This window comes from Gossypium raimondii, chromosome 5, assembly GCF_025698545.1.
Source record: "Gossypium raimondii isolate GPD5lz chromosome 5, ASM2569854v1, whole genome shotgun sequence".
NCBI lineage: Eukaryota > Viridiplantae > Streptophyta > Magnoliopsida > Malvales > Malvaceae > Gossypium > Gossypium raimondii.
Window position 1 is genome coordinate 10,302,930 of NC_068569.1, and position 69,643 is coordinate 10,372,572.

At 32.8% G+C, this 69,643-nt stretch overlaps 9 protein-coding genes across 11 annotated transcripts in view; 4 read left to right on the forward strand and 5 right to left on the reverse strand.

Moving 5' to 3' along the window:
- Positions 1–4,126: 4,126 nt before the first annotated feature.
- LOC105770446 (transcription factor bHLH68) lies at positions 4,127–7,589 on the reverse strand. Its single transcript, XM_012591651.2, has 7 exons — positions 6,992–7,589; positions 6,266–6,596; positions 6,036–6,116; positions 5,771–5,836; positions 5,363–5,428; positions 5,095–5,151; positions 4,127–4,476 (listed from the first exon to the last, which is right to left on the reverse strand). The coding sequence occupies exons 1-7, from the start codon at positions 7,252–7,254 to the stop codon at positions 4,348–4,350; spliced, it is 993 nt and encodes a 330-aa protein (XP_012447105.1). The 5' UTR covers positions 7,255–7,589; the 3' UTR covers positions 4,127–4,347.
- Positions 7,590–22,204: 14,615 nt separating this feature from the next.
- Positions 22,205–24,695, forward strand: LOC105770017 (auxin-responsive protein IAA27). The gene is made up of 5 exons (XM_012591048.2): positions 22,205–22,905; positions 23,260–23,474; positions 23,906–24,035; positions 24,243–24,304; positions 24,434–24,695. Exons 1-5 carry the CDS (start codon positions 22,352–22,354, stop codon positions 24,469–24,471), a joined length of 999 nt encoding a protein of 332 aa, XP_012446502.1. The 5' UTR covers positions 22,205–22,351; the 3' UTR covers positions 24,472–24,695.
- Positions 24,696–25,867: 1,172 nt separating this feature from the next.
- On the reverse strand, positions 25,868–29,389 carry LOC105770202 (uncharacterized). The gene is made up of 4 exons (XM_012591293.2): positions 28,971–29,389; positions 27,668–28,112; positions 27,393–27,508; positions 25,868–26,481 (listed from the first exon to the last, which is right to left on the reverse strand). Exons 1-4 carry the CDS (start codon positions 29,335–29,337, stop codon positions 26,060–26,062), a joined length of 1,350 nt encoding a protein of 449 aa, XP_012446747.1. The 5' UTR covers positions 29,338–29,389; the 3' UTR covers positions 25,868–26,059.
- Positions 29,390–34,373: 4,984 nt separating this feature from the next.
- LOC105770089 (putative methylesterase 14, chloroplastic) lies at positions 34,374–37,446 on the forward strand. The gene is made up of 5 exons (XM_012591140.2): positions 34,374–34,992; positions 35,651–35,890; positions 35,969–36,112; positions 36,427–36,561; positions 36,901–37,446. Exons 1-5 carry the CDS (start codon positions 34,753–34,755, stop codon positions 37,171–37,173), a joined length of 1,032 nt encoding a protein of 343 aa, XP_012446594.1. The 5' UTR covers positions 34,374–34,752; the 3' UTR covers positions 37,174–37,446.
- An 830-nt stretch (positions 37,447–38,276) lies between these two features.
- Positions 38,277–43,394, forward strand: LOC105769238 (protein MODIFIED TRANSPORT TO THE VACUOLE 1). Its single transcript, XM_012589728.2, has 6 exons — positions 38,277–38,823; positions 39,237–39,983; positions 40,223–40,378; positions 41,058–42,014; positions 42,884–42,926; positions 43,165–43,394. The coding sequence occupies exons 1-5, from the start codon at positions 38,617–38,619 to the stop codon at positions 42,923–42,925; spliced, it is 2,109 nt and encodes a 702-aa protein (XP_012445182.1). The 5' UTR covers positions 38,277–38,616; the 3' UTR covers position 42,926; positions 43,165–43,394.
- Positions 43,395–43,947: 553 nt separating this feature from the next.
- On the reverse strand, positions 43,948–50,042 carry LOC105769566 (uncharacterized). Of its 2 annotated transcripts, none has more exons than XM_012590277.2 (14): positions 49,807–50,042; positions 48,954–49,374; positions 48,569–48,660; positions 48,143–48,301; positions 47,591–47,927; positions 47,371–47,489; positions 47,220–47,292; positions 46,789–47,012; positions 46,642–46,698; positions 46,381–46,540; positions 45,294–45,422; positions 45,030–45,200; positions 44,371–44,430; positions 43,948–44,288 (listed from the first exon to the last, which is right to left on the reverse strand). In XM_012590277.2, exons 1-14 carry the CDS (start codon positions 49,851–49,853, stop codon positions 44,172–44,174), a joined length of 2,166 nt encoding a protein of 721 aa, XP_012445731.1. In that variant the 5' UTR covers positions 49,854–50,042; the 3' UTR covers positions 43,948–44,171. The 2 variants fall into 2 exon arrangements, with proteins under 2 accessions (XP_012445731.1, XP_012445732.1); XM_012590278.2 differs by having other exon boundaries at positions 46,381–46,537; positions 49,807–50,034.
- A 514-nt stretch (positions 50,043–50,556) lies between these two features.
- Positions 50,557–52,102, reverse strand: LOC105769568 (uncharacterized). The gene is made up of 4 exons (XM_012590281.2): positions 51,940–52,102; positions 51,477–51,565; positions 51,242–51,339; positions 50,557–50,760 (listed from the first exon to the last, which is right to left on the reverse strand). Exons 1-4 carry the CDS (start codon positions 51,947–51,949, stop codon positions 50,667–50,669), a joined length of 291 nt encoding a protein of 96 aa, XP_012445735.1. The 5' UTR covers positions 51,950–52,102; the 3' UTR covers positions 50,557–50,666.
- Positions 52,103–54,434: 2,332 nt separating this feature from the next.
- Positions 54,435–55,490, forward strand: LOC105769567 (ethylene-responsive transcription factor TINY). Its single transcript, XM_012590280.2, has one exon. The coding sequence runs from the start codon at positions 54,522–54,524 to the stop codon at positions 55,236–55,238; it is 717 nt and encodes a 238-aa protein (XP_012445734.1). The 5' UTR covers positions 54,435–54,521; the 3' UTR covers positions 55,239–55,490.
- Positions 55,491–69,427: 13,937 nt separating this feature from the next.
- Positions 69,428–69,643, reverse strand: part of LOC105769476 (ruBisCO large subunit-binding protein subunit beta, chloroplastic) — a 4,465-nt gene continuing 4,249 nt past the window's right edge. For both annotated transcript variants that reach the window (XM_012590135.2, XM_052631286.1), the window contains exon 15: positions 69,428–69,643. This exon is cut by the window's right edge and continues 165 nt beyond it. The gene's annotated coding sequence lies outside the window, so the exon portion shown is untranslated.

The following is a 69,643-nucleotide window of genomic DNA, read 5'->3' on the forward strand; positions in this document are numbered from 1 at the left end:
AATTATTCAAAAAGTCATAATTTTAAAAATATATATCCGTATATAGTGGACTATCACAGTCACAGATACTGCCATGCCCCGTTAAAAATTTAAGAGTTGAGTAAGCTTTTTCAAATTAGAAAAAAAAAAAAAACCTAGAAAATGGATGATCAAAGTATCCCTGGGGGAAAAAATTACAACTAAAATAACAAAAGAAAAAAAAAAGGTTAAAGCTAAAATAAACAACTGATCCAAGAATGTTGCGGTAAAGGCTTAAACATTTGATTAACCTCAAGTTCTACCCATTTTTAAATAAATTGCTTTTGAAGATTCAATGCTCAAAGTTTCCATGAAAAAGAGAAAGAAAAGCGAGGGGCCGTGTTTCATTGTTGAGCTAGGCTGCTAACCGGTGAAGTCATTTTCTTTATTATATTATAGCCGATAAATCCATTCATGAAGCTTCTTCTTTGGTTGTCATTCAATCACTACAATTTCATCCATCACCCAGGTTGCTTTCCAGTACATTCAGACACAATCTTGTATGTGATTGTTACTTCTCATCCCCACAATCTTTCAACACTTTGGGCGTTATTATCTCTCTTTCATGACAGCTCAACTACTTCCATTTTTTTATCTCGGTCTTTTTTGGGTTAAAATGGATGGGATTTTCAAAGCGGAATTGGGTCATGAACATCCAAGCTAATGAACATGAGCATCGGCATTTGCTTAATTATTAAGATCAATCACAAGCTCAATTAATTGACTGTCTTTTAAGCAAACTTTGAACTCAAAATGTAAAGCCAAAAGAAAGGATAAGACCCAACTAGACAACTTTATTATTTTTCATCTGTATGATAGCTTGAGATTTGATACCCAATTATATCATATGAAATAAAATAAAAGAAGCTTTAATTGGCCTAGGAACCCACATATTTCTCATCGTATAATTGACCCTTGGTGCCAATCAATTTTTGGGTGAAGGTAGGACCCTTGATTTTTGTTGGGTTTTAGCTAAGGTTTTCCATTAGTCAAAGCAAAATTGGAAACAAACGATAAACCATGCCTCCATTTGCCAGATTTCAAAGCAGGGAATGGACAAAATATCGAGCTGTTAAGGGTATGTTTGCGTCTGCCCAGCTGCTGTAAGAAGGATAATCATTCCAGGACCATTTCTGTTTATGACAAGTTGAGGTTTTGGGCATCCAGTTTCAACGTTACGAATCTATAATCTATCCTTAAAAGTACAATTCAACCTACTATTGAAATATCAAATGAATTTGACAATGCAATAATTATATGTACCCATCCAAGCCAAGTATAACTTTTATGAAAATTAGATGAAATATAAGTGTATCTTATTAGTATAAGCTATAAATAATTCTAGACGAGAGAGTTATGTGATTTAATTTTTGGGTTCGTTTCAAATATATTTAATTTTAGTATATTAATTTTTTTTATTCTATTAAACTGAACATTTATTTAATAGAAGGTAAAAGATGAGAGCTGTCCATAAATTAGATTTTATTTTCAACGAAAAAAGATAGTACGAAATAGTGACACTGCATCATTCATATTAATTTTCAATAATTTAATATCACATCAACATTTTCATCTCAATTTCAGCCTTGTGTTTGGGATTGATTACAATTGGGATGTTCTTCCCCATTTGGTCATGGTTGTAGCAATTTCAAAACAAGGCCTACCACTACTTATATTTTACTATGATCCAAGTTTATGATTATTGTATATTAGGGCTTCTGCTACTGGTCATTGGATCATCCTTATGTTTGACTATGATTTTTAAACACATTGGGCCAAAACATCTACTTGTTTCCAACCTTTTTTTTCTTTAAAGAAAAAAGGTCATACATATGGAAAAAGAATGATAAATATAAAGGGGGTTTTCTTAAGGCCTACAAGCAGTAGTTAAAAATTATTTTAGGAATGCATTTTGCATTTAATATTTTATTTTATTGAATACGAAGGTAAATATAATTTATTAATTGCAATTTTGCCTTTAATATTCATAATAAATATTTCTCAGTATAAAGATTTTTATTTCAAACTTGTTAAACATGATGGCCAAAAGAAATTGTTAAACATAATTCTTGAGGATGAAAGCTGACTCTCTTTGGATTTAAATTTAGAGAGCTTAAAATTAGCCCAAATCCATTTATTCAGGAAAAGAAAATATATAGTGGAACAAAATCTAAATTGAATCCAACTTTCTTAGAATTTACAAAGTAAATTGAGAAAATTTCATACAGTTGAGTGAACTAAGTCTAACAGGGGCTTGGAGATAGCTGGGACAATAACTGAGTACTCTATTATTACTATAACATGGAATTAAGGACTTTAATATGATAATCAATTACCCAAAATGAAAAAAATACATGGAGAAAGATAAAACTGTCTTATACCATAGTTTTAATTTTCTAACTAATCCAAAGAAAACTAAAATTACTATTAAAAAAAAAAAAACACTTGGAGATAGCTAGTGGTGATGCAAGAAATAACGTCAGGATGAGGAGGGCAGTGGAGGAGAAAAGGGGAGTGGGTGGGCGTGGGCGTGGGCCCATCTTCAGCACTTGATTGAGTTTTATGAGTGTAAATTAAACAAAAAAAGTGGTGTAGAAATGAAGACCCCGAAGGAGGAAGCCATGGGGGTGATGGGGTCCATTTTGGCGATTAGGGTCAGCTTCGCCACATGAGTGGTCTGCCACTACAATCAACTCCATGCCATGCCAAACCTGCAATATTGGCTAACATACAAATATGCAACAATATTGCTTTACTGAATTGAGTACTCAAAGGAAATTCCCTTCTCAAACCCATCTTTCTTCCCAGACCATCATTCACAACACCATGTTACTTATGGGAATATTTCAAACTACATTTTATTGCTTTCTTCTAAAACGTTTTCAGGATAATACATATTCACTGTAGTCGGTGCAAGAAATGTTACTTACAATTATAACTATACCACATAGGGATGAATCTAGAATTATATGAAGAGAGCTGAGATAAAAATAAAAAGATTTAGGGGCGAAGTCAAATATTTTGTGTTGAAAATTGTAAAAAGAGAGAGTTAAAATTAGTATATTGGACTATCCATATTAGAGAGGCATTAAAACTACAATTATACCATTTAATAAGGGGGTCAGAGTCCAAGACTCCCACCCGCCCTTGATACCGTGACTCCATTATGATTCAAGTATTTTAGAAGAATATATATATATATACTGTTAGCATCTGATCATAATGAGGTTAGAACTTAGAAGATATATCAAATTATTATTTGATTGAGAAAGGAAGGGATACATCATACATGCAAGAAGTTTGATTGTGTGCATATGTAAAGAATCAAATGGAGTTTTAGTTAAATAATATTTGATAGCAAGTGTATTATATTGTAGGTATGAGAACTTGAGTATGAGTTCAAGAAATTTCATTTCTCTCCCAATTATAAAAAAATGTTGAAGTTGAAGGTTTAAACATTATGGTGTCAAATCCAAATCTCATTATGTATGAGTTTTATTTAAAATATCTAAAAAATATTCTCATAATTATATAATTTACTTTGTAAAAGCATGATTTATTAATTCGATTGTTGAGTGACCCCAATACAATTAAACTAAATAACGGTATAGTATGCCCAGTTTTCATTTTTGTTTTCTTCCTTGGATACTAGAAATTATACTATAAAATTAAATTTGGTGTAAAGTTTTTTTGGGAGATTATGTTTTATCAAAAGAATTTAATAATATTTGGTACACTATCAGTGGAGTTTTAAACTCTACAAATAGAGTCAAGAGGTTGACAAGTGTCCTATAAGATATAATAAAATATTATCAAAATAAATATTAAAAAAAAAGATACAAAACTAATTTTTAAGCTTGTTTATGGAATAAAAAAAGAATACATTGCAGTGTACTTAATACTAACTTTTTTTTTTCTTGATTTCGGATTATGAAAATTAGGAATTTTTAATACACTTCCATGCATGCGCAAAATATGTGTACGCTTCTAGGATGATTAGTTCAATTGCTTTTTTTCCCTTCTCAAGGTAGTTTAAACACCCTTTTTAACTTTGCAAATGAATACGACGGAACAGGAGAGAAGCAATATGTGGTAGCTCAAAGGAAAATTAATTAAAATACAAGGTATCTTAAATTATTAATAGAAAAAATAGGGTCGAAAATCAGTTAAATAAGCCACATTCAGCAGGTGGCGTTAGAAACGAATGCAATAGCATAGCATGAAGAGCAATCAGCCTTTTTAAGATTTTCAGCAGATTGACTGCTCATCATGTTATATCATTCCATTCCATTCACATCTAATAGAGCTTCAATGATTATCGCCAGCTCCTTAAAAGCTGCCGGCGCCTGCGAATGCCGGTGCCCAGTAATCAGCACCATTACAATCACTTTCAACTGGATGAGTGAAAGATACTGGAACCAAGCACAGCCCTCTACTCCTCAAGTTCTTTGGTTTTTCCTGTTATATAAATATAATTATCAAAACCAAAAGAAAAACACACACACACAGTATGATGGCGGCAATGATGATGTTAGTGATGATAAATACTTTTAAAAAACAATATAGAAATGGGAATGAAAAAGGGAAAGGGAAAGGAGGAAAAAGCATTAATTAGAACTACTATATATCTTCAACTCCTTTTCTATATACTAGTTTAATGCACTTCCAAATCATGCTTATGAATAACTTTTATTCACTTAAAAAAGTGTTTTAAAGATGATATCCGGAACCTTGTTCTTTCAATGCTTTCCTTTTATGAATAAAATAGTAAACACATGTACAAACCCACCTATCCCCCTACTTTGCTTTTGCTAGGTGTTTGATCCAATAAAAGCATACCTTTCCTTTCACCTCAGGAAAATCTAATTTACCCACCAATTTATTATTTACTTGTTAGATTTGTTAATTGTTATAGGCAAATATGTTAAAGATTTATTTGTTTATCATCTTTGAAATTCTTTTACTAATGTATCTAGTTAATTTATCTCTAACTACTTATATAAGTATTTACTATCACTTGCCATAGTTGCATTGACATTGGGAAAGGAATACATGGATAGGTATGGGTACACTTACAGATTGTTGGTTTGTCACGCCTGGAGATGCAGTACCCAAGTAAGGGGAGCTAAGAGCCTGCGTTTAAAGTGGGGGGAAAAAAGGAATTAATGTTTTTTTTTTTTTTATGACTTCCACGACTAAAGAATAAAGATGAGGTTTTTAAGAGAAAAAGCATGAATTATCGAAACTTGAAAAACTACATGCTTTAACCCCTCACTTATTTCTGAGCAGCTTGGGAGTAGGGCAGAAAGTGTTAAAAAAGAAAAGAGTGTGGAAGAAACATCACCTCAATTTGATCCTGAAGGAATCTGATATACCCAATAACTTCTAACAACACAGAAGCAGTGTCAGTCTGCAAAAAGAGCACACAATCCCCCCCCCCCCATATCATCTTTCAAACCCTTCTTTAATGTTAAAAGAGAATAAAGCCACTACATACAAAATAATAATAATAATAATAAAGAAAGGAGTTGAAGGGGAAAGTCCATTCAACTTTGATGATCAATGCAGTACCGCAAAATTCATATTTTAAATAGATAATGGAATCAAAGCAATTCCTTTATGGGTTTTATTATAAATTAATAGGTACTGTTTTTTGTGTAATATTCTGTACCAGCTTGTTCCTCGTTTGTTCAGTTTCTGTGGTTATATTGAAGAAGAAGGTTTAAGGGAATTTTTCGTTTTTAGTTCTTACCTTTCCAAATGGGGAAACTAACTGGTGAAGTGCTGTTATTCTATCTCCTAGCTTCTCTTTTCTCACCTGGAAAAGATAGATTTAGCAGAAACATACAGGGAAAAAAAAATTCAGCAAATACTCAATAATGTTAATTGTTTATGTTGCTGTTTTTGACCTTTTAATAATGTGGTAGCAAGTAATAGCTGAAAAAGAAATACGACATGCTTGAAATTAGACAATAAAGAGAAAGTGAGATAGCAAACAAAGAAAGATTCTGTGTTACCTTTAGAGGTGGTTGGCTTGAAGTTGAAGATGGCTGAACCCTAGCCTTCTTGAACCGCCCACCTGCGACTATGCTGTTACACTTTTGCCAAAGGACAAAAAAAGAAGAAAAAGAAGAAATGAGAAAACCCAGAGAATAAACGAAGGCAATTTTGTCTGCCAAATAAATGCAAGGCAGCAACGGCAGCAAAACAGAAGGGTTGTTTAGTTTTTTGTTTTTCTCTTTCTTACCTTAGAAGAATGATCTAAACCAGGTTGATTAACAGTTGTTTCATGATCTGCCGCTTTGTAGGAAGACAAATCTATCATGTTACTACTTAAGCTAGTAATACAAGATCTAGGAGGGGAAACTGGCATGATTTGGGACCAAGCAGCTGCTGATGCTTGAAATTCATCATTGCCATGACCAAATATGTTGCTATTTTGAGTACCCTCTTGCTTTACGTCAACAACCGAAGGAACCCTTGGCGATGGGTTTAGGATTTGGCTTTCCCAAATTTCCAACTTTTTAGGCTGATAATGACTTGGTCCAAACCTTTCTTCTTCACCAGATAATCCTCCCCTACCCAACCACAATCATTACTTTATCAATTGCATTAGATTATATATGTGCTACACAAAGCTATCTTATTACCTAAGGTAACCAAACACAAGCAAAATAAAGAAAAATATTCGCGGATATATCAGAGAATTGCAAGAGGGAGAGATTCAATTTGTAAACAGCATTAATAAGGTAAAAAGGAATAACTGTCGTGAAAACCAGAAGTTGATATAGTTTGAGAAAGCTTTTTTTTTTTTAAAGGTAAAGGCAAAAGATAACTGTAAACTAAGAGACCAAAGAAGTACGATTATGGATCAAGAAGCCCATGAAATTAGATTAAAGAGAGAGCAAAGCTGTAGCAGTAAGAGTAACATGAAAAAAAAAAAAAAAGTAGAGACGAAGTGGAGAGAGCTCACAGGAGTAGTTGGCTCCATGACTGTAGTGGTGGAAGCTCTTGATAATGATGATCAGGCAAAGAAGTAGGAAGAAGAGAAGTAGAAGTTCCAAGAACATACTGAGGGGGAAAGAGAGATGGGGTTATTGGAGTTAACAGATTAGAAGAATGCTGTTGCGAAGGTGGAACCATGCTAGGGTTTCCAGCTGCCATCATTTGTTTGCTTAATCGCACTGTTGTTGTTGTTGTTGATGATGATGATGAGCTGGCTACTCCAATTTTCATATGCCTCTTTGATCCTTCAAATTAAAAAGAAGCTCACCCCCACAACCAACAATACTTTTTTTCTCTTTTTACTTTCTCTATGATCACTTTCCAAAGTTTCCTTTTGTTGATGCACTCAAACCAAACAGGCCACTTGCTTTGCTAAACTCATTTATATAAAGAACCATCTTCCTTCCCTGTTTGGCTTCTCAGAAAAAAAGGTGAGTCTATGGCATTGAAAGAAATTTTGATATCAAGGATGGGGTTTCTGTGATTTCCATTTGTTTCCTCCCTTCCCTTTCCCTTTCTTCTTTTATATTCTTTGGCTTTGCTAAGCTTTTTGCTTTATTATAGAGTGGGGCAGAAAAGCTGGTGGCCAGTATTTTCAGTCCTCAAAGCCTTAAACTATTTCCCACTACCACTTTTTTTTTTTATTTGGAGTGTTACCTGGGGAATTTTGTTTTTGTGGGGGGTCTTTGTAGGTTAAGGTGTATATATGATGCTTTTCTTAATGTCATCCAGTAATAAGTATTACTTAAAATTTATTTAATTAAATTTTGTATTTAATACATCAGTTTATTGAATTTTAGATAGTAATGCATTACTTATATATTTGTTTATTATTTGAATGACAATTAATCGATGTTTAGTGATTGTATCATACTTTTTTCTATTATTGTGTAATCATTCCACTCACAAAAGCAAAACTAATACTTAGTCAGTAGTATCAACCCTAAACCCATAAATTCTAATAATTGATCTACTATTGGTATCAAAATGCCTTTCTCTTATTTTATTGTTTGGGATTTTTTTATCAGGGGCTGCTTGCTTCCTCTTTCGTATGCACATGGATATACATATATAAATTTTTATAGAGAGAGAGATACTTATTCTGTATCAATTTCATCAACAAATTTTCAGCCTAACGGATGATTACCATAAATTTCTAGGAGCTATATGGAATATGGACAAGTGTCCACTATATAAGATATATTTAAAAAAAAAAAACTCGGAATGCTTTTTCTACAATATTAAGGTAGGGAATGGAGGTAAAGTTTAAATTGTGCCAAATGAGTGTCGATAAGAATTTTAACTATTGTTCCATTTAAATCAAGACAAAAGGACTTGAATGTTAACGTATAATATTTGAAGTAATATCTAAAATTTGGATCAATAAAATAACCGACAAATTTTAGAAACTTTTAGGAAAATCAGAATTGAATTATAAGCTCTTGATAAATCAAAATATAATTTATAATTTCTTATTTTTAAGGGATTAAATAATTTTTTATGGTGTGAATATATTAATTTATAATTCAAATTGAATTACATTTTATTTAAAGAGGTCAAAACGCCCTTAAATTGTATCTTTGAATAGAATGTTTTGTGATGAAATAATGAACATAGACGAAAATAAGTTTACCATGAATACGTATATACAGATAGGCGCACTTGGGGTAAACTCGTTTTTTATTATAATCAATATAGACAAGAAGGTCAATTCCTATCTATGGTATGGTGAAAGAATGTGTGTAATAAGTAATGTATAGGAAATTGAGAATCTTTTATTTTTTTTAATAAAGACAACACATGCAATGCTTTAAACTGTACAATACATAGGTTTTAGGACTGATCCAACATCCATGAAGCCTACCATTTGAAAACCAAATTATTCTAAAAAAATACGCTTCTTAAACCTAATTTACTTGCTCTATTTTTAGCATATCGAATTTTGAACAACACTAACCTCAAATGTCCTCTGTGAAATATTGCTATATATACATATATTGAGACAGTTGGGGGGCTCCCAGTTTTCACTTTTCAGTCATGTAAGCTTGCTATCAACGAAATCAACCAGTGGTTGACCATAATTAACCACTGCTGTTTTTTAACCCCCAGTGTTTCACTTTCCAATGTTGTTCCTAATTTTAGTGCCGTACAATCACTTACCAATTCTTTAATGCTAGATTCTCAATTTCACTCGTAAAATAAGATTACAAACTACTTTATGGAATGGGAACGTGGGCTTAAAATAACAATATCAATGTCTTCTTCAACTTTTATACTGGAAATAATAAAGGGGATTGGTGGGTTTCTATTAAAACTATGGACCGTGTTGCTTTAGCTGTTAGAGATATTTTTAATGAAATGATGGAATTGTCATTTTCAGAACTATGCTGGGTTTGAATTGTGACTTAAAGAGTCTAAACTCTAAACTTTGTTGAATAAAGACAGGCAAAATTATAGCTGTTCGTTACTGAATCAGACATACAGGTTCTGATTTAGACGATAGATTTGATCTTAGGGGTTTGAAATTTTTATTTTGAATTCTGCTTTATTAAATAAAGTGAAGTGAAATTTTAAAATGTCAGATTAAAAGTCCAATTCAAGTAAAGTTAGATTTCAGGGACCGGAACTCAAGCATCCGATCGTGTGTGGCGTGGATACCTACCCCTTTATTGCCCAAATAGGTTGGTCCAATTGGTAATTTGCGAAAGTAGCGTTTTGTTCAATTATCAATTAGGCTTATTTATAAAAAAACCATTTTAAGAGTAAAAATGTAGAATTCAGCAACAAAAACTTTTTGTTCTTTATAATGGAACTTACGGAAAAAAGATGTAAAAGTTTAAACCAACAAAAAGAAAATGCGAAACACATTGATGGCCGCAAGGGTTGGGTTGACCCCACAGCTTTGCCAATCAAATCAGGGCCCTATTAAGCTTGTGAGCCTCACTCTTTTGTTCCATGCCCATGCCTTTTACCAGGTGACTCGCTAGGACAGCTACAAGGGCCCCGCCTACTCAGTTCACACATATTTTGAATGTTAAAACTTAAAATCCTTCATATATATATAAATTTATATCCATTTTAGGGTACCACTCCACCATATATGTCGTGTTTTTTTTTAATTTAAAAATCAATATTGTAAGAACATAATGAGCGTTTTATACTGTATTTGTTTTATTGAAAATATTTTTTTTTTAATTTGGAAAAAATTGTCAAACAAAAAAATTATTTTGCACAAAATTATCCAAACACTTTTTAAAAACTATTTTCAATAAATGAAAATATTGTAATGAAGAAGAACTGGTTAAAGGGCTGGTTTTTAAATAATTGGCAGAAAATGTGAGCCTAAACGGGCCTCGTTAAATCCTGAAACAAAATGGGCCTCTTAGCCTTCCGAATAGCTACAACATTTCAATTAGGTTGAGTTTTAATTTTGAGTGTATTTTTCAACATTACAATAATCTATATATAATTATATATATACTATAGATAGATTTTAAAATAAAAAATAAAATTTTACTTATGTGTCATAATTCACTGCTTGCCACATGCACATATCTCTATAAATTACCATAATTTTATAGTTTGAAGTTGAAAGCCATAGTTATATAAAAATTTACTGAAATTCAATTTAATGGAATAATATCATATTTGGTACTTGAATTTTATCAAATCTTCTAATGTAGTACATCTATTTTGATAGTTGTACTTTTATATTGTTTATCTATGTAATACTGTTAATTTTGACATACTAAAACATGTGGCCGTATTGTAAGATGTCACGTGTCATTTTTATTTCAAATAATATAGTGGATCATAAATTAAATATTCAGGAGCTTATATGGATGGATAAATTGAATATTGTGCCTAATGAAGTTAAAACATTGCATTTTACAAATTGTAAAACATTTAATTGTTTCAGTAAATGTTATATTTTTATAGTTTATTTATAAGTTCAAATTTTGTTATTTTTTATTTATGTAATCATATATAATGACCTAACATATTGTATTTATAAAAAAACATATTAAACTACAAAACTATAAAAATAGAAAATAATTGAAAATGATAAAGTTTCTACACAATTATAAAATGATTTTAGTTGTAGAATTAAACAAGTTAAAAGATCCTTAAATTTTTATTGAACGTTAAAAAAGAAGAAGGTTGACACTATTAAACTTTCAATAATTAAAAAAACAACTAATTAGGGTGTTTTATTAATAAAATTATTATTGGTAGAAACCGACATATGACATATTGATCTGGTAAAATGTTCAAATAATATGAGTTTTGTATTATTTATAGTAGGTTTTAGAAATTCTATAAGAAGAAGAAATAAGACTTACAATCTAGATGACATTTATAAATTTGTATGGTTTTATGATTTTTAATAATTATTTATATTTTGTAATATTTTTATAATATTTTGAATCATGTCTAAAATAAATTTGGATAAATAATTGTTTAAATTTATTTGAATTCGAATGTGTATCTGATGTGATTTTTTTATAATTTTTATATTTGTTGACATTTATGATTCCATATAAGTTTTTTAAGAGCTTAATTTAACTTTTTATCAACTTACCTAAAGGTTTTTTGGGGGCTGATTAAATAAATTTTAACACAAAAGGATAAGAAGTGAATATAAAGATACATATAATTTTATTTTGAAGATAAAAGATTTATTTAATATGAATTATTAAGAAATTAAAATTTATATACGAGGTATACCGACGTAAATATAATAATGATACATGGAATAAGATGACCCAAAACACAAATGAAGATTACAAATTATTGGTTTCTCTACACCAAAGATTGAGGGTTATATTTGGCTACAGGCCATTCCCCATTTATACCCAAACATGATTGTGGTGCAAGAAGACAAAATCAGCAGCTCATTAATTTTTACTCCTCACCAAACATAACAAGTTTCTCTGAGAGCACCTCATTCCTTGTTTGTAGTGAAAGAAAAACTGGCCGGCCCCCCAGCACCTTATCATTATATGTTTTTACTCTTTCCCGCACTTACTTGCTAGCATTTCAGTCTATTTCAGGGATGGGGTTTAGGTCTAATAAGAACCATAAACTGATTAGTCCAGACCTTGTAGGCCTGTCTGTTCTGCAACTATGAAATTCTAGGCTCTTTTTCTTGTAACAGTCAACTTGTCCTGCTACTCCCCCAACACCCCAAACATTAACATTGTATTCGTGCATTTGTGTTTTGTTTTGTATAAATTTTCAGTAAGTTGAATAATTGCTGGTGTTGTGTTTTATATTTTCAATTCCAAGATTATCAATTCTACCATATTGACGAGTAATCGATATGTGATGGAAAATTCCGTCCATGAAAGATCATTTTGAGTTATCGCATTCCACCATTTGTTGATGAGGTCGGTAGCAGAAGAGACAAAGAAAAACAGCCAAAGCCATGTCATATTGGGGAAAATGAATTGGTGGGATTTGGGTATTCCATATCTAACCCAATTTTAAGGTTAGATTCTCTCATAAAAGATTTATTCAATACCCAAATAATGTAGAGGTAGGTGCTTTTGTCACTATTCTCTTCCAACTTTATCCCACACGCTACTTACTCACCACAAACATGTTACAGCAAAGAGAAACAGGGATGGAATAGGAGCAGAGAAGAAGAAATATCAGCCATATTTTGGTTTTGTTTTTCCATACCCAATTTGCCGGTTATTACATTCTGCGGATGTTAGATTTACATGGGGTTCTCATGCTATAATTATTACACACCTAAAAACTAATTTATTTGGAAGTTGACACTATCCGATAATGCAATCCGTATATGTGGTTTATTTTGGCTGTAGTACATATATGTGTGCATGTATAAAATGTAGATTCCAGAGCTTCCATTTTCAGTGTGCAACTGAGATTAGGTTTCCATCGTTATCATAGTTTTAAGAACCCAAAGGGAATAAACACAATATCTCATTTAAAACTTTTAACCACTTTCCTCAATATTCCTTGCATGGGTTTCGTTGTTTGGTTTTTGTCATATAATATTTGATTGATTTTGCCATATCAAATGGTCAAAGTGTTATCAACATGGGTTAAGCAGAATATGTTGATGATCAATTCCCAAACCCTTTCTGTTACATTTTCATACGATTGGTCCAATCCATCTGCAAAAAATATTCCCAGATTTTAATGCATGACAGATCCATGTTTTTAATTTCCTATAATAATTCCTGATAGCTACCCCTCACCGGTGCCGTTTTAATATGAAACTTAAGACATTGCAAATCCTTTTCCCTTCTTTTTCCATTTAATTGGCTGCTTGTGTAGCAGATATTAGTCAAAAATCTAAAATTTTGAAACCTTTTCTCTTATGAAAAATTCCATGTATATTTGTTTCTGTCATGCAGTGTAATTAGGTTCACATCATTATCTTTGAAAATTAATGAGTAAACATGTTAGATCCAAACTGTCACTTATGTTTTATGAAATGCCATTTTGCTTAGCTTTCATTTAACAGCAATTTAATTACGTTTTTTTTTTCCTCTTCATGAAAGTTCCCTTCTCTTAATCTAGTTAGTGTTGCTTCATAAACACCCCCCCCCCCAAAAAAAAAAGAAAGAAAGAAAGAAAAATTCATGGTCCAGGACAGGGTCATGAATATAGAGCTTTTGTCCCTCCCTGTTGATTTATTTTTGTTGAATTATGGTAGAAATACTTAAACATCTTACATTTCCTGCTAGTCACTTCCTAGGACCCTACCCTTATATCGTTATCGATGAGGTGTTTGCTACTGAGTTAAGACACTTGCACCCTTAATTGAATGGTTTATATATATGTGTATAAACAGCTAGGTCCTCACCAATAATTCAGTTCTATCCATAGCTGCAGTGATTATGGAAAATGAAGAGCACATGTAATATAATCAATCTTGTAGGCTCAACGAAGGAAATGCACGTCTGTTTGAAAAACCAAAATTTTTTCCTGTTTCTTGTTTGGTAAAGATGTGGCCCTTTGTGTTTTCATCCACTTTTCTTTTCCAACATGATAACCAATCGTAAATGTCTTGTTATCATGGATGATTGTATGAACCAACTCTCCCGGGTTTATTTACAATGCTTAGAGCTGCACTTGGTCTCTAATTCATACTGTTTAATTATAGCGCGTTAGTTTGGGTTGATTTTGACTCGGTCGTCGTCCACATTACTGTTTTAATTGACAAAAAATTTTGACCAGTCATTTTAGAACCACCACCATATTCATGGGCTGCAATCAGTAAAAGGAAATTCCAGAATATAAATTTTTTTTTTCTTCTAATGGAGTTACTGTTTGTTGTTTTAAAGTGAAACTTGAGTGATGAATGTGTAAGCAAACATTTAGCTTTTTTTTAGGGTGAGAAAGCATTTTTGAAGAAAAAACAAGATAATAGAGGTACTTAAAATGAATTCCATATGCTTGGAAAAACAAACTGAATTTTCTCTGTTCATTGAAAGAAACAATTCGGTAAAAGAAACTAAAGAACACTATGGGGCAACCTACTTTTTTCAATTTACATTCATAAAAAGAATGCCGCAATTATTTTTTGATCCCTGGAAATTAAAAGTTGAGCATCCATGGATTAAGACCAGCAACTGGTTAATTTTGATAATAAGGACAATCTCCAAAATTTCTTCATCATATCTCCAACCAACAATGGTGAGGCCTCAAGAGTATATATTCTTTTGTTTTCAGATTTATCACTTTAAACCCACTAAATTCATTAAAGTTGCCATTCTTTTTATTTAAAATAGCTTCCGGAAAATGATCGAAAAATAGATTGAATTTTTCAAAATTTTGATTTCTTTTTTTGGTGTTTTTAATGATTTTGTGTATTTTCTTTCTTCACTAAATTTCCTTGAAATCATTTTCTACAATCGAAATTTATTTTATAAAAGATAATATCATATGGAAACTTAATAATAAATCATTTCTTATTAAAACTTAATTTGAATTAAATATATTACATACATGAGAGTGGATGTTGACATATTAGAGTTGAAGGGATAAATAAAGCTAAGCATGATGATATGTTATACTATAAAATATTTATTATTAGTAATATGTATTTTATTAAAATATTAATATAAATATTTTTCAACATTATTTTAAAAATATTTTTAAAATATAAAATTATTGTTTTAAAATTTATTATTAAAACGAAAGTTATAATATTAAATAATTTATTAAGATAATAAAACATATTAATAATTTGTTATATTATTAAAATAAACATTAAATATGTATATTTTATAATATTGAAAATTGTAATATTTAATATTATATTTTAACATATTAAAAATAAAAAGATATTATTAATATAATAATATTAGGTTTGATTCAAGTTAATTTTTTTAAATGAGCTCTTTTCCAAAAAAAAAAATAACTTGCATTCTATAAAAGGGTAAATTAATTTATAGAAAAATGACTTATTTTCAGTTGACCAATTAATCATTTTTCGTTGATCATGCTGTTTTTATGAAATATACACAAGAAAATGTAGAATAAATGCAACATGATACATTCATATATGATTGATAAAACATATTTTAATAAATGTATTATATATATATATATATATATTTGTTTCCCAATATAACTACTAGAACGAGTCCAGTGATTAAATCTCCACGTTCTATAGGCTCATTAAGAAGTAGATGTTAGTCACAAGTTTTAAAACTGCTACTTATCAAAGATGAGTTAAAAAGAATATTTAATTTATGTTAAGGATGATTGAAAACTCGTAAAAACTGAGGTTTAATAACTTATTAATGATGTGGTTTTTAGTAGGATGTACATGCAGTCCGTTTGTTATTGTATGCCTCATCCCTTGAGAGGTACTATTATCAGGTCTTCGTAAGTGGAATAACTAGTTTGAGCTTCATGCATATTCTTTTGAGTTTTAATTTATTTGGTCATGATAATATTTAGGGTATTTAATCCATAAACATAAACAAATACAGAAGGCAAGATTATATGATGAGCTCTAATTATATCACCTATCAAGGTATGTAAGCAAAAGAAGAAAAATGCATGAACCAAAAGGGGTAAAATGTTGCTGTTGCCATCATTCCTGCCACTGTTTATGCTATGATCAATTGACAAGAAGATTTTTTTCTTTTTGTGAAATTTTAAAATATTCCTGCAATTAAATTTCCACTACTATCCCCTTTTCTGTATATTCTTTTTTTAATATTTATGCATGATGATCTGGTTTTTTTAGCAAACAGACGGAAGAGCATGTGCCTCTACCGAGTTTAATTATTCAAAAATATATTTAATATTTATACTTCATTTTTGGACAGCATTTAATTCACTCCAATATATTTTTGCCTCTTTTTTTTATCATTCCATGAGCCATTCAGAGTTAATCTGAGATTGCATTAAATTAAGAAGATCGGTCAATCCCAGAGTTTGCCTGCTACCTCAGCTTTTATGTCTTTTTGACCAACTTAAGACTACTCCGACATAAATAGAGAAACACCGTCGAGTGATATTAATTTTTTATTCAAAAATAAAAACTTCTTTTTTCTTTTTTATAATTGGACTGTGATTTTTGGAGATCGAATTTTATTTTTTATGCTTGCAAATATAATATTGTTGCTAATTTTTTTATTTTAAATTAATAATTAAATAACCTTTATGTTAGATATTTTAAGATGTTTAATACGATACTTAAATTTCGTTATTATTTTTGTATTACAAGTAAATTGTTGATTTTTTTTTATTTTGATTTCATTAAATTTAGTTTTTGTATTTTTAAATTAATTATTGTTAATATTGGATATCAACAAAGTATGAATGAGGATGTGATAGTGCTAATGGAAACCGGTTCACTAAGGTTGGCAGAGAGCCGAAGGAGGTAAGTGAGCAAAGAGCTAAAGTTGTTATGCTGAAAGCAATAAGGAGGCTTGAGGATGGATCCCTTCTTCCTCGTGTCTAAAGGTATTTATAAGAGAGGTTTCGTGTCTGTTGGCATGGTGAATCTATTGTCAGGTTATCATTGCAGGACACACAAAGAAGATGTCTATTATGAGATGTATTTTGTCATTTATTCTGAACCATAGTATAGAGTGGTTAAGCCTACATCAGCCTCCTTACACATGCATGGTAAATTTTAAAAATTATGAGTAAATTGATATAATATGTAAAATTTAAGAACTAAATTTAATATTATACTAATTTTTAATTATCACGTCATTCTGTTGTAACACGAGCCCATAATTAAATCAAGTGTGATGTAATTTACCCATAATTTAAAAGAGTAATAACATAATTTCACAATAAATAAATCATTGCGAGCGTCAATCCAAGCAATCCCATCTCTTTCCATTTGTAAGATGATGGATTAATGTAACGCCCCTAACCCGAATCTGTCGCCGAAACAGGGTTACGGAGCATTACCGAAGTTTACAAATTAATTATCAGGCATTTCATTTCATCTAGCATTCATATTTGAAACTAATCAAAATCATACATATTGTCCCTTAAACGAGCCCTCGAGGCTCAAATTTACACATTAGAAACATATAGGGACTAAGTCGAAAACTTAGAAAATTTTTGAAAATATTTAAAGTTTCCAACACTGCAGGGGTCACACGACCGTGTTTCAACCCGTGTGAGTATACTGACTTGGGTCACACACAGCCAAGTCACACGCCCGTGTGCTAGGCTATGTAAGCATTCTATTATGTGCAAATTTAAGATACAAGGGACACACGACCGTGTCACCTTGCCATGTGTCACACACGGTTGAGACGCATGCCCGTGTCTCTGCCCATGTGGATAAAATGTTTTCTAGCATTATATTGTGGGATAAGATACCATTTGAAAAAATGGAGCTAGACACGAGCACTAGAGACGACTTGTAAACTCTTGAAACGTAGTTGAGACTTGAGAGAATTTTTGTTGTTTTAAAGAAATATTTCCAATATTAACAATATCACTTTAGCATAACGTAAAAAAAGATAAAGTTGGATTATACGAGCATGTTGCATACTTTATAGCTTCATTCATAGGTGGGTTTGGGATGATCTATACTTCAAAGAGTACATGGAAAAGAAAATCTTGATAATCTTAATGGTACAGATTCACGTGACGATGAACTTAATTAAGGATCAACATTTGATGAAACGGATCTTATGTTAAATATTAAGGGGAATAACTCAACAAATATAGGACACTAGAGCAATTAGATTAAATTACATATGATGTTTATTTTATTAACAATTGTGTTATCAACTACTTTTTGAACTAAAATAATACATATCATGATTTGATTTTAATTTATTACTTGTTTAGAATTTTTTATTGTGCTAATAATTTTTTATAATAATAAATACTTTTGAAAATATAAATCATGTAATTGTATAATTACAATTTGTGTAATTACTACCTAATAATTAAACTTTCATTCAATTACTCTGTCTGTCCAAACATCTATTTTAGCTAGATTATCGACTTCTTTATTAAAATATTTGAAAATATTAATTCTTCTAACCACTCTATTACAACTTTGGTCCAATCTATTACAACTCCATCAATGTCAACCGCTTTATGATATTTTAAATAATACAGGGACCATGTTTCTTAATTGTAGATGAGTATATAATCGTATTCCGTCATGAATATAGATATTTATATGCTGGATCACATAAACAATACATGAATAATTAGTATGCTATAAATAACATTTGATTATTATATATATAGTATTAGTAGAACATACCATTATATGGTGCTCTGAAGGATAACACTTACTATGGTGGTTACAATTTCTGTATTTTTACACTTACATACTTAGGATTAAAAATAAATTAATTAAGAATTTGAAAACGTTAAATCTCACTCATGTCGATGATGGCCAAGTCTTCTAAAGGATAGCACTCGTGTTGGAAAAGGATCGCTTAATAAAATCTGAAAATTCAACTAATCTAATCAAACAAAAATAAGAATAATATAATTTATTTAAAATTTGATTTGTTAAGCTAAATTTTATTAATAGCTATCAAATCATTAAAATAAATTTATTTACTCTTAGGAAGATCTAAATTTAAAATTTAGAGAAAATTTTATTGAGAGGAGCAATCAAAGATCTCGAACATAAATTATAAAACGATATAAAAATATAATAATAAAAACGGTTAAATTCTTAGTTTTAACCTACAACTGTTGGTTTGACTTTGATTGATAGGAAAAATAGTTTTTTCTTAATTTTATTATTGAAAATCTTGAAAGATTTTTTTCGAATGCATTAGACAGGATCTCGTACGTGGAGATTATGAAATCTTTGCAGATTATAGTATTCAAATCGACAGAGAATTATAGTATTGAGGAAGCATGCCATCTTTACAACTAAATAAGAAAGATAAAATAAAACATTGCCGATTGGACCTACTTACCAAATGGCAGCTCTTAGTGGGCGGCTTTCTTTTTCACAGTGATGCAACGCACTCAGCCTCCCCTTCAAAACACAACCAATTATTACATTTTGTGTGGGGGCTTAAGAAGTTGAAATTAAATAGGTGGCATATCCTAATTTTACAAAAATTTGTTACCTTTAAAATTTTATGTTTAAATTTGATTCATTTTTGTAGACAAGAAGAATAAAAAATGCGAAAAAATTTGTGGGAGGAGGACTTCTTTTTAATGTGTTAAAAATATAATTTATTTTAATTAACTCTTAATAAGGTTGGAATTCAATCCATGACATAAGCTTTAAAGTTGAATAGAATATAATGAAAAATATAATATTGTCTTATTAAAAATATTGACTAGAAAATGTTTTTAGACACGTTTTAATAAAAATTTAAATAAGGATTATAGATAGTAGTTATTTTTATTTTTATTTTGCAAGACCTACATTATTTTTTGAAAGATTAATTTTTGTAATTGAGATGGACAGAATAAAAGAAGGTATTTATTGGTAATTATCATATAAAAGTGAAGGAATGTTTGGGCAAATAAATAAATAAATAAAAGTGAAGGAAAATGTTTGCACTTTTTGTTGTAAAACTCGTAGGAATTTTCCTCATCAAGTAGTCCCATAAATACAATTGTATGGTCCTCACCCTACATAGTGATTAAACTTTTTTCCTAAATAGATATATGAATAAAAACATAATGTTAATAACAGAACAATTAATGATTAGGAATTTGTATGTCAAAAAAAGAGATTATCACATCACCAGTGAAGTTTAAAAATTGAATCAGTATATTATCACACATATGTTCTTATAAGATGATAATAAAATATTTTAATTTAATTTGGAGATGGTGGGGGTAAAAAGATGGATTAGGACGGCGGTCAAGGAGTCAATGACTCAATCATTACAGTTTACCCCCGTCAACCCCAACAACTAAGCGCCATTATGTTTGGACAACTATACCATACGGTGACGTGGAAATATCTCTTGCGTTCATATGTTTCAGCCGTTATAGAGCGCCGGATCATGGTGCACGCGTGGTAATGACTGTTTCTTAGGGATTTACACAATTATTATCAGCAGATACGGGCGTGGTAAGAAAAAGATTCACCCCGACACTTTGACTGCAGTAATCAGTAATTAAACCAAGGGTTTCCAGCAAAAGACAACTGTTCTTTTCCTTCTTTTTTTAGATATTTACCTTTTTCATATCTCCATACTTTTGTGTTTGGGCATTTTTTTTATATATATATATTTCATGTCTACTTTATAATATATATTCGGATTTTGTAATTATTTCTTTCTAATAATGTTAGTTATTTAGGTTAAAAAAAAACCCATATCGGAAGGTTTTGTTTGTTTTCTTTTCCCCACACATTGATATCACTAATAAATCCACATATTTGGCAAATGGTCCTTCTTAAGATCTCGAATTGCCTAAAACTATTGCATGTTGATTGTTACGTGACAACTTTCCAACAAAATATGTCTCAAATTTCAAGACTTTATTTTTGTTCGTTTGCATCGACTTTATATAGTCTTCGTAAAGACAGAAAAATGCAGAGAACAAAATCCAGTAAAAGAAAAGATGTAAGCTCCATTATATAAAAGAAGAGTTTTGGTTTTTGGTTGATGGCACGATGATGTAGAGTGGTGCATGCAATGCTCTGCAAAATAAAATAAAATGAATATTATTTTGTGAGGGCTTAAGCCTTAAAACGACGCTCACTTCTTATGACATTTCTCGTGCCATCCCTTTCGCCTTCATTCACTTTTGCTTTTACTGTATATAAATTATTTTGTTTCAACTTTCATCTTTTTCAGACATTTCCAAATAAGACCATGTCTTAGGTCAATAATACAGAGATTAGTTTGTTGAATGCAAGCTATAAGTATTTTTGTTTTTCATGTGATTTTTTTAAGGGATAATGATTTATTTGATCTTTTAATTTTTTTAAAAAAGGTTATTTAATCATTTATTTAATTTTTCGCTATATATTCTTTTTTTGTCAAATCACCTAAATTGACGTGACATACACGCGGATTGTCACTTGGATGACACATCAACATTTAATTAAAATTTAAAAATTTTAAATTTATCTTTAAAAATTAATAATCATTAAAATTATTAAAAATATATAAAATGTATTTTTAAATTTAATTAAATGTAGGCGTGTCATTCACGTAGTTAGCAAATGTTAATTTTTCATTTATTTTGAGGTGATCTGATAAAAATATAAATTTAGGTTCACAATATGTAAAACTTGTAAGGTATTTTAGAGGTAAAAGGCTAAGCTTTACATTGTTTTTTTCCTTCATGTAAACGTTTATATTTGGAAGGTGTCTTTTATCTTTATCCATGTAATATTACCGATACATAAATGATTGTATAAGATAGGATATTATTATTTTCTAATAATTTAATGTTTTATCAAGTAGTTTTATTTTGAATTTTAAAATTTTCATTTAAATTTCATATTTTTAAAAAATAAAATATCGATTTAATATTAAATTATTAAAGAAATTATAGATAATGTGACGTGACTGTATCTTATGTATTTCATGCGTTATTTTCCCTTATGCACGTTACTCAACTGATATGAACAAAATACAGTAAAATATAAAGTAATCTAAATAACTAAATTTAGACTAAAATACACGAAAATAAAGTAAATATTCACAAATTGCCGGGTAATCCTGAGGCTAACTAAGCAGGTATAGAAAGGCCAAAGAAAAGAAGCTTCTTTTTTATGTTTCATCAAAAACCAGCTCTCCCTCCCCCATTGCCACTGCTTCTCTCTCTTCTCACATTAGCTATTGTGTTCTTCATTTTGCTTCTTGTAACTATTTAAAGATAAGGAGTAAGTTCTTAAGTGTTTCATACTTTGATGTCTACACCTTTGGAACATGATTACATAGGTTTAGCAGAGACTTCTTCAATGGAAAGAAGCTCTGAGAAGATATCTTCTTCTTCTTCCTCTTCAATTCCCTCCAATATTGAAGACAAAACCACCAACAATCCTTCCCTGAATCTCAAAGAAACTGAGCTGAGGCTTGGCTTACCAGGTTCTGAGTCACCTGAGAGAAAGCTGTCTCTTTTTGGCAAAGATTTGGAGACTAATGATAAAAGCAACGGTTTTGTTGGTAGCCCTTTGAAGAACTTGGTGTCTGGAGCTAAAAGGGGTTTCTCAGATGCCATTGATGGGTCTAATGGGAAATGGGTTTTCGCTATAAATGGTAAATCTGATGTAGAGTTGGGTAAAGGTGCTGTCTTGGCCTCTCCTAGAGGTGGTTTGGATAGTAAAACCAATCCCCAACAGGTAAGGACGTCTGTGCCTGTCATGAAAGAGGTTGTTGGTGTTCCCCAGTCTCCAAAACCGGTTCAAGATAAGAAGAATCTTGTTCCTCCTGTAAATGAACATGCTAGTGCCCCAGCTGCAAAGTACGTTTTATTTTCAAACCTGTTTACTTTTCTTTTCTTTTTTTAAATCTTTTGGTTTCTTCTTCTGAATCGTTGAAGGAGAAGAAACTTGTTGGCCATGGAGATATCAGTTATACAACTCATTCTACTGTGATTAAGTTTTGTTTGCTTCAAAACATTCTTGCAAAATGGAAATTTAGTTAGGCTTTTCCTTTTCCAGTTCTTAGTGTGCTGTTCACCACAGTCTCTCTCTTTGTTTATTTGTGAATTGTTGGGAATTTCGATCTCTTTGGTCTTTTTTTCTTTTAAATAACAGCTAGTTAGTATATAATTTTACATCAATTATTGAGAAGTTCTTTTTTATTTCTGTAACAGGGCACAGGTGGTAGGATGGCCACCAATCAGATCATTCAGGAAGAACAGCATGGCCTCTAATTTGGCAAAGAACAGTGATGAAGCTGCTGGTTGTCTGTATGTAAAGGTGAGCATGGATGGAGCACCATACTTGAGGAAGGTTGACCTCAAGACCTACAATAACTATAGGGAATTCTCATCAGCTTTGGAGAAGATGTTCAGCTGCTTTACTATCGGTATAACAATCCCTCACACATACATACTTCTACTTTAGTAAGGGAAAAAATAATTTACTAATAATCATAAATACCATACAAAATTGCAACTTTATTGTGATAAATGTGTTGAGATTACTTTTTTGAAAAAAAAAAATGGGGTAAGTTTTGTCCTTTTCTTAATTTCCAAAGAGCTGGATTTTCTTGCTCTTTTAAAGAGATGATTTTATCTTATTATCTGATATCTGTTGTATGCATACAATGGAACTTTCATGATACAAATACTAATTTGGACATATATATAACAAGATTCACGTGCAAAATAGGCATGGATTAAGAACACTCTTTAGCAGAGGATGAACTGATTTTGTTTTCAGAACGCTTAGCATCCTATGATTTTTAGGTGAAGTGTATGTTGATTTAATGTGTGTGAATGGATGACTGTGATTCAGGGCAGTGCGGTTCCAACGGTGATGGTCTCAGTGAGAGTCGTTTGATGGATCTTCTCCACGGATCTGAGTATGTGCTGACATATGAAGACAAGGATGGTGATTGGATGCTTGTTGGTGATGTTCCATGGGAGTAAGTCCTTCTCCGCCTAGATAAGCGCTTTCGAGTCTTTTCATAATCTTGAATAATTCTTGCTGGGATGTGGTTTTTATGCTAACATGTTGCATTATAATGTGACTTGGCATTGCAATGTATCAGATCACTTAAAATACAGCCATATTGGCCTACGTTTATTCTTTATGTGATGGATTCCCTGACCTTATCATCTTTGTTACTCAGGATGTTCACCGATTCGTGTAGGAGGCTACGGATAATGAAAGGTTCAGAGGCAATCGGACTAGGTATTCCGTACTGATTAAAACAAAATATACCACAGTTTAGCCTTCTTTTCCTTAATCATGGATTAGAATTAGATTTTGTTTGCATTTATGGTTTACAATATTGAGGGAGTCCATTTTGATTGCTTACAGCTCCAAGAGCCATGGAGAAATGCAAGAACCAGAACTAATGCAAAAGACCTGGAAAAAACACAGGAAACTTTACTCAACAACTTTATATACATATGTGTGTGCTTTCAGATATTACAGTTTGATGTATTTAGTTGAAGTAAGAGAAAAAAGAGATTGTATTAGGCAAATTATGGCATTGAAGACATATCCAATTATTTAAGGTTGTCTGGTTTACCTTTCTTTTGTTTTAATCAAATTGTGTACTTTTGGGGTGCTGTGTAAATGGATTGATTGTCAATTTGCCAATCTGTTTCTCCTTTTATTTGAAAAAGAAGAGCACGCCTGCCTCGATTCCTACAGTCCTACATTCTAATCACTCAGACAAAGGAATAGAAAAGGCAAAGCAAAAGGCATCCATTAGTTGCGTTGAATCTAAAGCTTGGGTCACCAAACGTAAGTGAGGAGTGCTTTCTGTGAGAGAAAAAGTTAATAATAATAAAAGCCCCACTTTAACTTAATCGTTAATCCCATCAATTCAATCTTTTGCATTGTGATTACAACAAATAAACCAGTGTCTGTCATCATTTTTCTTTTATGGATTAGCCAGCCATTGGTTTCATTCTACTTTACCACATCAATGAATTATGTCTATTGGACGGATTTCCGCAAAAATGTTCAGTTCGAAGCATGGGTGTTCTATTTTATTCTTTTCATTTTTCAGTTTTAAGATTGGGCATAATGATTTTTTTGGCCCTCAACTTTAAAAAAGAAAGTTATTTTAGCCCTTTATTTAATTTTTTCTCTTTTAGCTCTTAAATTTACATTTTGTCAAATCATGGAGGGAAAAATCGACGTTTGTTAATTTTACTAACGTGGCATACATGTGGATTGCCACGTAAGTATATAAGAAATTTTTAATTTTTAATAATTAAAATTTAAAAATTATTTTATATGCTTTTAGATAATTTTAATTTTTAAAAATAGTTTTATAATTTTATAAAATTTAAAATTTAATTAAATGCTGATGTGTCATACATGTCATCAACATTTCCATTCATTTTGGGATGATTCGATTAAAATGTAAATTTAAAAACCTAAAAGAGGTGAAAAAGTAAATAGACTTTTTTATAAAGTTGGAAGATCAAACAAGTCATTATGCCTTGAGATTATAATATTAGAAAATAAATCAAGTTTAAATTAATATTAGGTTCGGGTTTTGCTGCCTAATCAGATTGTGTCAAATTGTTCAAATTCTAAGTTAATTTTGATTATTCTTTTAGATTTAAGTTTGGATTTTTAAAATTCAAGATAATTCATGTTAGGGGTTAATGGGAAAGGCATAACCTAATTTGTGACCAATAAGATTTACAGTCTGATTTTACCACATAAAAATAAATTGTGAAATGAAGTTATTCAACCAAACACACTCGCTCATATTAAAAAAAAAATAGTGGATGGTGAACTAGATTGATTATCACATAAATAAAATTACACTAGAAAAACATCATAGAGTATGATCCTAAGAATCGGACATCACGTTTCGTTTAAGTTAACAAGAAAAATACTCTCAGCTTGCTACAGGGAAATGAAATATATTGACACAAGTTTCATCTACTGAAGTTGAAACATACCCCATCCTGGATAGTTTCAAGTTTCTGGTTTGGAAATTTGCAGATACACCATCTGCGTATATCCATTAAATACAGATCTCTCAAGCCTGTCTAAACCGAGCCGCTTAAACATTCGATACCGGCCATCTTCAACAATAGGTGTAGGTGCACGAGCAGGATCGTAGCGAGTTTGGTGGGTGAGGGAAGGACCAGCTGCTGGTGGTAGCTCCCAGTAGACGTCAAGAATCGACTCAACAAACCTGCTATTCTGAAAATGTTCGCCATAAGAGATCGGGGTGTTATTGTGGTTAAAGTTATCCCGCATCTCTCCTCTAACACCCCACCATGCTTCATGTGGCCCGCATAGTTCATCTATATCCACAGCCTTCTCCCAGAATTTCTTTCTTTTCGATCTAATCCTAGCTTCATCACTGTCCTTGAAGCAGCTATGACCACCTCCTGAATGAACAATGCTCACAATTACGTAAGAAAAGAAAACAAACTCACAACCGAAGATTCAAGCATACCATATATATGATTTATGCATAAACTATCATTGCAGTTGGAGAGTTACAGAATGAACTCAAAATAGAGTTCTAAAGAGAGGCCAGACGAGAAATGCCAAGCCTCATAAATGAAAGAATTCCTCAAGACAACCAGAAATCCTTTCTTTGTGCCAGCAGCAGATCATATTCATAAATATCTCAAGCTATTAATATGAATAAAGCCATACGAGAAGTACCAAAAGATTAGATCTAGTTACTCTTAAAAGTATAATCATAGCATTTTAAGACCCCAGTCTCTTTTACTCTTGAACTGATATAGGGCAACTTCATTAAAGTTCAACTAATTTCGGTTCTGTTTATATATGTTTTACTGGTATGTACTCAATGGTTATAAATTTCCAGGAAAAGCAAATAAAAGAATCAATCAAGATATAATGTCCTTGTAACAGCATTGAAGCCAACGTAATTGCTTAAGCAGCGGTTAAACAAGTAGAACATGAACCAAAAGGCATGCAATTAGAAAGATAAATTATATAATAATAGAATGCAAAATATGGGAAAGCCATTCAATTATTTAGTCATGTGACTGAAAATGAGGACACATTTTAAAGCATAACATGATTTATAGAGAAAACAGATATCCCAGGTTCCCAACTTACCCTAAACGATGAATATACCTACTTATGATCATACTGAAGGTATGGCACAATAAGGCAGTACAAGAATGGTAGTCAAGGATATAACTTCAGGCAAAATGACAGAAGATAAAAGTGGATGTGTGCCAGAGTACAACAAATCAGAGGATATCAGAAACTGAGAACAGAATAAAAGAAAAGCAGATAAAAATGGTGTAAGAGCTTCTACCTCTAATGTAGAACTGGTCACATATCTGCCTCAACGAATAGTGATCTCCAGTTCCAGTATCATAATTGTCTTCAAAAATAAGATGGTTAAAGCCAGCTTTCAATGCCTGCTTCAGCCTGTTCATTCAAGTACATCCCAACAACAAAAGCAAACTAAACTCAAAATCATAAAAAGTAAGACCAAGAAATGAAGTAGCTTTAAATCAGCTCTACTGAAACCTAAAACTTTGAGCTTGCTAAGGAAGAATATCAACAGTACTTGGTTGCATTAAGTACCTTTTCAATTCATTTTGATGATCGTCAAAGAAGACAAGAACCTTGCTGAAATCAGAAATTCCATGTTTCTTCAGCACCCTCTCCCAATCAACACTTCCAAAATCCACAAAATCTTTTCCAGCAAAGTAAGTGCAATTTTCATCAACATAAGCAGGCCCCTTTTTCAAGTACTTCTCAGGATGCCGGGGTGTGAGTGAGATAATTGGTGTGTCAGGCATTGCTTGCCGCATAACCCAAGTGGAATGTCCCTTGAAAGCACCACTCTCAATCATTATATCCGGTCTCAGCCATTGCGCAATGAACCAAAGCCCAAAGCTGTGGTCAAAACCCATTCCATGCATGTTGTTTTTTATTGGACGTGTTTCATATATTGGTACAAACTCCTCCAAGCCCTTGACTAAATCTTTGGATGTCCATTCAACTGTTTTTCCTTGTTTCGATCTGCCTTTTGCCAAGGATATGAATTAAATGGGCGCAAACCGAGAGAGTTAAGATTAAATAATTTAAGATGAAATCATGTCTAGCATTAAATAAAATTACTAATTAAAAAATCCGATCAAGTAGGACATTCAACAAAAATTTTCACTCAAAACAATCAAAGGAGCATAATGTAGATTGCGAAGTAAAGAGAAGAAATATTGACAAAAAGGTAATGCAAATGGCTTCAACTTTGATATGAAGAATAAAAACTCATACAATATCATAAATGAGCAAAAGGAAATCGAAGATTAGTTCTTGACAATCAGCAACACTCAATGAAGAGTGAGTGTTGAATATCGGTTCAGAGTTTCCTAGAAACCTAATACAGATTTAAGAGCCAAGTAGGGAAATTCAAATCGATTGTTTATTGCCTTCTAGTACTAATTTTTAAAGTTTCAGGGAAATTTAGCCGAGGGAGGAATCTGTTCCCAAGTAAAATCGAATTACTCACTGTCCGGTGAATGCTTCACTAGGAATACTAATAAATATCATGGAAGCTTAAGCATTTAGAAAAGGACCCATCTTCTACATTTAAGCTCCAATAAATTCATTAAAAAAAGTTATTAGTATTCGAAATCAGTCTTTCAACATTTTAATCACTGTGAGAAACAAATAAATGTTTGATCTAATCACCAAGTCAGATTCTAATAATCAAAAGAAAATGGTGATAGCATAGCTCAACAACGGAAAATTAAGCTAAGCGAGTAAATTGATCACAATTAAGCAATGAAATGGCATCTCATTCAACTAATGCAATAACGGAAACATATAAAAAAATGAAGAAAGTTACAGATCCGATCGAGAACCAAAAAGCAAAACTTACACCAAGGAACACCGAGGGATCCGAAATCGGAATCGAGCCCATCGAGACCAAAGAAACTGGCACGAGATATCGGGTCATAGGACGAAAGGCAAACGAAGGAGCGAGAGTTAAGCATCAAAGAGAAAAGTATGAAAACGCTCAAAAGAAGACAGAGTGAGAGGCAGAGGCACGGCGATTTGACGAGTCCCAAGCGCGACATATAATTGGAGGCCAAGACGTAGAGGTGTGGTTTCTTGGTTTTGGACTCGTCGGCGAGTAAGTCAGCGGATTCGGCGTCGGGAGAGACATCGGAAACGGCGGAGGAGGTGGGGACGTCGAAGAGGGAGTGAGGTTGAGTGCGGCGAGCGGAGAAGGCTCTGTCCAGCATTGTGGTTCAGGTTTTGAGTGAGTGATGGTGCTCAATTCTCTCTTATGGGAACTCTGAAGTTAAAGCTGCTGGTCACGTGGTGGGTGATTATTTAACATTTAATAATCATTTGAATTTGAAAATAATAATAATAATTTGTAATTCGATTTAATTAATTTGATTAAAGATTTATTAAAATTTTAAAAAATTAAAAAAATTCTTGATTCAATTTGTTGATATAAATTCTTGATCTAACGTGTTTAAAGTTATCTTACGGATTAATCTCCGACCAATTCTTAATCTAACCAATTCGATTAGTCGATTCAATTCAAACAACATTAATAAATTGTGTCAGATTTGTAATTTATAAAAGTTAATTTTGGACTTCGTTATTATTTTCTATTTCTATGCAATTAACAAGTTATGATAAATGCGTTTGAATTATTTTGTTATATTTTATGTCAAAAACAATTTTTGTTATATTTATGGTGACAGTTTATTAAAAGAAAAACAGACACAAACTTGCATTCCATGCAACAAAAGTTTAAGATAATTGTTAATCATAAAATTGTCGGAATTATATTAGTCCAGTTATACCGGTAATCAAAATTATGATGCAGTGTTAACTAAGTAATAAGCATAAGGATCTAAATGACAGTTTATATAGGTAATACATATAGAGAAGCCAAAACATTTCCAGTGAGGACCATCGATGAGCTAAAAGGTTAAATGGGTGCAGAACCGCTGAAAGTCACTGCATGAGCTGAGGAACCAAACCTGTGACAGTTTTGCAGTATATACAGTTCAATGTTGAGGCTACAAAAGACATGGAACTGAAAATCAAGCACAGTTGACCAACTCTGTGACAGTTTGAGATATCTAGCCAGCTAAGTTACTCGAGTCTGTCACATTAGACACGGGTATTTTAAGAGTTGTTCCTTATCAGAAATAAACAAATTTATGCTTCTAAAAATATAACTTTAAATGAGTATTTATATTATTTCACTTAATATTCATTCTTTAAAAATAATTATGTTCAGAATAATATTATAATTTTGAATAATTGTAATTTTATGTAGTTGTCTCAAATCTATTAATAATAACTCTTATTTAGAATAATCGTATTTCAAAAACACGCATATTTAAAATAACAATTTTAAAAATAACCATTATTTAAAATAAGCGTTTTTTTTACCACAAAACAACTCTTTTTCGAAAACGGTTGGCAATCAAAATATTAGGATTCTATTTAAAGCTCTTTTAACCAATTCCTTTACTCAGCCTTATTCTCAGTTACTTTTAACCAACTTTCTCTACTTTACAAACCACAATCTGATCTTTCTCGATATATTTTATTTGCTTATTTGTAATGCTTCTTTTTCACATTAAAGAGTTACAAAATTCATATAAATTATATTTAAAAATATGTTGAATATGAGTGTCGAATATAGATATATGAAGTCGGAACAGCATAGCTAGTCACTAATAGTAGTAGTCACATGTGTCGAGCAGCCGATGACCTTCCCCAGCTAATATACACGAACAAACCTAGTTTCTGGCAATCCTCTCCTTAAGCAAAATCCTATGTACATGACTAGCATTTTCAGTCTGCATTTCCAAATTATCATAATTCTAATTGATGGGATCGATGTCCTTCCAGTTGCAAAAGTGAAGAAGGGTGTACTAAATCATACTTAAGCTGAAAAGAATGGCTACCATCACCAAAGCCGACAGAACATTGTCTTCGGCTGCATCCAATTTTTTAGAAGAAGCCTTGTTTGTTGTAGAAGATTTCTAGCTGCTACTTAGTGTATTTCTTGCCTTGGGTTAAGAATGTAATTAGATCATTTCTCTTTCAAGTATGGTAAAAGAAGAAAAAGGAGGCTGGTCGGTTCTCAAGCTTCATTTTTCTCTTTTGATGAGTTGCCTTCTGCGCGGGTATTGTAATCCACGTTAAAATTGATAAAACCAGGTTGGGGTGAAGACCTGGAAGTAACGGGCCTGACAGGTTGCCGATATGGATCACATTTCACGGCGACTGACCAAATGGTGGGCCTGTTTGCTTTCGGCCCAATAGGCCTGCGTATGAGGGAGTGGTTCGTTGAAAATTTAACTACTCTTGGATCCACATCAACAGTTACAACCACATTTGTCCGAATTCACGTTATAACTTGAAAACAAATAACGTAAGATCATGATGTTTTTTAATTGTTCATGAATAATGGAAAACAAATATGTGTAAGGATAAAATATTGTAGATGGATTAAGTGATTGCTTGGTACTCGCACAATAAAGTATGGAATCGGAGAATATTATTTCATCAAACTGATAATAAATCCAACACCGAAAAATCTCATATTATTCCTTCTACATCTATTATTTTTATTAACTAAAATGCTGTCAAATAAAAAATATCAATTGATTGATTGATTAGATTACAGATTTTTTTTTTTTGAATGCTAGATTACAGCTTTATTGGATGAAGCATGAACTGTCGTTTGTCTTGTTTGGGATTCTTTGTTATCCTAATAATTAAGTGATTAATCAAATTAATTAACTTAGAGCACCCCGGGATCTGATGGTAGTTAGGTCCACCACCAAAAATGCAGGACATTAGTTTAGTCAAACATCATTAAATTAGGCTTATTGAGATGTGGTCCTTAAATGGACATTATTATATTTATTAAATCTTCACTTTGTCTCAATTTTGTGTAAATATTAATTTATTAGATGCGTTAAAATTTTAAAATCGAATATGAATATATGGTTTGTCAGTTGTATATTTTCAAAAAGAAAGTTGGTAATTCATTTTTACAATATATTTTTAGAAAGAATAATAAAATGATGATTGTACAGTTAAAACGATCTTTAATAGAGTAGAAGGTTTGGTAATACTTCAAGATCCACTTAGGAGGATTTCTAGTGTCTTAAATTAATGTAAACTTTGTTTATTTTTTCCCAAAAACAAGGTTTGTAAATATAATATTATAATAAAAATTGAAACAATTTATCTGATATCAATATTATATAATGAAATTGGAGACTCACGCATAATAATTAAGTATAATTAAATTAAAATTTGAATATATAATAACTTGACTTTATTAAGCATTAACTGTGTATTTTTCAGCGTGCAAAATTATTAAATTTATCAATATAATATATGTTTTTTTTTAATAGAGGAATCTATTAAACGCAATCAAGTAAAAGAAAGCAAACAAAGGACAGAGGAGGGGACATAGTAAATACACTAAAGCTAATAAGCTTCCCCTCATACACCCAAAATTGAAGTCCCTCTCCCAGAGTAAATGTGGGTAAAATGAAATATCCTTTATAATTTATAAAATTTTAAATTAATATAAATAAAATTGTACTTCAATCTCCCAAAAATAATAAAATTTAAGTTTAACTTTTAAAAAATTATAGACATATAGACTATTAAAATGAATAAATTATATTTGAACTTTCATAAATTATGTAATTTATTAGAGTCCTAAAAAGAAATTTACTTTACGATTACCCTCTACGTCGGCCTCAGATGACATATATGGTTCGTTGATTGTGTATTAGTTGATATTATGTGCAAAATTACTAAATCTACCAACACCATAAACTAGAAATTTTATTTCTCCCTAAATGGCATGCTATCTGATTTATTCGGATATTTTAGATTTGATCAAATAAACCTGAAAATGGGAAGAAAGAAACGTAATTGATCTTAAATCTGAATACATCTAGCTAGAAGCTCTCGTGTCATGCGCATTTGGTGAAAACAAAGAGGAAAAAAAAATTGTTCAAGGAAAAGCTCTTTATGGGACCCTTGCAAAAACTGCTAGTTCTTTGACAGTATATTATTTTATTTTATGCTTTTAGCAAATTGTTTGTAACGTTGCCCGGAAACCCTAATTTCCCCACAGAAAAAGACGTTGCATTCCAATTTGTGTTTATCTTTGCATAATAGGAAAAAAAGATGTCAAGATAAAGAGCCTAGCAAGCCAAATACAAGCCATATTTTAAGGAAACTTCCCACATACCGAGAGAATTGCTTGCATCACATGGTTGTTGAAGACAAAGAATTTACAAGAGGCTTTAGCTAGTAACAGAAGTTAGGTTAAGAGTTTTTTTTTTTTTCAAATGTATATAATTATTTCCTTACAAAGATATGATATTCGAAATTAAATTTCTTCCTTTAAAAGTGTAAAGATAATAAGATGTATTAAATTAGAGTAGGTTTTTTTTTCAGAGAAGGGTAAATTTGTAATTAAAACAAGAAAATGACATGCATGCGATTGAATATACATATTTTCGTAAATCATAGCTAAATATATAGTATACTGAAAAAGAAACATGAGGCGTGATGCATGGAATTGAATATGAATTGATGTTATATATAGTTAGGAGAAGTTATGATCAGTCCTTGTTTCTAATGTTGAAAAGGATCGGAAAGTCCTTTTCATGGCTTTATAATTTTTTGTTACAAAGAAGAAAAGAAAAAGAACCGGAACAAACAGTAACCGATTGTGATCTCTCTCTCCTCCTTCACAAACAACATCTTCATTCAGGGACTTAAAAATGCTCAAAATTTTATTTGTTTGAAAATTTTCAAGTAATTAGATTGCTTCAAGCTAAAATCTGAAGCAAAAGATGGGGGGGGGGGGAATGGATGCAATGAATTAATTGTCTTGATAAATGATCATTATTAATATAAAAAAGTACATCAAATATTCTTCATAACGTGCTCTTAAATAAAGAGGTTAGATGCTTCGCATTAAACTGTTCTTCTGGGGTGGTTCATTAAACCATCTTTGATAATTGATCATTTTGTGTTATCGCCTTATGCTTTTAATATAATTGTAATCGTCATCAATAATATTTTACAAATCTTTTTATATCTCGATTCTGATAAGAATAAAAAATTCAAAAAAGAAAACAAAAAACGAGAGTGTAGCAAGTAAAAATGGAAGACTCCAGCCACAAATCCAACGGGTCAACGTAAAGAAAAGTCTACAATTTTCTACCGGTACAGAGAGAGAGAGAAAGTGTGTTTGAAAGATAATATCATATCATAGAATCAGAAACAATAAATAGCTTTTAAATTTAGTTGGCTCTTTGATTCAAGGAGCTCTTTTCACACTTTCGTTTTTGGTTTTGGTTTCCTTTTGATTTTTGCTTTTATTAACCTACTTCTGCCCAACTCTTTTTTCCTTCTTTTAGTTGCCTACTCTTTTCTCTCTCTCTCTCTCTCTCTCTTATTATCTCATTTTTCAACTAATCCTTTGTACAATAAAAGGGTATTTTCTTGTTCATTAAAAAAAAAAGCCCTCTCTTTACTGGAAAATTTCTTGACTTTCTTCTATTCTCTAGCAGAAATGCTCCTTAAGCTTCCCGGGTTGTGTTAAAAAGAAAAATCCAAACTTTTTTTAGCTCTTTTGAATCATGGGTAATAGCTTGATTTGCAGGACAAAGAAAGATGCTAAAGATAATGGATCGAAAAGCAAGAGGATGGGAAAGTCTCAAAGGAAAATGCTTGCAGAAGAAGAGTTTTTGCATAAGCAAGCTTTGTCTATGGCTCTTCATCAACACCAGTTGTCGCAGAGATTTGATGGATCCATGTCTAGGAGAATTGGCTCTACCAGCTCTAGAAGGCACGCTGATCCATTAGCTAATGAGAAAAAGGTGGGTTTTTTTTTCTCCTCTTAACTAAATATCAATATTAAATTAATTTACTTTGCTTTCTCAAACTGTTTTCATGTGTAATCATTGTGTTAGTTGCTGTTCTAATTGATTGGATCTATGATATAATAGTGGGGTTTTCATGATTTATTGTAAAACTTGAAAAGCAGCATCTGTCAATGGTCAAGCTGGTAAAAAAGGGGACAATATGTTTATCCTTTGCCTTTTCATTGGAAAACTTGAAAAGAGAACCTGTCAAAGCATTAGCTGATTCACTGTGCTTTTAGCCTTTTGCAATTTTATATCTCTAAGTTAATATAAATCTTATGATATGCGCTTTTTGTTATGATCTTCTGTGTAAAGTGTAAACCTTTCTAATCACTTTTCTTTTGAGTTGTTTCATGAAAGGCAATTTCAAAAAGCATTTTTTATTCTACTGTGCTATGAAGGTAAGGACGTGGATCATGGTCCATAAGGCTAGTGAAAAAAAAATAGTGATTAACTTTATGAAAGCTAAACCTTGGAGATAACTTGTGTTTTGAATTAAATCTTTAGTTGTGAAAGCAGTGAAATTTTCAATGTAATTGTACAAGTCTTTTTGCAAATTGTAACTTCTTTCTATGATAAACTTATGTCTAATACCATTTCATGTTATCTACAGCTACTGGAATCTCTTGAAAAGATCAAGTTTAAAAAAATTGTTCTGTTACATGGAGAAGGCTTTGGAGCTTGGTGTTGGTATAAAACGATTGCTCAGTTGGAGGAAGTAGGCCTTCAGCCTACTGCACTGGATCTCACAGGCTCTGGTATTGATCTGACGGATACAAACACAGTCACTACATTGGCCGAATATTCAAAACCATTGATTAAGTATCTAGAGAACCTTCCCGTAGATGAGAAGGTAAGAGGGTACATTTGATGTTACCAATGGCCTTGCCATCTTTTTATGTTAATTGTCTTGATTTATGTTTACATGCAGGTTATATTGGTAGGTCATAGCAGCGGAGGTGCTTGCCTTTCATATGCATTGGAGCATTTCCCGGAAAAGATCTCCAAAGCAATTTTCCTTTGTGCTACAATGGTGTCCAACGGTCGGAGACCTTTTGATGTGTTTGCCGAAGAGGTATTTGTTTCATGTTGTTTATAAATGGTGTTCAGCTAACAAAATAAACAAAATGTTTAGACTTGTAAAGCAAATTTTCGGTTTCGGTATCAATCATATTGCTTCGAATAGCTAGACCTGAAGAGAACAATCATCTTGCATAGTTATTTTTGTAGTGGACTGATATCAGCCAAACATGTCAAGATATCGGTCTTACTACATCTTTGTATTTTACTACCGAAGTTTTGTTTTTCTAGTGAAGGTTCTCCCACTGTTTTCGTCGCTGTTAATTATCCAGTTTACGCTGACGCATCAAAAAAAACTTTTTATTGCAGCTTGGTTCTGCTGAACGTTTCATGAAAGAGTCGCAGTTTTTGATTTATGGAAATGGCAAAGATAAGCCTCCTACAGGGTTCATGTTTGAGAAACAGCTGATGAAAGGGTTATATTTCAATCAATCGCCAACAAAGGTACGCTACAACCTTACTGGTTGGGAGCATAAGACCAGTTATCCATCAGGACTTCTCTGGCTGTATGTTTAGGCTTTGTTGTTCTGTTATTTCTTTCCTGCAACAGAACAATTGGCCATGGCCTATAAGCCAATCCAAGTGGTGTCAAAACACACCTTATTGGTTAAGCTAGTCATTTCATCACATATACATATGTAAATGCATATTGTGACTGGTTATATAACTTTAGTTTGATCTTTAATGGAAAGTATGAACTGATCAGTGACCACTGTTTATGAAGGTATTGTCCCCTGCTTACAGAAAAGATATGTTTCAACATGGTATTTTTGTTCCTTCCAGGATGTTGCTTTGGCCATGGTGTCCATGAGATCCACCCCACTAGGTCCTATCATGGAGGAACTGTCATTGACCCCCGAGAAGTACGGAACTGGGCGGCGGTTCTACATTCAGACATTGGAGGATCGTGCTCTTTCGCCGGATGTGCAAGAAAAGCTAGTAAGAGAAAATCCACCTGAAGGAGTTTTTAAGATCAAAGGGAGTGATCACTGCCCATTCTTCTCAAAGCCACAGTCACTTCACAAGATTTTAATAGAAATTGTTCAAATTCTTTAGCTTAATTTTCAGATTAAGAAAGAAAAGAACATATTTCTTTTGTCTTTTATTTCTATAGTGAAAGAAGACGATAATAAGTTGTTCATTTACACTTGTGATAGGCCGGCCGTTCTTGTATGTAGAACATTAGGCCCACCTTACTAATTTTTTTTTTCCTTGCAGCAACGAGAGGCTGTTGTTTATTAGTATCATGTAATTTAACAACGTGAATTATTATTATTATTTTTTTGTGATCGATTAATGTGGTGAATACAAAATGGTGTGTTTAACGCATATCGATACAATGGTTACATGTCACATACCGATATCCAAGTAAAAACAATACTTAAAATCGATTTTATCAAATCCTTCACGTTTCATTTTCTTTTATGTCAACCTTCTACAACTTGTCGCTCTTATGACACTCATTCTGGGCATTTAAACATACCATTTCATTTCTAACCAAATATTGAAAGGTTTTTCTTTTCTCCTGTTCAGTTTCTTTTATTCCTTTTGTTGTTTTAATTCCGATCTGCATGACCATTGAAGATGTGGTCATGGTGAGATGCAAATCCAATAATTCGAATTTCGATCATCGAGTCAATGAAAGAGTTAGGGTCTTATCAATTGTGGGCAAAGTAGTTTTTGATCATGAAGTCCGAATTGGTCCCATGGTGCTCATATTGATAAAAACGTAGTCCACTGAAGGAATATTTGAAGTTCATGAACTCGAGAGAGAAATGTTACTCCTCATATTCAAATGTGAAAAATACAAGAGGAAATTGAGATGAGTACCGTAGTCAGATATTAATTGTCATCTCATTAAAGTGTTGATATTTGCGTTTAACATTTAAGTACATTTCTCTCTTTTCAAAAAAACAAAAACTACTTTGCTAAATGTTTAATAAAAAATATTATTTATAATTATTATATAATAAAATGTTAAATATTTATTTAGCGGAGTCGAACTATGCGCAAGTTGAAATTTTTTATCCAATGCCTAACTTTTCAAATAAAATTTCAAGTTTAAACGAATAATGAGTAAATTATCCCACCTTAAATCAACCAACTCAAACCGGAGTTTATAAAGGGCCGGGCCCAAACAAAGCAAACTCTACTGGAAGGCATGCCCAATGATCAAATTAACGACGTGAATACCGTTCATACTGTGCTGTCCGCATTTCGAAGTTTTCAGATTCTTGCTGTTTTCTCTCTTTCCCTGCTTGGCTGGTTCTCAAGAGGAAAAGGAATCAAATAGCAAAATTAAAGAAAAAGTTCTAATTGAATTTGAATCCTGTTAAATTTCCTATTAGCCTCGATCAATAGAAATTAAAAAATTTCCCTCAAAATTTTTTTTGATGGTCCTGCTTCAACCATCCAATCAAGCAAATAGATCGATCTTAAATTTGCTGTCTTTTTAATTATTATCGATTTACTATTATTATTATTATTATTATTTTCTAAATGGATTCTAGCAGGCGAGCGGTGGAATCGTACTGGAGATCGCGGATGATCGATGGGGCAACCTCGGATGAAGATAAAGTAACGCCCGTTTATAAGTTAGAAGAGATCTGCGAGCTCTTGAGATCGTCGCATGTTAGTATTGTCAAAGAAGTTTCAGAGTTTATCTTGAAACGACTCGATCACAAAAGCCCTATCGTCAAGCAGAAGGTAATTTCATTCAATTCGCTTTGAATTTCTTGTTTTCAGTTTGGTTGAATGATGGAATTTATAGACAGCTCTAAATCATATTTGTTGTTTTAGATGAGAAAATTTTTGCCGGGGAAGTCTTTTTTGAGAACTTTAACTCAATTTTAGTCAAATGGTTAAAGTAAGGATCATAAAATTTACCCAAGTTTTAACTTTTAAGTCGTCAAATATCAGTATTAAAGTATCACTTTGTTTTTGCTCATAAAAGCAATAGGCTATTAACAAAAATTAACTAGAGGAGCCTTATATCCTTCTAGGCGAATAAGTCTTGTCATGTAAATGCTGCGTGTTTAACGTGTGGGCAAGTTTTTTTCCCATAAGTGAATTATTAGAGCATGATATGATGATACTCAGTGGGTAGTGGGATCTTGCAGGCTTTGAGGCTGATAAAGTATGCAGTTGGAAAGTCTGGTGTGGAGTTTAGGAGAGAGATGCAGAGGAACTCAGTGGCTGTTCGTCAGTTAATTCATTACAAGGGACAGCTGGATCCCTTGAAAGGGGATGCACTTAATAAGGCCGTGCGGGAAACAGCTCGTGAGGCTATTTCTGCTATATTTGCAGAGGACAATAATACCAGTAAGCCTTCTCCAGCAGATGACTTTAACAAAAGAATAGAAGGATTTGGCAACACAAACTTCGAAATGCCATCAAATGAGAAGAAATCATTTCTAAGTGAAGTAGTTGGTATTGGAAGTGCTTCTATCAAGCAGGGAATTAGTAGTTTCACCCAGGGTCCTTCGCTTAGAAAGAATGATAATGGAAGCTACAAAGGTCCTACTCTTCGGAGGTCGTTGACTACAGAAATTGACCATTCTGATAAGTACAATCCAGCTGAATTGCGCAATGATTCTCAAGAGTTTTCCAATAATACTTCTAGTGGAACTTGGGGCCTGGATTCGAGAGTATTAAAGACAGAAACAACAAATGGGGAATCTAGCTCAAATTATTCAGCGACTAAAACTCGTGAAGAGAGATTATTGGAAACTATAGTTACATCTGGTGGTGTCCGTCTACAACCTACTCGAGATGCTATTCAGGCTTTCCTTGTGGAGGCTGCAAAGCTTGATGCATTGGCTTTAAGTCATGCTCTTGAATCTAAGCTTCTATCTCCATTGTGGCAGGTAACTTGCTATTCCTTTGTATCGAATCATTGGACGACAAGATCACGTACTTAGCTCTACCCCAGGTTATCTACCCAAACTATTATCACTTCAACCACTTGTCAATCATGCAGTCCTACTGTACTATGTGATCATGTTTCATATTGGTGATAATTTTGTATTGATATCTTTTACAAACCAATGAATGGCATATTTGTGTTTTTTATCTCTTAACCTTAACAAGAATTTTTGATGGTCAGGTTCGCATGAAAGCTGTGTGTGTGCTTGAGTCAATTTTGAGGAGAAAGGAAGATGAGCATTTTGTGATTGTGGCTTCATATTTTACTGAGAACAAAGATGTTGTTTTGAGATGTTCCGAGTCTCCCCAAGCTTCTCTAAGAGAAAAGGCCAACAAGGTAATTATCTTAGTCAACCTTATGTTCTGTTTTTAATCTGAAATAACATCGTTTTTGTTAAGTTTAATGTCCAGCCTAGAGCACTGTTTTTCGTGCCATGCTTGTATGGTTCCCCCCCCCCCCCCACCTCCTTTTGCTAAGCAACTAAAACAAGCTCTGATTAAATAAACTGAAATCATGGAGGATAAAGAAATTCACCTAACTTATGCTTGAGAACTTGCTTTAGGCATATAGAAAATTTCATTTGAAGTTCTTTTTAAACGTTGGTTGTATTTTGGTTTCATGATAATTGTTGGTAGAACGATTGATTTTCCTTCCTGTTTGGGTTCATTAAGGCCATGGATTTACTAATGGCATGTTTATGCAATATAAGTTGATGTACTGTATTAGTTTCTTCGTTCGATATTCACATTCTATTATGTTATGATTGGCTTTTGCAATTTTCACATTCTATTTCAGTTCCTTTTTTATCACCCTTCAGCATAAATCACAATATTCATGTTATTTGTATGGTTATTGTGCTTAATCTCTACTTCTTTAGATATCATGATTCTGAATGTTATATGAGCTTTACCAGTTATTATGTATTCAGATGCTGATTTATAGGTGGTAAATACTATTTTCCGTGTAAATGAAATTGAAGCCACAGTTGACATATATATGTGATCTTGGTAAACAGGTGTTGATCCTTTTGAATGGAGAACAGGCAGGTGATTTGGCTAGTAATTCAGAGAAGTCTTCAAAGCCCATGACAACTCCTGTTCAAATGCCTGACCTGATAGACACTGGTGATCCTGATGATTATGATGGACAAAATACATCTATAAAAGATTCGCATAATCAAAATACTTCAAATCTGACCGGAACCCCACTTATTGATGACTTACTTGGAGATGGTATAGATGCTGGTCTGAGTCCCAGCAAACAGAAATATGATGATGATCCCTTTGCAGGTGTCTCATTTCACTCTGGCGAAGGTAGAGAAAATGTGGACGATCTTTTCTCTGGGATGACTATAGATGACAAGTCAGTTGGCAATGGTAATCATGTGGCTGCTAATAAAAAATCTGAACTAATTGATATCTTTGGGACCAATTCTGAAGCTCCATTCGAGCCAGAGAATAAAACAAATTCTGTTAATGATTTAATGGCTGGCTTGTCGATGAATGAGAATCCACCTAATTTGAAGCAGAAAGGAATGACTTCTGAGGCCCCTGAAAATATATTTGCCAATATTAACACTCATTCTAGCCAACAAGCTTCTAATGATGCTTTGAGTGGCATCTTTGGTTCTCAAGCCACGGGGATGAATGCAACTCCGATGTTTCCTTTAGGGACCATGCCATATGCTGTTCCTCCCGGAATAATGTTTAACCCAGCCTTTTCCTCTCAGCCTATGAATTATGGTGCTATGGGGAGTTTCTTTGCGCAGCAGCAATTGCTTGCTACAATGTCTAACTTACAACACTTTGGTAATCTTAATGCACAAAATGCTGGGATTAATCATGTTTCCAGTGGATCAAATGGAGGATCACCTATGCCTGATATTTTCCAGTCAAATTTGCCAACTCAAACAGCTAGTTCTATGATGAACAATTCTAAGAAAGAGGACACCAGAGCGTTTGATTTTATTTTGGTAAGTTTAAGTTCTAGCATTTTCCGTTTAAGGTAGTCTTATACCAATTTCCTCGAGACATTATAAGTTACCTTTGCATTCTTGAAGTAATTGTTCCATTACTTGTCAAAACCTGAGGTCCTGGAATGTCTTCTATTAAACATGCTTGTGACTCATCATACTTGTTATTTTATGTTTGATGACAAGCTTTACCCTCCCTGCCAGTGGTCAAAAATTATCTCAGGGCCTGTCTCTGTTTTCAATTACTTTTGCTATTTGTCTTGTGACTCGTCATACATGTTATTTTTTGTTTGATGGCAAGCTTTACCCACCTTGCCAGTGTTCAAAAATTGTCTCAGCTAGTTCTTAGGTGTTTAAAACTCTTCATGCTTTCTATCCACTACTTAGGCAGATAAAGCAGCATTTTGAAGGTGGAAAATGAGAAATTAGTTAAAAATTGCTGTTTCTACTGGCATCTAGATGCAGAGATAACTAATAACTTTCTGTTGGACTTGTGAAATCTGACTTGGAAAAATATATCATCCGGTTGTCTACTTTCATGGACCAAAGCATTTTGAGTCTGTGAATGCTTTTTACTTGTATTATGCCCAATCATGCCATATTTTCCCTGCATGACTCTTTAAGCTACCTTGTGCAAATAGCAACACCCTCCTTAAGAAGGCCTATACATGTGTTATATAATTTGGGCCTCTTCCCTTTCTCAAGATTTTTTATTTTCTTGGACTGCCGTAGCTAGTATTCTTTATTTTTTTTCTCTTTTCATTTTCTATGTAGCATGAGATTTAAATCAGATTAAATATGATTCAGCTCTGGAGTGAGCCATTTGTGGATTACACCTGATAATCTTGTATCTGGCTTTTGTTTTGCAGGACCATCTTGCAGCCGCTCGTGATCCAAAGAGGACTGTGTAAGGTATTGTCTTGAATGACGGTGATTTTCTTTCGAAATAATGAAGCCGTTATATTACATGCATCTTTGACCATTGCATTGCATGTAATGTAAATAGGTGGGAAACATCCAAGTCAAAAAGTATAAGCTACAATTTTGTTGGGAAAATGTTGTGTAGTTCGCTATTATAGCTTTCTAGGTACTTTGTCTTTTTCTATGGTATTTGTTTTTCAGTTACTTTCTTGTTGGAATGGATTTGTAGAGTTTCTGTACCGCCTGTCTTTCCCACCGCCACCACGAGAAAAGCGTGTTTCCACCGGTAAGGCATTTCGACTGAGACAATGTACATCAACAGCAGGTCTTGACTCTTAAAACTCTATGGAGCATTGAAGTTGAATTGCCCTTTTTCAAACTTACATGTTTTGATCTGTTAAAATGCCTGCAAATATTATGTATTTATGTCTTAAATTTATAGAAAATGGCTCTTTTTTCTTTTTTTTTGCCCCTAGCTTTATAAATGTATGCTCCACGTGCAATTAATTTTGGGTTTTACGTTACTAGCCTTTTGAATTTCCAAAATAAATTATTAAAATTTACGACATTAATTTTATTACATAAGTAAAAATAAATAGGCATTTTGTTGTCGATGAAATTTGAAAGCTATTAATTGGTTCGAGAAATCTTGTTGGCTTTTTGATATTCAAATGTTGATTTTATCATTAGTTTCTTCTCAAATCATTTTAAAACCATAATGGGTAAATAAAAAGAAAAGAAATAAGTACTTTATTTTCAATAAATCACGATCATTGATTTTCTTAAATTAAATACTCTCAGCTATTGCGAATATTCTCCAAGTAGGTTCTTACATTTTCCAAAAACAGGAACTAAAAATGAGTACATCTTTATTATGTATGCTTGGGTAAGTCATCCAATACGAGTATATATTTGATGAAGATATATTGAATTAAAAGTTATATATTTAAAGAAATATATTGTATAATAATCATGTTTGAGTACGAGTAAAACAAATATTTAATGAGTAAAATAATGACAAATATGAATTGCACATAGATTTAAAACATCGAATGATTGTGTAAAAGAAAATTGAAAAGTCCGGATAACTATTTCATCCGAAGTAATATTCGCTGCTTAGCATATCTACACATCAATGTGTATGTACAAGTACAAATTGTGATCTCAAAGTAATGTCAGTATAATCAAATGTCCAAAGGGGATTTAGTGGCGCAGCCCGAGAAGAAAAGATTTAAATTAAGGTGTTTTAGAGTTAGGGTCTTGGAGGTTGCTCCACGATGTAACATCCATCTTCTTGGTTCTTTTGAGTTGCTTCGCAGTGTCCAAACGCTCAGACGAATATGGTGATGGAATCTTGTTAAGCAGTAAATAAAAAAATGATTTAGCACAACTGTTGTTAGCAAAAGAGAAGAGGGGACAACAATGAAGTCCTTACCAAAGATGGTATGTACTTGTTGATCGCTGCTAACATTGCTGCATGGCCTACAGCTGATACCTGGCAATAAGATTAGGGAAAAAGATGAATATATAAGCTAACTTGAATTGAAGCAGGGTAACACTACCGAGTTATGTTATTCAGATTCAAGGGTGAATGTCGGGATACGGGCATGGATTCGACACGGGTATGTGTGTTTGCAATGTGGGTAGTATGCATGTGTAAGAGTGCTCATGCAAAACAAGTAGGGATCACAGGATACACCAACAAGCATGCTGCCTAATCTCCAAGTAGCCACGGGCAGGCCTTTAGATATATTGCATATAATGGTTCACTTATGGGGGTTGCTTCCTAGATGGACTGCATTCTAGGAACCAAAACATGGCTGCCAACTAAACTAAGCATAATGAAAGGAAGTTAATGAGACATTTCAAAAAGGATAGTAACGGATGAATGCTCATCCGAAAAAGTATTATGATGACGTATTCCATTTGGTTGTCCTCTTTAATTTTTTCAAGATCTGGAAACAAAATGATTCACCATCAAGGAAAGGGAAACTAATAGACCTAATCAATGAATTTAATGATGGGGTTTTATCATAGCAAATCAACCTCTGAATGATGAAAGTGTTGGTTATAGAGAGGGGTTATACTGCTTACAGGAAGAAGCATTAGAATTGTAACAGGGATAAGTGTAGCAATGTCATTCAGTGTTCTTTTTAACTTCCTTTTTTCTCTGGCTGTGACCTTCTGTCCACGCAATTGCTTTGCAAGTAGCTCAAGGGAAACTGTGATGTCGACAAATAGCAACTGAGTTCCCAAACATACATCCTGCAAAATTTTCGTTGTTTTATCATCAGTGCTCAAAGTATAAGACCTAGTATGAATCTGTTCAGTGACAAGATGCTGGGTTATTGGCCTTACCCTACTTGAAGCAATCAATTTGATGCAGTATTTTCTAATTAAACTTTCATTCAGGGAGCTTGACTTGGAGATGCCAGTTCCCTCCTCAAAGGATACCGTATCTTTCCCGGCTGAACCGAAGAGCTGCAGCTGTCAATAGTAAAAAAAAAAACTGTAAAGCAGTGGTAACAGTTGTCCACATGTCTGCGTGTATGATTAAGCTGTCAAGATTTTGCATTTGATTTTCACAATCTCAGAAAGCTACCTGCCAAAACAGTGACTAAATAATGTTAATTTGTTCAGTGTTATTGTTGGCTTCAGGACTGCATATCAGTTTTGCATCAGTAAATGAAGTTTCCTGGTGGGTGGTCATATTCTTTTTTGTTAGAGAAGGTTGTATAATAGAAGGCATATCAGGCTTGCAGAAGGGAAAACTGTAAGAGACCTTGACAGTTGAGACTAGGCATCACCACATTGCTCATCTGCATCACTTTTATACCCCTACCCTTATACTAAATTCGATGACATACACATTCTTTAGTACCTTTATCATCATCAACCAGACAACCCTGGTCCTACTGGCAGTCTACTTATTCTTCCACCTTTGAACTCAACTTCACTGGTTATCTGGTACTGTCATCATCATTGTTTATATGATCATGTCTGGTTTTCCCCAATATCATTGCAGCAAATGGTTTCTAGAAAAGGACCACTCTTTTGATGCTTTCTAGGGTAATGCCCTTTCATAAATTGTGGTTTCGGCCAATCATGATGTTTCACATGCAAAATACAAAGGCCTTGCAACTTTTAAAAACTTTTTCCCTGACTGGTATTTGAGCAAAGTACAAACGTGAAGCACTTTAGTAGTCACTCCATCTATCACAGTTTCCTCTCTTAATTATTTCCAGTACGAGGAAGGTGTATCCTCATGAGATTGTTAAATTCCTAGTCAAATAACATTGCTTGAACTGTATTCATCCTACTTACAGTCATACAGGATTTCACCATTATTATTGTTTTTTCCTTCAAATCTGCAGCAAGTTTGCCAATGGAATTTATAGTGAAAGGAAATGACATAACATTGCATATCTGAATTTAGAATCCATACCCTTTTCGTCAGACACAAATGTCTAAATTCATCAATTTGAGGTTCTTCTGTTGTCAGTGCTTCCAAGACCTCTGAAAACCGGGTTGTGCCACTGCCAATAGCTCCCGTAGATGGTCCGTCCTTAGAGTCACTCGAGTTTGTAATCTTTAATGGTTCCCTGCTAGAGAATTCAATATTAGTTCAATAATGTGTTCTTTTAGTACAAAGTTCATTCAACTGAGGAGAACACCATGGGAATGCCATATGAAACAACCAACATACCCTGATCTATCGTAAGCAGCCCAGTAATCTTCCAGACATATACATAACAGCTTTTGGCTGAAAATTTCAGATAACCATATCTTTAATTTCCAATTTACTAAAAAAAAGGATGACTTAAAATATTATGGTAGAAATATTATTGACTACCTCTGGAGCAAGAATGCTAACAACTGAGAATCTAAGGGCTGCTGAGTTGAGCGGCTGAAGTGAGCAAACCCAGAAAACACATCATAGCAAACAGTAAAAACTTTTGACAATATGATTTCTTTCTCTGCTTGTATCGTGTGCTGCTTGGACCTTCCTTTCTCAGAATACCTTGTGCAAGAAATTGTATCATAAAAATCAAGCCATCCAATTTCATCAGTTACTACCTGTACGTATAATGTTAGCCTTCGGGTTAGTTCTGGATTCAAGGGTCGGAAAAATGTCAGATTGAGATTGACTCTACAGTTCAATGTGATGTCCTAATCCAGGAATAGAGGGGTAAGAATAAAATGCAAGAATTCTTGCCAAGCTCAATGGGTAAATCAAATGGCTTGTTTTAGGCATTTTCAACATAAAGCCATAATAAAACTAACCTCCATGAAGAATTGGTAAACTGATATGGAAGAGAATTCTGGGTAAATGAAAAGGATGCCACACTCCAAGTAGCTGCACCCAAAGCACTAACTCTTATGGCATATTTCAATGTGCAGTTATCTGGAGTCAATGAACTCAAACACATTTTACCTCAGGAAGTCCTTCACCAGCTCATCAAGATCGTTTATGCGCAATTGCGACAAAAACAATCTAGTCCGCCTTCCTAGATATGCAAAAAGTCCTAACGTAGCCAAGCTATCTGCTTGAACCTGTCAAAATTTTAAATCCAAATATTTATATAACTGCTTAACAATGTAAACCATGAAGCCAGGGAAATATTCATACATGACATGGAAATCATGAGACAAACCTTGCTATTAAATACCAGTTTGCCTGGAATTGTGGTTTCTTTGGTGAAAGCTACTGAGAGTTTTCTCTGAGCCAACCCTATCCAAAATTCCAGATCATCACTCTTCTTGCCAGACAGAACCTTTGCTCCAAAATGTGACAGGAAATGAGTTTCAAATCCTGCCTCAGTAGCTAACTTATGTAATTTGTCGACCGAAACAATACCATGTGAAAGATCCATAAGCTCCGTTATAGCATCGCCTACTAATATTTTAGACAAGGGACAAGAGATATGTTCAGAGCACAATTTCTCTACAGCAGCACAGCAGCTTATAGCCACAATAATTCCTGCAACGCCACTGAATATTCTTGTGTTTAGCTAGGTTAAACCATAAGTTACACGATAATCAGTGAATTTCTCCAAAGGTGAAATTCCTAGCATGTTTGCAGAAATAAACATACGAACCTCATTCATAGTTACCATAGGGACAGAGTTGTTAAGTAGGGAGGGTGTCAATAATCCTAGAGGGAATAAAAACTTTTAGTTGAAAGCAAAGGAGTTTTTTGAGCAAACCTTCCTGCATACTCCGTAGACCATTTCTTTAACAATGGATTGAAAAATTCTGCCATCCGTGGAAGTTCCACCACTCTGAACCATTCTACCAATTCTGGATGTCTCAGTTTCAACCGACTTTCAATGAATTCCTCTAATGAATCTGTCTCTGTCGTCAAACTGAAGCAAATGGCAAAACAAAATGTTAGAGCTGCTAAGCACCAATAATCACCAAGCATTCCTGAGAAGGAGACAAGAAAGTAGACTTGACCAGAGTCAGAGAACTCTTGGGGAGTTTTCTGCAGGTATTAGCACAAAAACCGAGTGTAATCTAATAGTATGAAATCTTTGAAAACAAAAGGAGTTGGTTTTTGGAGTTTTAGATCTTTTGTATCATCATAAATGATACCGATAATAGAAATTAAAAGAGCTGCCGCAAAAACTTACATCTTTCTAACTGGGGATGGATTGTTATGACGTTCTTGAGAGAGCAAAATCTCCACTTCGATTACGGTTTTCAACATAGCATAAACAGCTACCTGAAGAATCATATTAGTCAATGATTCTTCTCCAATATCACATTTCCTTTAGTAATTCGCAAAAAAAATGTCCTATCTCAATTCAACAAAAGTATCTATGGACCATGTGATAGTTCAAGGAACTAACAACACACGAAACACTATGAGCTTGCACCATATGTTTAACCTATCTATATAAGTAGTTCCCAACAACATGAATCCCAATACCTTAAATGTACTATTAGTAGAATATTTTCTAAAAATGCACAAGCTCCTAATTTGCTTGTACTTATTTGGGGCTTTTAAGCATATACCTGATGAGCGATACGTTTATGCCATTGATGCACGTCCTTTCCATTCCAAGCCATTGCAAGCTCAGCACTGGTTCCATCCAATTCAAGTGACTCAACAGCAAGGGAAAAGCTTCTGGCAGATTCATGTAATACCCAAAGAAGACAATTCACCCTATTGAATTTGGTTGCAGGAGAATCCGCCTCAGGTAAAAGAGCCTCATTGCCAGTATCAGAGGGATCACAAGGAGGCGAAGATGACACTGATGATAATGCACCTAGAAGTATAGCCTTTGAAGAAGTATAACCAGCAAACCACAATCCAAGTAAGCTGCTCTTCTTTGCAGTGAAATGACTCCCCCGCAGCCTTGGGTGGAAGTTTGAGCAGTGGAATGTACTTGAACTAGGCTTCCAATCCCATCCATAAGAAGATTGAAAAGTTTGTCTGTGACAGATAAAATATGTTCAACTCCTGAAACCAACAAATCCATTAAATACTAAATTGCTTCCCCCCATCTTCCATTTTGATTCATTTAGCCTTTTTGGTTTTCAAAGAGAATTAATGAACTGATCCAAAATGAATATTACATGAATCAGATGAGCAATTTACAGTACATTACTGGGTTCTAAGTCCCAAACGAAGTCAACACAACTTCATATAACCAAAAAGAATCAAATAAAAATGAATGCCTTTGAATCAGATGAAAAGAAAATAGCAAATGCAACAAATTAAAGATTTCTATGAATTTGATACAACCAAAGGCACCAAACAAAAAAACCAAGATTTTTTTTTTTTTTTGGGTATCCTTGAATCCGTTTGAAGGAGTAAAACATTGAAGACGTGGATAAGGGAGAAGAAAAAAAAATAGAAACTTACGTGTAATAGGAGAAATGGGGCAGTTGAAGAAACAAATGGGAAGCCATGGAATGGAAGCAACAAAGAAGAAAAAGGCAAAAGGGGTGTTAGTCATTTAAAATGATAAGAAATAGAACTTTGGGCAGCGAAAGCATCGAGGTAAGTAGGTAGGTACACGGTTTATAATATTAGTTTGTTGTTTTTTTAATTACAGGTAGATGTTCTTGTTGCCTGTCCTTGGTTTTGTCTCCCGCCAGCCTTTTCTTTTTCTTTTTTTTTTTAATGACAGATAATTTTGTGTTAGAAAAAGATAAAATGAAATTAAATTTGATTTAACCAGGATATTTAGAAATCATTTCAACTTGAAACAGTCCACTCAATCAACTTACTACTTTAATATCATTCTCCATTATTTAGAAAAGAAAACCTAATTGATCTCTTTAACCCAGGATTTGAATGTGAAAAAGAAGAAACTGTGATGTTGGTTATTGCATGCATCGTCTTAAACAATTTCTCTCTGGATTTTCATCTTCGATCAGATTAATTGAATCCAGAAGCTCAATGAAAATAATAAATTTATATGAAAAAAGGGATTGTAATTCATTCCTTTTGGTTTATTTCATTTCAGTCGGTTATCTCCATTGATTTTTTAGTATCTAAAATTAATAACTAAGTTGGTTGAATGAAGCGATATTAAATTTGTATATTTTAAAATATTATAGTAAATATTTTACTTTATAAACTTTGTGAATTTGTAAAGGAATATGCCACTTAAACAAAGGAAAATTCCTATGAGCCCAAGGGGGAAAAAACTTAGTGCAATAAATCTTTGATCAGTTATTGTTGAGATGTGAGATGATTAGCAATTCGGCATTAATATATCATTTTTCTGAATATTCTTTTCCGACAGATGCTTCCATCTCCGATGAGTTCCCAAATCCAAGTTCCGACAAGTCCTGCTTTGCCATCAAGTTCCTGTGAAAAAGAACAAACATTTTTCCAGTTTAACTCGTACTTATAAATGCACATATTATATACCAACATACAAAACACACACGTATATTGCGACTTAGTTTGCACAATATAAAAATTTTAATGCCTAGAGTGTGGATTAGCACAGGATTTCAGATCAAGGATTAACTAATTTCATCCACCATAATCACTCAGTACTCATGAAATATCTTTACAAATTTCTGTTCAAAACATTCAACAAAAACTTTTTTCTCATATTAGATTACTAAATCTGATCTTGTGCGGGGTTGTGTCTTGCATGCATAAAATGTTATGATATGAGATTTTTAGCAGATACAGGGACTGGAACTACATACAGAAGATCATTCAATCGAACCAGCAAAGTAAGATTCTGAACAAATAGATCAAAATTTTCTGAAAGAAAAATTTAAAAAATATATATATATTTCTTACAGCAAGAAAATTGAAGGCAATTGAGGCTCACTTTTCCATTCGACACTGCAAGTATTTCTTGGAGAATTGCCTACATTTTTCCGATTTATGACCAGAAGTTTTAAGGCAACTGAGGTACTCTTTCTTCTCCTAAAGGAATTAGAAAAAAAGGTTAGTAACATTGAAGTTACAAACACAATTCAAGACCTCAATTAGAAAATCTTGTTTCAAGAAAATACTAGTACTTCTTTTAAAGAGCTCCAAGAATGAAAAGCAAGATTGCTTACCAAGTCACACTCATGCAAATGATCCAAAGGGAAGATGCCCTTCTCGGGTGGCACTGGTCTCAGCCCTCTATTCCCACCAAATGCACCTCCTATTCCAAATGGGTGAACTCACTGTTTAAAAAACAAGGCTATACAATTTGGGAAAACTACAAAAAAAAAAAAAAAGAAAAACTAGTATCCTCAGAGGACATTTATCGAACACCTAACCAGCAATTTAAACTACACTAAAGAAAATGAAGTGTTCTGAAGAACAACATAAACAAAAGGCAATTTTCTTCCCTAAGCTTCAAAGGGATTGGACTTGGCAACTTTTTAAAAGCATGGGAACACGATATATTTAAGGACTATACTGGCAAGCTGAAAATTTTCAAGAGACTGATTATCAAAGAAACAAAATTCTCTCGTAAGAAGGAAAAGAAAAAAGAGAAAAAAGAGGAAGTTAATTTCCATGTTATGGAATTACCTGCACTCATTTTACAATGTGTTTGATCGCTGATTTGCCTACGTCTTCAGCTCTTCCAGTGCCAGCCAATCTGCAATTCTCCCAATAGACTCTGGTTCTAAAAATGGCAACTTTTAGATTCAGAGTTTTTATTTGAGAATTGAGATTTACTGAAGAAGCTTAGCTCAGACCCAGGCCTACCGAAGAGGCCCATTTTTAACATGTAAATTAACCTTAAATATTGGGCTGTCGTTCATAAAAAAGGCCCAGTTATTTAGTATTTTAAACGCTAAAAATGGAACATATGAAAACCCAACATGGTCTGTTAAGTGTTTGTTGAATATATTATGTTAATTATGAAATCTATAATTAGATAAATAAACTAGATTTGGAAAAGCCATACAGCCATCATAGAAAAAAAAAAAAGGGCCATTATCTTGTAGTGTGACCAAGTCATCTGATAATAAAAGAAATATTAATAAAGGTGGAGAATTAAGAATTTTATTTCTATAAAAGCAATGTTTTTAATACCCAACCAAAAGTTGCATCCAATAATAATAATAACCAAGCAAGCAGGTCAACGAGATACATATTTAATCTATGTAAATCATATTATTACCTAATCCATCCTACCTTAAATTGTTAGTTAGGGATTAAAAAAACAGTTTTACTTGGTGAGAAAGTTTGTTAACCACTACAAGACATTTATTGTTTGTATTTTTTTTTCTTAAATAACTGTCACTTTTATCTATTTTATAGATTGGTCTAAAAGTTAGAGCTCAAAATAAAGAACCATTTGCAAGTAATTGTCAAAACATTTGGACTTTGTCTAAAACCTCACCTGCCAGAAATTTCATTAAGCTCGTGTGATACAGAATATTGATTAACAAAATAAAATAACAATAACCATTTGATTCTGACCTCAATCGAGCAGCTGTTATGTCAACATCGATCCAAATAATATTAGCCAGGGGATACGAGAGTCTTATTACATAGAATTATATGGAATATGCACTAATAAGATCTGATATAGCTAATTAACTATTGGTTATTGTTTTTAATCATTTGATTTGATACCATTTAAACGTAAAACAATATTATGAGAGTGAAATCCTAACCACACAAATGAATTTGCGGGACTGATAAAATTAATTAAAAACAGTTGGTAATTCAATTAATATTAGAATTTAACAAACATTTGCGTTTTTATGTTCAAAATAACGAATTTGTATAAAAATAATTGTTTAATACATGAAAACAATTCTATATTTGTACAACAAACCCATGTGTGTCTAAGAATTGTGAGACCAAATTATAATTTATGTATGGGATAGACAGAGACGGACAGAGATAGGAGTCAAATAATTGAGAAATCAAAAATAAAAATTGAAAAAAAAGGTGGGATTTTGAGACAAAAATATCTTTGATTTGTTGTGTGTTGTGATGGAAATATGAATCCGATTAAATCGGAGGTGAAAAGGGTCCCATCAACAAAATCTCTGAGTTGTTTTTTCGCCAACATGCGTTGTGATGAAATCAGTGCGGAAACTTCTTGCTATCAGCCAGAGGTAACAATTGCATAATAAGTTCTTCGTACTTTAATCTTAATTATTATTTTTTTTAAGAAAAAAGAAAGATGGAATCTTTTCAGATTATGGTTTACACAAAACAAAAACAATCTATGTTTCTAAAAAAGCTGAAATTTGAATTTTAAGTCTTGTCTTAGTCTTTCTCTTATCCCATTTGATATAGCATTTGCTACTTTTAAGGTGAAATTCAATTAATTTATTATATAGTTATCTTAAATAACTATATAAATATCTCCCGGTAATAGATCAAGCGTTGAGGTTCTCCATGAGTAATTTAGAACAGCGGCGATGATTGAAGTTGTCATGATGTGGCTATTTTTGGTTTGTTTGCTCATAATGATGTGTGGTTTTGAATAGGCTAAAGAAGGTGTGGTAAAAGACTGAAGACAACGAGTGAATAACCCCCCCCCCCCCCCCCGAAAACAAGGTTCCCAAAAGGGTACAAATGACTTTATGAGGCAAATTGAAACGTTGCAGCAGCAACAATTGGATTTGTATAGACGTGTACTATCCACTACCTTTCACCATGGCTATGCTGAGTGTAGCACAGAGAGCCGACCCATTCTCCCATTGGCCCCACGCCTAATACAATAATGGATAAAATTAAAATACAACATCAGTATATGAGTATCTCGACTCACATTTTCTTATGTAATTTTTTTTCTTGCATCTTCATTTAAGATATCATAATTAATCATTTTAAATTAAAAATTTATTTATACTTTTTTACATAAAATGAAATTGCTCTTCTCATTAAGCTAAAGTTTTGTTTATTTTTCCTTCTATTTTGTTTGCTAGCTTTTGTGATTAATCAAATAATGGTAGGTAAGGTTAAGGGTCACATTGGAAAGGAGCGTCTTTTTTTAATCTTTCTTTTTTTCTATTTTGCAATAAATAAACCTTCTATTCCCTATTTTCTCTCTATATATTCCATAGAAGGCTTTCACTTTTCCCTTGCCTTAATCGTGCGCCTTGGAAATCAACAAAACTTGGGCTCACACTCTTTAAAGACAAATGACAAAACCAAACCATTCTTCATCATCAGAAGCTGAAAGCTGGAGCAGCAACAATACTAATAACTCCAATTCATCATCCCCAACATCATCTTCTTCGGAAACTGTCTTGTCCAGGAAACTCAATGGTAAGAGAGGTAGGGACACAAGCAGCAAGCACCCAAGTTACAGGGGAGTTAGAATGAGGAGTTGGGGCAAATGGGTGTCTGAAATCCGTGAACCTCGCAAGAAATCTCGCATTTGGCTTGGCACTTTCCCTACCCCGGAAATGGCTGCTCGTGCTCACGATGTTGCTGCCTTGAGCATCAAAGGTGACTCCGCCATTCTCAACTTCCCGGACCTTACGGAGTTTCTTCCTCGACCCGTTTCATTACTGCCCCGTGACATCCGAGCTGCTGCTGTTAAAGCTGCGTCAATGGTCAACTTCAACGCGCTGACGTCATCTCCTTCGTCATCGTCTGTGGTATCTGAATCTTCATCCTTGTCAGAGTCAAATGCCTCGGATGAACCTGAGGAGCTCAGTGAAATTGTTCAGTTACCTAACATAGAAGGGAACTTCGACTCGTTGTTTGACTCGCAGAACGAGTTCATTCTCCTTGACTCGGTCGATGGGTGGGTTTATCCACCACAAGATTTCTATGGAGGATTTTATGATCAGATATGGGTTACTGAGAATTTAACAGCGGCCAGCTTTGAAACTACTTTCCTGTGGGAATAATTTACTCCCTTTTCACTGTTTTTCTTTATTAGGGTTGCTGTAATTTTCTAGGGGGAATTATTCGATTTGTTTGCCTATTTTTGCTAACTGGTCACTTGTCGCTTTCCATGTTTTTGTAATATATAGAATCACACAAACCAAACCATAGCTAGGTTTTCTCATTTCTGTCCAAAATATATAAATATTGTATACATCTTGAAGAAATTGAAGAGGGGGGTTTTTTTTTTTAATTAAAGTTCATGGATATAACAATTTGTGGTTGTTGTGTTAGCTTTTTCATAGAACTTTTGAGGAACTAGAATTAAATGGTTGTCTTCTTTACTAGACAAGCTTTCTCAAATCATCTTCACATTCGCATATAATGTGAATTATCATAATTTCTTATATAAAATTTCAGTTGATAAACTTTAAATTTTAAGATGAGTAAATCAATTCATCATTAACAGCACTATGGTTTAAAATGATTTTGCAATTAATAAGACTAAAATTAACAGGATAGGTTAATGTTGAGATTGTTTAATAGAAATACCCAAACTGATTATTTACTTATTATAACTAAAGAATTTTATTATAAAATAAAATAAAAAAGATCAGATCTCTGTATACCCGTATGCTCATTTTCGTCATCTCCAGTCACCTTGACTTTTGTGAACCTAACCAAATTAGATATGTTAGAAAAGGAATTGCTGTTGTTAGAAGACACTGAGAAATTGTAGGTGCATTCGAACTAAAGATGATGTCACTTTTTAATTAAAGCTAAATTTCATATTCATATAGAATTAAATTTTTTATGCTATTGCGAATTAAAATGTACCGTTGAAGACATTTGAATTTTGATAAAGATAAATTGAAGATATGACATATACGCAATAAAATGGACCGTTGGAGGGAGATTTATTAAAGAAGAAGAGAGAGAAAATAAATGTAGACATAATGTCAAACGAATAGGATAAAATGTTTTACCTTTCGATGTCGAAATGTGGAGAAAACATTTTGTTTTGGGAAATCAGTTTGATAGGCCAAACACGAGTTTTTGTCTTTCTAGTTAATTACTGTTTATGTGTGACTAGGATTTCCATTCTCCAGAAAGAAATCGTTGTTATATACACACTTAATCAGAATTTCAATGAAATCTTTTGGCATTATATCACAACTGGAATTGATATTTTATGTTTTTTTTTTTCTTAAATTTCAGTGAAGTTTAAAACTCTGTATTGTGAGATGTGAATTTTCAGTTTCATCATGCATGATTTTTCTTTATAATTTAAAATTATTCTGATTTTTGGGTTTATTTGTGTTTTGATTTGATTATGCAATTTAATTGTTTAAACATGGGTTTTATGATTGGACTATGATTACACAGTAAAACTTAAAAATTATTTATCTAATTTTGAAGTGACTGCTAGGTAGAAAATTGTTTGGTTCTAGATTGTGGATTTTAAGTGGGAAAACGAACTAATCTACATCTGTATCCTTAGTGGAATTCAAAATTTTAAAATTAATATATAATTTGATTAAATTTGGGACAAGTTTTCAATTTGAAACTTAAAATTTAACGAGACGTAAACAATTGACAAGCAATATAAACTTGTCGTTGTTATTTATACCGTTAGGTTTTGGAGTATATAATACAAACTTGTGTGACAAAGATGAAACAGTCGGTATCTATTTTAATCACCAATCTTGACAAAAATTAAAAAAAAAAAAAAACCCATACATAACATCAGATAAGGCATTAAATCTTAGGAATAATATATTTTTTGGTCCTTAAATTTGATAATTAAATTCACTTTGATATTTTTTTTATTCACTTTGGAATAATATATTTTGATCACTGAACTTAAAAAATATAAAAGTTTAATGATGAGAGTGTCACATTCAGTTTTTCTAATAACTAGAGGTGAGCGTTCGATTGAATCGAGTAGAAAAATTTAAAGTTAATCGAGTCCACGAGTCCTATTTTATCGTCCTAACTCAGTTTGATTTTTTTTAATCAAGTCGAGTTGAATCAAGTTAAATTAAAAAAAAATTAAACATGCCAAATAAAAATATTGTTACAGTATAACTAATTTCATGTTAGCGCACATAAATTTGAAACCATATATATTTGTAAATTTTTCAAAGCAAAAAAAAAACTTGAGTGTGATCAATTTGAATAATTAATTTTATCTTCAAAATTATTATTTTAGAAATTTTTAGAATCATAATTTTTTATATTTTTTAAGATTTTTTACATAAATTTTGAAATTTTATAATTAGTTAAAATTTTAAAATTTATTTTGATTTTTTTTTTGTATTTTTGTTGAGAGAGACTAATTTGTTTGTTTTCAAAGTTGATAAGGACCAAAAAGGTATTTACACCGATCTATTATTCGAGTTATTCGAATTGTGAAATTCAACTCGAAACTCGAATTGAGTTATTTGAGTTGACTCGAATAATTCGAATAACTCAATTCGATTAACTCGAAATTCAATTTTTTTTTCGAATCGATTCAAGTTTTACTCACTCTTAGCTATAACAAAAATAATGAAATAAGTAATTAAAAATTCATAAAAATCTTTTTAAAAAATTTCATTAAATCAGTTCAACCTATTTAACTGTCATTTTTTTCTCTATTTTTTATTTTTACCAATTTCAAACAGTTTCTAAGTCAATTGGTTCAACTCCTTTGTTTAGACCATTCTATCAATTAGTTCTTAGTCTTTCTGATTTGGTCTTGTTTCAATAACACTGGTCACACCTCATCAAATCTTGACAGAATCCAAGTTTGGGGATCAAAATGGATCTAGTTGTCAAATTCAAAAATCAAAGTCGACCAAAAAATACAAATACCAAAATGAACTTAGTTACCAAGTTGAGACCCAAATTTATATTGCCCCTAAAATTTATAAAAAAATAAAATCAAAACACATAAAAAGAATATACCAACATAACATACACATCATAAAAGAAGTGCTCCTTTAATTAATTGCAATTATTAAAGTAATTATTTTGATCCCTAGGCTGTCATTGTTTAAAGCTAGAAGAAATTGTAGATGGACTCCACCATGTTTAATGCTAGAAGCAAAGACAAATGTTAGGTTAAATTGCTTGATCATATATCTAATAGAAAAGGAAAATGTTTCAAAAATTGGTTTAAGGATTGACTATTTTTAATTGTGTTGTTTTTCTACGAGAGATTATTTGTTAAATCCTTACAAAACTCGTGAATTTTGTTTATTTTCTAACCAAACCACTAATGCTTGTAGATAAAAAGTCTTTATATACTATTTATTAATGCCTGTACGATAAGTTAATATTTGTCATCAATTGGGCACAAAAAATAAATTTTGATATTTAGCAACATTTTTAAAATATTTTGTTGCAAAAAAAAAAGCACATATTCCATTAGTGAAAGTCAATTAATTGGTATGGATGCATGTTTTAATTAATTTATATTCTGGAAATTTTAAAATAAATGAAACCCAATTGTTAGTGTTGATAAGTAAGGGGATTTTGATTTTGACCAACCATCTTCTCCACATCTTTGCTGTTTTCTTTAGGGAAATTTGACTATTTATCAATTACAGCTCTATTGGAAATGACTCGAAGACGCTAGAACATCAATTCTAGCCTTACAACCTGCAATAAAAACCTATAAACATTTCAAGTTGATTAGAGAAAATTCGCAGATTTGCACGTCATTCCTCTAATCTGGTTGAAAAAATTATGAAAACTTTTTTGGACTATGTTATTTTCTTAAATAAATTAAATCGCATAAAAATAAAGCCTTATCGTTCCATAAACAAATTACTTTGATACAAATTTAAGTTAAATATTTATTTGGATAAAATTAAAGTTAATTTTGACATTTTCGAAATTAATATTTTATCATATAAAATAATAATGTAAATTATTTAAATAAAATTCAGTTTTTTTTTTTTGAAAATGCCATATTGGTTTTCTTATGACTTGACTTAATATATATGTATTCGTTTAGTCGTCAACTTACAAGTTGTGTATAAATAATGAGCTTTGATTCTAGTTTGCATGATTCTTCTATGTTAACAAGTGATGATAAAATAATGGGTAAACTATTAAAATTATCACTTTTGTTTACCTCAGATTATATTTTAGTTACTCATATTTGAAATGTTACGTTTTAGTCACTTACGTTAATATGTTGTAACATTTTAGTCACTGAGTCATTAATTGCCGTTAACGGTGTAACGGTAAGCTGACGTAACACGTTAAATCATCATTTTAAACAAAACTTTTAGGTTAAATTATACAATTGGTCCCCATATTTTTTTTTATTTTGAGCAATTTATTTTTTCTTTTACGTTATTTTAACTTCTTTTTTTCATTCTCTTTTGCTTCTCCCTTTGTTTTCCCCCTCCTCCATATCTTTTAACGTAGTTTTCTATGTTTCCCATTTGTTAAAACTAGTCCCTATATTTTTTTTTGAACAATTTAAATTTTTTACTTTTTAATTCTTTATTTTCCTTTTCTTCCTCCCCTTTAGTTTTAACAAATATAAAACATAGAAAAACTATATTAAATGAGATGGAGAATGGAGGAAAACAGAGGAAGAAGCAGAAGAGAATGAAAAATAAAGAAAAAAAAGAAAGTGAAAATAAAATAAAATAAAATATTGAATTGCTGAAAATGAAAAAAATATGAAGATCAATTGTATAATTTAACCTAAAATTTTTGTTTGAAGTGATGTGCCACGTCAGTTTACCGTTACATCGTTAACGGCAATTAACGACTCAATGACTAAAATGTTGTAACACGTTAACGCAAGTAATTAAAACGTAACATTTCAAATATAAGTGATTAAAATATAACTTAAAATAAACAAAAGTGACTATTTTGATATTTTACCCTAAAATAATTAAATCGATCGTTCTTTTTAAGTACTGAAAATTATATGGTCCAACATTTTATCTAGTGCATTGAATATAAAAGAAAGTGCAGAATTATGAACAATTTTACAAGTGTTTTATAGATCAAGTGAATAAATTATTGTTTGGGATAAATTTTAAAATATATTTCAACTTTGACATATGTTGAGAGGATACGTCTACTATAATATTTCAACTTTGACATATGTTGAGAGGATACGTCTGTTATAGTAGCATTTATGTACAGTTAGTTATTAGTTAACAAACGTATAATTAGCAGTAGGGTTAGTTATGCTGCAGTAGGGTTAGTTACAGTCATGTGTATATATTTACTAATCTTCTACTTGAATGAAAGTATCCATCATTAATCTTACATTCATTTTCTTAACATGGTATCAGCCTAAGATCATTTTCTTGATTCTCTTCGATCCAGTTTTTGCAAATGGCTAATCCTTCATCTTTTTCTCTGCCATTTAGTCATCCTCTTTTTTTGCATCCTTCTGATATGCCAGGGATGATTTTAGTTTCCCATCAGCTTACTGGTAATGACAATTATTGTGTTTGGAGCAGGTCTATGTGGATTGCACTACTTGCCAAGAATAAGTTAGGGTTTATTGATGGGTCATGCTCTCGTGATAGCTTTGATGAAGATCTTAAGCCTCATTGGGATCGGTGTAATGCTCTCGTCCTTTCTTGGATTCTCAATACTGTTACTCAAGAATTATCTGCAGGTATCGTTTTCGCATCCAATGCTGCCATTGTTTGGAAGGATCTTCAAGAACGATATGATAAGGTTGATGGTTCTCGTATTTACTATCTCCATCGTGCCATTACTACCCATACACAAGGAACTTCTTCTGTTTCTACTTATTTTACTAAGATTCGATTACTGTGGGACGAATATGATGTTATTGTTCCTTCTCCTACTTGCGATTGTGATTTTACTCGACGTAATGCTCACCTTCAACAACAACGTCTTTTTCAATTTTTGATGGGTCTGAATGAGACTTACTCTAATGTTCGTTCTCAAGTACTTTTGATGCAGCCTTTACCTATAGTTAACCAGGCTTACTCACTGGTTATGCGTGATGAGACTCAACGAGAACTTGCATCTCCATCACCTATCTCTGAGCCGACTGCTCTTCTTAGTCAGCACCCGTCCAGTTCTTCTGCTCTCAAGCGACGTTCTGATTTGATCTGTTCTCATTGCCAAAAGAAGGGTCATATTCGAGCAGACTGTTATCGGCTTAATGGTTTTCCTGCTGATTTCAAGTTTACTAAAAAGAGATCACCAACTACAAACAATGTTGTTGTTCCTTCCTCTGATTCATCTGCTTTACCTGCATCTTCATCATCTGTTATTTCTGCTCCAACATTTACTGTCGAACAGTATCAACAGTTATTGAATCTATTGAACAAGGAATCCTCCGTGCAAGCTGTTGCTCAAATAGCAGGTACATCCTCTAATTCGAGTCCGATTCATTGGATCCTGGATACTGGTGCTTCCAATCATATAACTCATGCTTTTAATTATTTAATTCATCCTGTTGCATGTGCTAACAACTCTTTTGTCAAGTTGCCTACTGGTCATACAGCCACTGTCACTCATGTTGGTAACTATAACCTTACACCTCACCATACCTTAGAGACGTTCTTTATGTACCTTCTTTTCATTTCAACCTCCTCTCCATTTCAAAGCTCACCAAGGATCTTAATTGTTTTGTTTCTTTTTATCCAACCTTTTGTATTTTGCAGGACCTTTGCAGTGGAAGGATGATGGGGATTGGTAAATAGCACGATGGCCTCTATATACTTTTACCTCAACCATCCTCACCTCACATTTCATCACTAGTATCTTTTCCTGTAAAATATTTTGCTTCTGTCTCTAAGCATGTTGATTATTCTTTGTGGCATGCTAGACTTGGTCACACATCCTTTTCGACAATGAATAAAATTTCTTTTTTACAACATCGTTCTTTGAACTCTCATAGCATTACTACTTGTCCTGTGTGTCCATTAGCTAAACAAACCCGATTACCATTTCTACATAGTAATTCCCAGCAATCAACCCCTTTTTCCCTTATTCATGTTGATCTTTGGGGTCCTTATCGCGTTTCTACTCACTCTAGTCACAGATATTTTTTAACAATTGTCGATGATTACACTAGAATGACATGGATTTTTCTCTTAAAACTCAAAAGTAATGCCTTTCTTTATCTCAAACAGTTCATCACAATGGCTAAGACACAGTTTTCTAGAGTAGTTAAGGTTGTTCGCAGTGACAATGGTCATGAGTTTTTTTACTAAAGAAGGATCTCTTTTTTTCACTCCCTTGGAATTGTTCATCAATCCTCTTGTGTTCACACACCACAACAAAATGGTGTGGTTGAACGCAAACATCGTCACCTTCTAGAGCTTGCGCGAGCTTTGAAGTTCCAGTCTCAAGTCCCGATTAAGTTTTGGGGAGAATGTGTTCTCACTGCATGCTATTTGATTAATAGATTGCCCTCTGCTGTGCTTGACTGGAAGACACCTTTTGAGTTATTGCATCACAAGCCACCAAACCTTTCGCACCTTAGAATATTTGGTTGTCTTTATTATGCTACAGTCACCACTTCTCATGACAAATTTTCTCCAAGAGCCACACCATCTATTTTTATGGGATATTCTCAGGTACAAAAAGGTTACATTTTGTTTAATCCCATGTCACATAAGTTTTTTGTTAGTCGCGATGTTGTCTTTCAAGAATCTATTTTTCCTTTTAAAACACCACCCAAAGATCAACCCATTTTTCCTTTGGACATGCATGCTTTTGGTTTTTTGCATGATCCTGACTTTCTACTTATTGCTCCATCCAGTACACCACTACCACCTTCCCTTTCTATTCCTTCTATTTCTCTTGCACCATCTCGCCATAGCACCCGAACCTCTCGGCCACCTGCCTGGATGCAGGATTATATTTGCTCTATTTCATCCCGATCTTTATCATCTTCTACTACTGCACAAGGTCAGTATTCTATCTCTAACTTTCTCACTTATCATCATCTACCCTTCTCTACTCAATGTTTTGCTGCCTCTATTTCTCATTTTTCTGAACCGCGTACCTACCAAGAGGCAATTAAACATCATTGTTGGAAAGCTGCTATGCAACAGGAAATTGAAGCTTTAGAAGCTAACTCCACTTGGGAGATTGTTCCCCTCCCACCGGGCAAACATCCCATTGGTTGCAAATGGGTTTTTCGCATCAAATATAATTCTGATGGGTCCATTGAACGCTACAAGGCCCGGTTAGTAGCTGAAGGCTATAATCAAAAGGAAGGCATTGACTTTCAAGATACTTTTTCTCCGGTTGTAAAGCAGGTTACAGTCAAAGTTATTGTTGCTCTTACTGCTCTCTATGATTGGCCTCTCATTCAGATGGATGTTTACAATGCTTTTCTTCAAGGTGACCTTCATGAAGAGGTTTACATGCATTTACCTCAGGGTTTTGACACTTCGGGGAGCAATCATGTCTGTCGGCTGCTCAAATCTCTTTATGGATTAAAACAGGCTTCCCGGTAATGAAATTTGAAACTTAGTGAGGCTCTCATCAACACTGGTTATATTCAGAGTCGGTATGATTACTCCATGTTCGTTAAAACATCCGGTAACAAGATTGTAATCATGCTTATCTATGTTGATGATCTCTTGATCACTGGGAATGATAACTCCATGATTGAAGACTTGCAAGTTACTCTCCATCAGAATTTTAAAATGAAGAACTTGGGTACTCTTAAGTACTTTCTTGGAATTGAAATTGCTAGATCAACAGCAGGTATAATCATGAATCAACGGAAATATGCTCTGGAACTTATTGCTGATCTTGGTTTACTTGATGCAAAACCTGCGCATACACCCTTGGAGCAGAATTTAAAGCTGACAAGTTTGGAGTATGATGCTGCACTGGATATTCATGATACTAGTACGGAATTAACGGATGCGAGTGTCTATCAACGACTCATTGGGAGACTCTTATATCTCACCAACACTAGACCAGATATTGCTTTTGGGGTCCAACACCTTAGTCAGTTTATGCACAAGCCAAAACGGGAACATTATGAAGCTGCTTTACGTATTGTGCGATACCTTAAAAAAAGTCCAGGTCAAGGTATTTTTCTTTCCTCTGAAGGCACCACTGACATCCAAGCCTACTGTGATTCTAATTGGGCCTCTTGTCCCATGATTCGCAAGTCCATCACCGGATATTGCGTCAAACTAGGTGATTCCCTGGTTTCCTGGAAATCAAAAAAACAGACCACTGTGTCTCGCTCATCTGCAGAAGCCGAATACCGAAGCATGGCCACTACTGTCGCAGAGTTGGTCTGGTTAAAGGGTTTATTAGCTGAGTTGGGTTTTCATGTTTCCAAACCTATGTTGCTACACTGTGATAATCAGGTTGCCCTTCAAATAGCTTCGAATCCTGTCTTTCATGAACGGACCAAGCATATCGACATTGATTGTCACTTTGTTCGTGAAAAAATTCAAACGGGCGACGTCGTCACACACCATATTTCTACAAATGAGCAAGTGGTCGATTTGCTTACTAAAGGCTTAGGAATTTCTCAGCATCAATACTTAGTGTCCAAGTTGGGGCTGAAAGATATTTTTCATCCGCCAACTTGAGGGGGCATGTTGAGAGTATACGTCTGTTATAGTAGCATTTATGTACAGTTAGTGATTAGTTAACAAACGTATAATTAGCAATAGGGTTAGTTATGCTGCAGTAGGGTTAGTTACAGTCATGTGTATATATTTACTAATCTTCTACTTGAATGAAAGTATCCATCATTAATCTTACATTCATTTTCTTAACAAAAATATATTTCAACTTTGACATAAAACAGTTTTGTTTTAACCTAACATGCATATGAAATTTCCATCTTAATTCAGTTATATAAATAAAATTTTAATTTTAATTCAATTTTATATATATTAAAAAATCTAAATATTTTATTAATATCATATACAAAATATATACATCTACAACTATTTGACATAGATTTGCATGATTTGACATGACTTGTGTAAAACAAGCTGAAATAAGAACAAAGGGAAGAATGCATTAAAAGGGAACTGATTCGTGATTAGCTATTCCCTTACATATACGACATCATAAAGACGTGGACTAGCTTTTATTGCAGCATTGAATTAGGGCAAGTGACCCTCCATGTGATGAAAGGGAGGCCTGAATTTGATTTTTTTTTTAAATAAAAGCTATAATAAATTGTATTTATAAAGAATATAATTTAATTAGTTATAATTAGAATTAACAATTTATAATAGAAATGTATTCAAACCTAAACCATATTAAATTGGGATAAAGTACATAATTAGTAGAACTTAAACTAAAATAAATCTAAATTAAGAACTTATGAATGATTTATTTAGAGTAAAACTCAAACTTGAGATTTCAAAACTTTCATAATATTACCATTAAACTTAAAAGCTGGTTAGCAAAATTTGATAAAATTTCTTTTAGTTTTGAAACAGTTAAATTGAACTATTATTTATTAAATAAACTTTTATATTTATATTTATATTTAAATATTTATAAAAATATATATTTTAATATTAATGTGTTTAAAATAATAAAAATTAATTTATAGTTCCGGTTGATGGAGAGAGAGGAAATAAAGAGGGGGGGGGGGAGATATGGTAGGTGTTGGGTCAGCCGCTGGCTCCATTCTTTCGGCTAAGCTATCTTGGACGGACCCAACCAAGATATGCAAAACGAAGGTTCGAGTATAGATAGATTTAACAATTTTTAAAAACATAAGTAATTACGATATGATATGATAAAAACAATTCTTTTATTATCTCCAGCTTAATAATGAAACATGTAATCTCAAAACTATTAAATAAAATGTGGAAGCAAATTGGAATCTCATCCATGGGAACAGTTGAATTGAGGTGTTTGATGATTTTAAGTTTTAGCAGAACTTCCATGGAATGAAGCTTGATTTGGTAACATCGTTTCATCAAATTGTTCAATTTACAAATATAAATAAGAGCAGATGAGGATTGTAAATCTAAATTAAACCCTGTTAGTAACTTAACTATTCCTCTATTTCATTTATTAATTGGAATAGTAAGGCGAAACAATTATGGTTTGTAATTTTAAATTTGTATCTAAACAACAAACGATTAATAATAAAACTGATTACAAGTGAAGATTGTCGAAAAATGATTGTACGGGGTTGCAATTATCTATTGTGAAAGAGTGTATCGAGTTTAAGTTAAGTTAGTTATTGAATAAAATCATTCTTTTAATTGACTATGTTTATTTAATATATTCTCTTGTTCCAACCTGTATTAAAATGTGAGTTAGAATAATTGAATGGGTGTGCATATTGGAAAGCAAATAAAAGTGATCATATGTACCCAAAAGCTCAAAATTAAAGTAGTTTGGGAAGATGCATAATCAAAGAGACCTTAATTTCTTCCCATTTTGGGGGGTGTGTGTTTTTGCATTATCTCATCAAGTTTTGCGAGGATGAATGCTAAATGATGCAGGTGGGGCCTACTTATTACATTCTTTGTATATTATTAAGATTGTGCTACGAAATAATGGCGGCCATGATTAAATAATTCTGGGTTTTCGCTTCTGGTGTTTTGGGGGCAACCATTTTGAATTGAAACCATTGTGATACAGCCGCAGTATGGGATGATAACTGATTTTGAACTTCCTAAAGTGTGTCCCCATCATTATGCTATTTGAAAATTACAAGTTCAAAATATAGAAAAGCTGACAATCAAATGATTTTGAGTAGATTGGGTTTAGTGATGCTATTTATAAAAATATATGGTAGTAATATACCAAAGGAGAAAAAATTAAAACAATAAGTAATATTCTTAAAATCCAACATTAAGATCACTTCAGTTGTTTTGCAAGATGCTTATTGATTTGATTCAGGATTACTGCCGACCTTTTAAACCATTGGTGATTATGAGAAATCACTGTGGTGTTTAGCTCTGACACTTCCAATGAGCAACAAAAAACCAAATTCAATAAACCACCAGCATTGCAGTTCCAGATAATCCTGGTGTTTATCTTGGCATCCCTGTTCTTTAGGGGAGATCAAAGATGGCAGCACTTGGATATATATTAGACAAAATGAGCAATAGAATGAGAAAATGGAAAACATAAAACCGTCTCCCGGTGGGAAAGAAGTGATGCTCATGGTAGTGGTGACGGCAATACTTGCCTGTGTTATGACATCTGCTAAATTTCCTAAGAAATGAGCTCTGCTACGGCAGGATTCCAGTGGGGAGAGACTGGAGCTGAAAGGAAAAGTCATTGCAAGGCTTTGGCATTTCCTAGCAAGCCCTAAAGCTGAAAGTGTTTCGATCTTGCTTTGTTATCAAAACAAAGCTGGAGAATTATTCAAGAGCTTGAAGCTTTATATGTTAGGGTTTTGAAAGGGTTGTATTTTCCCCACAAATCTTTCATTGAAACTGGGAAGGGTGCTGGAGCCTCATGGGCATAGAGTAGTTCGGTGGATTCTAAGAATTTTTGAAAGGAGAATTTACTATGGTAGTAAATAACGGTGAAAGGTACACATTTGGGAGGACATAAGCTGAACTTTCTAGGGATTGTTAAGTAAAGATTTGGAATCTAAAACTACCCAGCAAACTTAGAATTTTTATTTGGAAATGCTGCACTAATGCATTGTCTTCAAGAGAGGGACTTTGGAAAAGGAAATGTCTCCCTAACCCAACATGTGAGATATGCTAGCAGTATGATGAGACCATTGAGCATCGACTTTTTGGTTCTGACTGGGTAAGAGTCATTTGGTTCGAAGTTATATATGGTCTGGGAAAACATTAGTACCTTTTATTGTTGGTTGCTTTCTATTGTTGGAATTATTGAAAGATTAGAGATTCAGAGATGATTTACTGGTTAGAATTTGTTAAACAGCTTGGTATATATAGAAAATGAGGCGTGAAAGAGTTATGCAGGGGAAACAGATTGATATTTGGAAGACAATAAAGAAGATACGAATTGTGTCTAATGAAATGATGGATTGTCGGGATGGAAATGAGAGTCAGACCAGGCTGTCAAAGGGTAACTCAACAAGCCAGAGGAATATTGGTTGAAACTTAGTTGTGATACGGCTTTTGATCCCAAGACATGGAAAGCTGGACTTAGGGTTACTGTTCGAGAGTGCAGGGACATTGGTTGATGGAACTAGTTTGAGTACTGTCTCAAATTCTCCAGAAATGACTAAAGCATATTGGCACTAAAATTGGGTGTTGAATATGCTAGGAAGAGGAATTTTGAAAAGATCATATTGGAAAATGATTCACAAACTATGCATGATGAATTTGTGACGAAAAAAGGGAAGCATGGATGGAAACTGAAACATATTATTGTGATGATGGATAGATTAATCAAATCGATTCCACAAGTTAGAATCCAACTGATCAGGAGGTCTGGCTAACAAGGCTGTTGATTGGGTTGCTTCCTACTACAAGAAAGAGATAAGCATAGTAGAGTGGGTCGCTCGAACTGCATATCTTGGACAGGGGTGGACTGCCTGCTCCTCCAAGTTAGACACCTTTATTAGATAATTGATGAGGCAACTGTGAAGTGCCCTTGACCCTTCAGATTAGATTTGTTCAGAGTTTTGTTTTGTGTGGATGGTTGTATTTTGACTTCAATGACAGGAAGAGAAAGAGAGCTAAATTCCAAGAATATAATTGGTGCTACAAAAATGTTGGTGACTTAATGACAAATGGGTTGATCACTAAAGGAATCGTATGAAAGTTTGGCAATGCCAGAAAAGAAATATTAAAAAAATAAAATAAGAAACCCACAAGAAAGGATTTTCCTATGTTAATAGAAAGTTAGGAGTTCTTTCAATTGAAAATAGGGTCGTTACGTCCAAATCTTAAACATCCTTGATGTTTCATTTAATATATTTGTCAAAATCAATGCAACAGTTCGTAAATCAGTATACCTATTCGTTTATATATACACATGAGAAATCAATGAGAATAAAAAAAAAATATTTTAACCAATATTTTTGGAGTAAATCAACGAAACACAATGGACTGCAAATTAGAATATAACTAAACTCCCAACTCAATCTTTGCCGTAACCTCATTAACCATTAGCATTAAAATTTGAACCCTAAATTTACTAATTATTCATTAAATATAATATAGATATTTGTATCATTTTGCTTTCATGCTATAATTTATGAAGTTGCCTTAATTGGTTTAATGGTGGCTTGGGGGCAACTTGGGACAGAGGCAAAAAATAAAAAAACAAAACAAATGGTACATTCAAGAAAACAAGGATAACAGAGATATTAATAAAAATAAAACTGTAGGTGATTGGAGATCCATCAAACGATATTCTGCGCTTAAGTTTGGTAGAATCTGACATTTTCTTCCCTTCTACAAATCTGGATTATGCTGCCATTCTGAGTTTCAAGAATGTCAACAATGGGGAATTTTGCTTAAGCATTGTTTAC

What these genes read in the sequence shown, in the direction of transcription:
- LOC105770446 (XM_012591651.2), bottom strand. Translation starts at nt 7,254, where the DNA reads ATGAAAATTGGAGTAGCCAGCTCATCATCATCATCAACAACAACAACA. An exon ending in TCATGGAGCCAACTACTCCT is followed by an intron (nt 6,597 to 6,991) that starts GTGAGCTCTCTC and finishes GTGGTTGGGTAG; the next exon opens with GGGAGGATTATCTGGTGAAG. An exon ending in GCGTGACAAACCAACAATCT is followed by an intron (nt 4,477 to 5,094) that starts GTAAGTGTACCC and finishes TTTATATAACAG; the next exon opens with GAAAAACCAAAGAACTTGAG.
- LOC105770202 (XM_012591293.2), bottom strand. Translation starts at nt 29,337, where the DNA reads ATGCTGGACAGAGCCTTCTCCGCTCGCCGCACTCAACCTCACTCCCTC. An exon ending in CATCAAAATGAATTGAAAAG is followed by an intron (nt 27,509 to 27,667) that starts GTACTTAATGCA and finishes TTGAATGAACAG; the next exon opens with GCTGAAGCAGGCATTGAAAG. An exon ending in TGACCAGTTCTACATTAGAG is followed by an intron (nt 26,482 to 27,392) that starts GTAGAAGCTCTT and finishes TTGTTCATTCAG; the next exon opens with GAGGTGGTCATAGCTGCTTC.
- LOC105770017 (XM_012591048.2), top strand. Translation starts at nt 22,352, where the DNA reads ATGTCTACACCTTTGGAACATGATTACATAGGTTTAGCAGAGACTTCT. An exon ending in GTTGGTGATGTTCCATGGGA is followed by an intron (nt 24,036 to 24,242) that starts GTAAGTCCTTCT and finishes TTTGTTACTCAG; the next exon opens with GATGTTCACCGATTCGTGTA. An exon ending in TTCAGAGGCAATCGGACTAG is followed by an intron (nt 24,305 to 24,433) that starts GTATTCCGTACT and finishes GATTGCTTACAG; the next exon opens with CTCCAAGAGCCATGGAGAAA.
- LOC105769568 (XM_012590281.2), bottom strand. An exon ending in ATTTGCATGAGTGTGACTTG is followed by an intron (nt 51,340 to 51,476) that starts GTAAGCAATCTT and finishes TAATTCCTTTAG; the next exon opens with GAGAAGAAAGAGTACCTCAG. An exon ending in TTGCAGTGTCGAATGGAAAA is followed by an intron (nt 50,761 to 51,241) that starts GTGAGCCTCAAT and finishes TCTTTTTCACAG; the next exon opens with GAACTTGATGGCAAAGCAGG.
- LOC105769567 (XM_012590280.2), top strand. Translation starts at nt 54,522, where the DNA reads ATGACAAAACCAAACCATTCTTCATCATCAGAAGCTGAAAGCTGGAGC.
- LOC105769238 (XM_012589728.2), top strand. Translation starts at nt 38,617, where the DNA reads ATGGATTCTAGCAGGCGAGCGGTGGAATCGTACTGGAGATCGCGGATG. An exon ending in TAAGAGAAAAGGCCAACAAG is followed by an intron (nt 40,379 to 41,057) that starts GTAATTATCTTA and finishes CTTGGTAAACAG; the next exon opens with GTGTTGATCCTTTTGAATGG. An exon ending in GAGCGTTTGATTTTATTTTG is followed by an intron (nt 42,015 to 42,883) that starts GTAAGTTTAAGT and finishes TTTGTTTTGCAG; the next exon opens with GACCATCTTGCAGCCGCTCG.
- LOC105770089 (XM_012591140.2), top strand. Translation starts at nt 34,753, where the DNA reads ATGGGTAATAGCTTGATTTGCAGGACAAAGAAAGATGCTAAAGATAAT. An exon ending in ACCTTCCCGTAGATGAGAAG is followed by an intron (nt 35,891 to 35,968) that starts GTAAGAGGGTAC and finishes GTTTACATGCAG; the next exon opens with GTTATATTGGTAGGTCATAG. An exon ending in TTGATGTGTTTGCCGAAGAG is followed by an intron (nt 36,113 to 36,426) that starts GTATTTGTTTCA and finishes TTTTTATTGCAG; the next exon opens with CTTGGTTCTGCTGAACGTTT.
- LOC105769566 (XM_012590277.2), bottom strand. Translation starts at nt 49,853, where the DNA reads ATGGCTTCCCATTTGTTTCTTCAACTGCCCCATTTCTCCTATTACAC. An exon ending in TTAGCATTCTTGCTCCAGAG is followed by an intron (nt 46,699 to 46,788) that starts GTAGTCAATAAT and finishes TGAAATTTTCAG; the next exon opens with CCAAAAGCTGTTATGTATAT. An exon ending in ACAAGTACATACCATCTTTG is followed by an intron (nt 44,289 to 44,370) that starts GTAAGGACTTCA and finishes CTGCTTAACAAG; the next exon opens with ATTCCATCACCATATTCGTC.